This window comes from Styela clava, chromosome 7 (assembly GCF_964204865.1).
Source record: "Styela clava chromosome 7, kaStyClav1.hap1.2, whole genome shotgun sequence".
NCBI classification, from domain to species: domain Eukaryota; kingdom Metazoa; phylum Chordata; class Ascidiacea; order Stolidobranchia; family Styelidae; genus Styela; species Styela clava.
The window spans coordinates 22,608,029-22,668,337 of NC_135256.1; the positions used below are offsets into that span (position 1 = coordinate 22,608,029).

Here is a 60,309-nt window from a genome sequence, read left to right on the forward strand (position 1 = left end):
CTATTGAAAATATATGCTTTTGTGTTATAAGTTAACAACGCAAACGTGGTGGGTGTTTTGCCGGCGTAAGTCGATACCGTGTAACTATGTTGTTTTACATTTGTCAGGTGGGAGGAACTCGACTGGAAATAGAATGATCTTTAACTTTACCGACCTTTGACCCCGTTATATAAATAGTTGCCCCCTGTATTTGCGGAACCGAGTAAAACTACCTTCAGGTCGCCTCGGTTCATAACATTGCATCACTCAGAAGTTTTTTCACCAGCGCAGGCTATCGCAAATAAATAGGCTGAAGTCATGTTTTTAGTAAACTCTTTTTAAACATTTCTAACTTGGCAGTCTTTGTGACTCGTGAGTAAAATAGATGCAAATTATCGTTATTTAAAACATTACGTACGACACAACCACATGATGAAGACGATTTTCTGCCTCGCCCAGACTATAAACTAGAATAATTTAACGAAATGCACGTTGGTCTGTATTTCTCCTATTACATTTTGCAACTGGCACTTATACTCCTGTATTCCAAGATCTTCCATATCTTTATTTAATTATTTCTGCAATTATTGTGGTTCATGACATCTTAAATTTTTACATATCGTATATGTGGTCGCCACGAGGCTCAAATCTGTATTACTAAACTGCCAGTTTATAAAGTTAAGCTCAATTTACTATAACCACTAAATCAGCTTACACCAATATTATGTTCACGTTTATGTTCTCTATACCTGCCTGATATTATATTTTCAGCATTAATCTTTCCGCAGAATCTTTTTTCAAAAATCTTCTTTCACACATCAAAAATCTTCTTTTATCTTTATATTGAATACATAAATATATTCGACTATACACAATAATCGATTTCGTTCTCACAGGGCGTCAAAATTTAAATTTATAATCGATACCACATTTGTTGCAAATCTACGATTTTTGACTTTATCATAAAATAGAATATATGTGAGACGACCTTCTGACATTCCAAAACAACACCATTGGAAATAATAACCTTTCAGGTCATAAGACACCATTCACAATAGAGTATTTTCGTTTGCGAATACATCAATGATTATGAAGTGCCATTTATAAGCTGTCGTAGAAGCACGCCGTCGAGTGTTTTTTTTTTCTGTGGTCCAATGTTGACAGATACTTGACATATCACGTTTGACATGTATACCCCCAGCTGAGCATATACATATGTGTATAATTGACCAGTCATGGCAAAAATGTAAAATTGTACTTTTCCACGCGGTATGCCTGATTATAGATGTTTACATATAATAGAATTGTTTAGATAAATACGCCCCTTCGGTATAACATTTCACTCCGATTGTATTATGAATTTCGACAGATATTGCGTATGAAAATCATCGTGTTATATACATAACAAAAAGAAGACATGGTTGTGCAACGTATGTCCGTTTTCGAATCAAATCAATCGAATCATTTTTATTAGCTATTCAGACAAACGATCACAAACAGAATATAAATAAAAAAACAGGAGAAATTAAATATGTATATATATTTTTATTCATTGTTTTGTCCAGAATGGACAGGACAACCGCGAAATGGCCATTCGGTCTACTTTTCAGCGGCTGCTTACTTTACTTTAAAATTTGGATAAACAAGGCAGATTATTGAATTGTTCTTGGAATTTGAAAAGCTTTATTTACCACATGTCTACTCAATAACGACGGGTGATTGGGACGCAGCTAAATATGTGACAATAAATTTAAATCTTCGCTAATTTGCCTGAAATGTCGGGAAAGAGATCTGGCGATGGAATTTGAAAAAAAGATGAAGCGCAAGAAGTCAAAATGATATATTGAGCTTGGGTTGCCCAGGGACAGAAGATCATAAAATTCAATTTAACAAAAGAGCCAGTACGACAGGCGATGTGTAGAAGTTTCGATTTTGTTACCTCGTTTTTCAATTTATGGCGTGTGTGCCCGACGAATCGAAATCGAGGTAACATATACCGTTAAAATTATGTATCAATCATAACAGAAAGCTACTCTCCCTTTTTGAAATCATCACAATTGGTCCCTTAGCTAGGGCTTTGGGTATCGCACCAATTTTAAAGCGAAATCATAAGTCGCTCAAGCGTAACGTTACGAAAGCTTTAAAAATGCCTCAGGCGTTATTTTGTATTTTGCATGGTGTTATATCTACTGAGAGTATTCAGAAGGTATATTAGATGATTAAAATTTGATCAGATTGATTTAATATTGGAATATTGTTAGTCAATGCATATATTTCAGAATAGAATTTAGGATCTATATTAATGATGGATCATTCAATGAAGAATTAATGGCAGTATGATTATTTCTCGCGTATGTAAAAAAGTTAAGTTGTAATGTAGAGTAATAGCTTTGATAGATCTTAGGTGTATACTTGTGATTATGAAGAGACAGGTCAAACATTTGGGGGTAAATGCGGGAGTGGGCAAGGTTTTAGGAGCAGGGGTCACGAATTTTACCCGCCTGGACTGGTGGGCCATGTAAGTGTAACGTAAAAAGGAACATTTTATGAACAATATTTACAGTGTTGAAAAGCAAACGTGGAAAACAATAAGCCTCGTGCCAAAACTAAATTTAATCGCAATCTCAACAAAATTTGTTTGGTTGTGGCAGCATTATACAGGACAGATTGAAGTAGTTAGCGGGTCGGATTTGGCCCGCGGAACGTAGTTTGCCCACTTCGGGTCTAGATGTATCAAATTTCTAATTTCCAAATGATCAGGACATGTTAAGTCTTATCACATAAGTCTCGACTGTGCTATGAAATGATCAAACCATCAACCAGGGTGTCCCGTCATACAGGTTGTCTACCTCACTTTTATTTCGTATATTTTTTAGCGAGTTAGTCAGTGACTTGTAAGACCTACTATAGTTCGCAGCATGAAATATATACAGTATGTTATTTGTCAAAATATGTTTTCCAAATCATAAAAGCTTTGAATTTTCCCAAAGTCACAATATAGTCATGAGTCAGTACTACATATTCAGTCAATAGGCCCTTGAAACAGGTAAAACGAAATAACCACACCGAAGGAGCATGAGGAAATAGCCCATTTAGCGAAACCCTTTTGATTATATATACACAATATATCATAAAGTATATATTTTTTGAAAATGTTATGAATTTTCCGACATTTTATACATTGTTCAGTAGCATGATTATAAAGCGATTTATGCTGATAATGATATCAATCGTAATACATATTGTTGTAAGACTGTGGGAACATGGAAGATACAGTCAATCTACATCAGACGGCCAAAATTTTATAAAAAAATATTTAACGAACGCGGATATGTGGAGAAACGACTTTATCGTTGTGATGAACGTAGGAAACAACGACCCTAAAGTTAACTATAGTGACATCACACTTGCCAGTCAGTGTTCAGTGAACAATCTACATCACCTGCCAGAATTGGTGGCCCGATGGAATGGTCCCGCATCAGTAGCAGTTTTTGCTCCCCATTCAGATTTCGTTAAAGCTATTTTAGGTATACATTGGCTGGAAAAATGTTTTCCAAAGACTTTTATAAAAACCAATTTTCATTTAGTTTATCCACTCGAGCATCCGCCATTCTTTGAAGACAGAGAATTGCCGGTTATATTGAAAGACATGGTTTCAAAATCAGCACCAGAACGAAAGAAAGATTCGTATTGTACGAAGGCGATGGACGCATTGAAAAGTTTCAAGGGTGGCAATTACGTACTGAAAGGACAGCAATATCCACATAATACTTTGCGAAACGTCGCTATAAGTGGTATAGAAAGCGACTTCGTGTTTTTAGTAGATGTTGACACCTTCCCAGCCATCTATGCAAGAAGTCAATTTCAGGAATTTTTGAAATTAGACGAGTATAGGACTCAGTTTTTGAACACTAAAACTGCATTTGTTGTTCCTGCTTTTGAAGTGGATGAAAATGTGATTCCAACGACCAAGACTAAACTGATACAGGAATATAAAAAGGGAAACGTACGACCTTTTCACAGCGAAACATGCAAGAATTGTCATGAACCAACGAGGTAGGAAAATTTTCGCTATTAGTGTTAAAATTTACTACAGTATAGATATATTTGCTAGAATATTTGCTTAAAGTAAGATCCTAATCGATCAAAAAAATAGGCGAGAAAAAAACGAAATAAATATCCCAAACAACTATTGACGAGCACTGAGATCTGTATAGGCTAAATCTTGAAGCACAGGTTTTAGCTGTTATCTGTCGACAAGTACTTTTTCCTATATATATGCTGTAAATGATGATCAGATGAAAAGTTAGAAATCCTAATATTAAATCTACACTGCGTTAATTTGAACCACCCCTGTCAACTAAGAGGTTGGTTTTCATATTTTTCGAGCGAAGCAAAATGTTCTTACTTTAAATTTTGCGCTATTCTTAAATGACTTAATTTTAAATATTCGAATAAAATACAAATAAAAGATAGTATTTGTAGGTTGATCGACCGTGGGTCACCGCATGGCCGTTGCAGTCTAACAATATTTCGATTTTTAATGACAGAAATAGTAGGAAGAGTTTAGTGAAACCTGATTAACAGTGGTAATTTATGTATAATTTCAGGTTTTCGGATTGGATTGCGATTCCAGAGAAGCATGATTTGATTGTTGCTTATGAAGCTGAATGGAAGGAATCCTGGGAACCTTTTTACATCACACATAAATCTCATATTCCACTATACGATGAACGTTTTAGACAATATGGATTTGACAGAATTAGTCAAGTGAGTAAATATGTGATATAAAATGTAACATATTTCTTACATTGACAGTATCAGTATGTTAGACCAGGCAATACAATCTCCGGGTTTCTAAATTTGCATTGATATACTAGATATCCGATGGCTGGAAGTTATAATTCGTTCTGCCTGTGAGTAAATATTAGAGGCAACATTTGATTAACTTTCCCCAAAAATTTCAGTGTGAATGTGAAGTGTCTATCGCATGATACTCGTCGACCAAAACCCCGCGACTCGTCAAATCGTGACTTTGGGGCAATATTGTTTTTATTTCATATTTTGAGATACTAGTGGAATAGTTTTATCTTAGACAAATATTGTTTCTATTACTCGACGCCTTTTTTGCTGGTTAGGTTATTACAAAAGTTAATTTATATAAATCTTTTTTCATTTTATCACAGGTTTGCGAGTTATTTGTTTCTGGTTACAAGTTCATTGTAATGAATAATATTTTTGTCGTTCACCAAGGATTTAAAAGACCCCATGAATTTCATTCCAGTAAAAATTTAGAAAATAAAAGAAACTTTAAGATTTATATTGAGGTAAGTTATAGCATGGAATATTTCAATATGGTTTTTGAAAAAAATGTCGAAAAATTATCGACGTTTGAAGTAGTATGATTGTATATAGGCACTAGAATAATAAGCTATGTGACCATACCTTTTTTACGTTTTAAATATATCATCGAAATTGGTCAATGCGGGATTAAAAGTACTCTGAATATTCCCTTATTGGGTATTTATTTTGGCTAATGAGATTAGTATCCTCCAGTCTTACTTCGGAAGAACTGATGCAGGATGAGAATAGCGTTTCATGAGATCGCTGACAGAAAGCTTAATTTGCTTATATACGAAAAACTGCTTACTGTTAAATTAATATTATTACTGAACGATTTTCTCATGTCTTCTTTTTTCTTTCCGTATCAGGAGTTCATTCCGGATCTTGCAAAGAAATACCCATCTGCTAATCGAACATGCACTGATGGTGGGAAACGCAAAGGTATCGCAAAGTCCAAATTTCGACCTCATTTCAAAATGTAAGTTTTATAGAAACGTAGAATAATATTTTGAAAATATTTTAGGTGCTCCAACATTTTAAAATTGTTACAAACAAAGCCATTGGCATGACAATGATATTTAAAATTTACAATTAAGTGAAATATTTTTATTTACAGAATTGCCGAGAAGAAAGCCACTGAGCTGTAATTCAATATAGATTAGAAACAGACAAATCAATAATATCATCGTCATATACCGTGATGGAAGCGTATTTCGGTCCGGACAATTAGTTCTATGCAATGAGTTCTGACATTTGTAATCTCGGAATATTTTTATACTGTGATATGCGTATTATAAAAGACGCCGAGGTAACCATGCCAATGCCATGGTAACCAAGTTGAAAAAAATCAAAACTTCTTCAAACTAACTGGAGGTTTACCTTGTTGCGCCTGTCACAAGTTGTGATTTTTTTTCCAGTATTCAATTTTTCATCCTAAACGGATTAATATAATACGATACCGTTATCTTCAAATACATAGGTTGCAACAGATAATAAGCCCTTTATCGTTATTATTATATTGTTGATCGTAACTATTTAATGAGAGTAAACTGGAGCGGATTGCTGATACTGATATTCGCTCGATCAATGTCCCCTGATCATATATTTTTGTAAACCAGCAGATTTTCGATAGGCATCGAACTCTGAATCACACGAAATCGTGGAAAGCACATTTCTGACAAATGTGAAAATGTAACTCAAGTCAGTCAGCATTTTTCTAACGCTTCATTATGCATGCAGGTGCACAACACCAATCAATATGTTTGTACCATCATTGTGCAATTCTCATTAATATATCCATTGTGTGTAATGTCAATATTATAAGATTCGTTCGCTATTTGATGACAATGTATTGGTTTCGAAATTTGAGAACTATTACAACCATCTTCCTAGTGTTATGCAGTGCTTACAACTTATTGAACACAAACTGGGCCTGTAGAACATTTTACTAAGCTATTGTCGCTGCTTCTGTTTTGTGAGTAGGAAATTAACCGCATACCCATGCTGGACTACATGGCCTATCGGTTTCCCATTAAAATATATTTTTTATTGAAGTACGGTTGCATGTATTTCATAACAGATTCCAAAAATATTTCTGAGAATGTTCCAAGTTATGACTGTGCAATTCTGAAACATGCGTGAAGCATTAGTTTGGTACATTATGAGTTTTACCTCAAAATTCGGCGACTGTAAACTTTACATAAGAGTCACAAAAAATTAATTACAGTACGAAAAAAAACTCAAATTGGAGTTGTGGCACAATGTTACGGAATATTAAAATAAATCAATAACTCATATGGGATGAATAAAAACACATTAATTGTATTTAATCTTATTGAAAGTCTGCAATCGGAATCATTTGTCTCTTTCGAACAATGAAATTTAGCACAAGAAAATTCAGTAATTCGGCACAATAAGAGCGAAATGTTTGTTATAACTGATTTGTAGGTTGATGTAACTCATAGTTGCTGCAAGACACATCTACGCTTTTATCGAGTTTGTGAGCAGTGCATGCTGCCTATTCATTAGCGCAGAAATCCCTTGTAAATATCTGTACAGGCAGAACTCTTTTTAGAAGTGGCGATGAAAGGCCTGGTACAGGTTTTTCACATATAAATTTGGAATCAATAAAGCTCAACACTACAAACTTTTTGCCAAACTGTTGTATTATAAGTGATGCAATGAAAAGAAAATTTGGGCAGTTGAAGTGAGAATATTTTTCTCTATACAATAATACTTTCGAATACCTTCGACAATTAAGTGCTCGCTGTCGGCCATTTTTTTCACTTTAATACATCTTGCGTTAAGCATTCAAAACATGTAATAATGTTTGGTCCTTATTCAACCAAAAGACGAAAATGTTAAAAAAAATAATGTCTCTAGATGTCTTCACATTTGGTTCTCATATACAAACACATAAACCACAGCCATTCTTGTTTTCACTTTTCTAGTGAATCGTGAAGTTTCTTTAGTAAGAACAGATATAACTCCTTCCCAGGGTCCGATCAGTGGTTTCACGACTTGTATCTCACCTGAAAATAGGTTTCATTGCTTTTGAAAACATATGTAAACAAGTATTTACTGTTCAATATTACTTCAATTTAATACTTAAAAGTAACCACATTCATCTAAATTTTATTGCAGCATGAATAAATCATTGAATTGCATTATTCGTCTTCGGAACTTTTCTTTCTTACCTGCATGTTTCGTTACTTTCACCCTAAAAATTCCTTCATGGTTTCCGTCAACGATCGAATAAGAGAAACGACTCAATGAAAATCGATTCTGTAAAATATAGAAACAGTTCTTTGAATCATTATCACCCGCCTGTATCTTTAGACTGTCAGCTCAATAGTAAGATATATATTATTTTTGCAAGTTTTTTTCACATGAATAAAATGTTGATAAAATATATTGATGAAAAAGCGCAACTTTCAGTGTGAAGAGTATTTGAAGAATACAAAATGTTCTTCTTGGTGGCTACGGTTTTTATAGCTTGCATGAAAGGTATTTTATTTGATGATCCTAATATTTGCAAAAAAAGACACACGAAGAAATTATATGAGATATGTTTGGCTGATATCATTTATATATTAGTAAATAAAATGTGTTCAACAATACATTCGAACAGCTCGAAGTAGATGAGTTAATCGACAACAGCCTACAAAAGAATAGGCTTTTCTCGAAGATTTCTAGTAATTTCAGCAGATGCAATCCGTCTGAACGTTTGAAACGATTTGCAACTTACGACAAAATGGCACATGTAACACTGTATTTTGGGGTATCGCTGTGCCTATTGTATTTGTAGTATATCCACAACTGATTAGCAGTAAAAATTTAACTTATCATTTCTTGGTGATACTTAGCGTAGGTATGTTGGCACTAAGCGTAGGTATGTTGGCAGCGTCTCCACTTAAATTGTATATTCTACCAGTGATGTTTTACGAAGCAACACACAATTGAAATTTACATTTGTGTGATTGCACATGTTTAGTTTTGAGTCGACACCAGGAAAAATACTGGGAGACAGAGTCTTACATACCCCACCCACAAGTTAGACCATATCATAAATTTTTTTTGTGTGTGACCGTGACTTACCTGTCTAATCCTCAAAACCAATCTTGGATTATCTTGTGAAGCATGTGGAAGAGATGGTATCAATATGTGAAGATATCTATACATGGTTTCAGTACATGATATTGATGAACATTGAGGAAGGCAACTCAATGTTGTTCCTTTCCTGTGTTTTGTAGGCAAAAATGAAAATTTAAAATTCTGTCCCAGAAACGCATTCATCTGGAAAGTTTATTAACTCGATTCACCAGATGCAGATTTTGCAGTATTCCGCATGCCAACTGCTATCCTAATTAACGTAAGGAAAGGGTTGTCTATTTCACATTTTGGAAGCGACTTCCAGACTTGAAGATATGTGAATCTTCATAACATTAACTATATACAAAGACATGATCGGTACCGGTACTGTCTTTTTAGAGAATGGCGGTGTTAGATTAGGAGTAACGTTACAACCAGACAATTTCTCATTTCACTTTTTTCACATGATCCTAGGCCTAAACAATTATTCATTCCTTCATCCTGCACTGACGTTTTTACGATAGTGTCTACTTTACAATGACAAGTCATGGTACCGAAAAAATTGAACTACATTGGGTAGTTTTCATTTAGGTTAATGCATATTCCCTAAATAATAATAATAAATTTGGGGTCGATCTCAAGGTGGCTTCATAGGACAATGTGGCTTCATAGGACAAGGTGTCGGGTTGATGTTTTCTTTCATTGTGCAACGCAAAACGAATATTTATCATATTGTCGTAATAATTTTCACAATCCGACAACACTTACATCATGACAAACGTGCTAACTTCAAATAAAAATACAACTCAACGGGCAACATTAATTAAGAAAGATGATAAGACTCATAGCAAAAACGAAACAAGTGTACCTGTCGTTGAGTATCAATATCTAGAGATATCATTTTATTCGAAGTTTACGCCTATTTATAAGGCGTTTCTCCAGTCAAGGCTCTGGAAAAGCATTCACTGATATGTCTACACCTGCGATGTTTTGGAAAGCCCGCAGTACCACCAGTTTGGTATCATGTCATCCAATCATAAATTGACAAAATGGAAATAATTTTTCAAATAAATATATATTTGATGATCATAACGAGGGAGATGTTAACAACAAGTAGAAGTTTAATAAAACAGTAATACCATATCATGTTCGGCCATAGATAAAACAAACACACTTCATCTTCAATTATAGCGAACTCGTTAGATTATCGTTATATTGGCTTCATTTTTTTTTTGGACAAACCACAAAAAAATGGCATTTCTTGAATGATATTTTTTCTATTTATTTTTAGGAAGACAAGAAAAATTACGAAAACGTAATGTGAGATATGTTCGAACGCGAAGAAAAACAAACAAGAAATAACATAAATTTAAAATGAACAAGAAAAAAATATTAATATCATAATATATAATCATAATAGTATTGACAACAAAAAACCAAGCCCAGATCCATTCGCACTATTTTACAAATCAAACTTGATCAATGCCAAAGTGCATCAAAAAATAACCTAGACAGCTACTGGCAAATATTAATCGCCCTTGTTCTCTAACTTCGGCATAACAAAAATAAAAAACACTTCGTCGTGGTGAGTAACAATATATGTATGGTTCAGAACTGAGAAAAAAATGAAAGTAAAAATAGGATAAACGTTAATTTGAAAAATCAATTTATGTTAAAAAATGTAAAAAGCGTTTAATCTTAATATGCTGATAAAAAGTGAACTAGAGAAATTTGAATTAATGGTGACTAATCAAGATGACTTTTCGTAATTTTTACTTTCTGAGTCACATCGTGTGTAAGCATCTTTCCGGGCTATATTAATAACCAATGCCTATAGCGAAATGTGTGGCAGATTAATAAAAGGTACAACGATATTTATTGCACCACACTTCAGTTGAATATGACCTTGAGATTATACAGTCTGATTCTGCTACGTAATAATTCGGTTTTTATTTACACACAGAATGGCTTATAATATCTGGCAACATTGAATAATTCAAATTAGCAGGGGATAATTTACGGTAAATGAGTTACTCATGATTCTGACCAGCAGATGTATTTACAAAAGCAGCATTAGTACTTGTGAAGAATTCTTTTATTTAGTAATAAAATTTAAATATGGGACACCTCTAAAAATCAGGTTCAATAGCATTATTCTGGCAATGGGATTTAGCAGTGGCCGTCTAATGCGACACAAGAATTGCTTTCACTGAGTCATTCTTCCAGGTGTCGACATCAGAAATATGATCAATTAAATATGCGCACGTCTTTAATTTTTTGTATTAGTACGACGAAATGCTGATATTGGGTGATATAAAAAAAAGGAACCAACACATGACCCACTAGATATGACTAGAAGGTACCTATATTGAGTGATTTGGCAACAAAGAACTAGTTTATATTGAAAATGAATGATTTTATTTAATAAAAATATGAAAAAACTACAATATGCTGAAGCTGTCATGGAATCTAACTCGCCGTAGAAATACTTGGCGGAGTACGATTCAGTAAAATTTGCACCGAAATGAATGCGCGATAATTCCACAAGATCATAGCGAGATACTTCCGTTTTATTAATGATCTTTGTGCTTAACATCGTTAATATGACACATTTGAAAAACCTATACAACATGCCTACGCGGCATGAAACTTCCCGCAAGATGTTTCTTTCAACAGGAGCTTTGCTGTCCGAATTGATCAACCCGGTTCTTGCCAGATATCCGGTTATAAATCATACGCTCCGACGAATATATATAATCTAGAAATAAAGAGCGACCATCGACGTCCCCGGTACAATTTTAGGCTTAAATCGAGGACGTAGTCTTTAGGGCCTACAAGTTCTTCTGCGGTGTAAACAACCCCAGTGGGGCGCTTAATACGGGTTGAACTTTTGACTTTGAACGCATCGCCGACGTTTCCGTCTGTGAGAAGAAACTCGTAACGATCTGTGCTGTGACTGCGTGCCAAACTCATTCGGAAGAGTGGTTTTTCTTGATTTGTGCCATTTGAAAGTGAAATATTGTGAAAGGATATTTGTTTTGGTTGTTTGAGACAAGACCGCGGCTTACCACGGCATGACCGCCTTGAACATCTCCTACTATATTTATGTTAAGCACCGATGCGAGCAAAAAATGCAATATAACAATTGAATACATAACAAGCATATATATAAATCCACCATAAAATACACAATATTACAAATACGAGCATAGCAGTATCAAACGACATAAGGGAATCGGATCCACAACATCGACAGAATCACGTGACAATTGAACATCCAATCCAGATCAACATCCCGGGTGTGGCGTACAGTAGACCAATACCAGTGCAGTGTGTAGATAGTGTATCGACCAATCAAAATTCAAGCAGTAAGCAAGCAGGAGACATGCAAAAAACAACAACAACATATACAATGAGACGCCGTTTACACCAACAATTTTAATGTATAGTTACAACTAGCGAAACCGAGGCGTGGGGTAAGGTAGGGTAGGTCCAGGACTGGCATGATGCTTGAGACGACTCGATATTCAAAATAGACAAATATGTCCGGTTGGGGGGGGGGGGGCAATTTCACAAGAAATTATCTTCCTCAAAACGAAAATAAGCTAAATATTATACTGTATACTTATTATGCTCAATCAAGAAAAGACCATTAATAAGGTAATAAGGTTCACGATAGCAAACCTGACATTCAATATATACAAAAATGGAAGCAAAGCATTTGTAACTGTACTCACGTGTTAGATATCTTGGTATATCCGGATGGACATTCCAATGACACACAACGATGATCTCCGTGAGTATTGAAGCAAGTTTGTCCATCCAAACAAGGAGATGTACTGGCAGCACATTCGTCAACGTCTAAACGTAAGATAAACAAGAACTGATGAAAAAACAATCGATTCTTAGACTATTGTCATAAAATGGCTCATTTTATTGTGGGTTGTTTCACTGAAAATTCCCTCATATTATTATGAACTTTTTCCTAAATCTTCAAGGTTTATTATATACTAAGAAACAATTCTTAGATATGACAAAGACAAATTAATTCTACTTAAGATACTCATAATAATATTGTATCCAATAACCGACGAGATTTATCATTTATGATTTACATTTGAAGAGTAAAACAGGATTATATTGGAGCGCAGACAACCTGTTTTAACCTGTGAAAGAGGGCCTATTAGATTTCTTACCGTCACAAGTAGCTCCAAAGTTAGCAGACTTAAATCCATCAGGACAGAAACATTCATAACTTCCTGGTAGATTTTTACATTTATACTTGCAACTTTCTCCAATAGATGAAGAACACTCGTCGACGTCTGAAATAGGGAAAGGAATGAAATGTTGAGAACAAATAAGGGAGAAGAAATTGGGTTATCTTCTGTGTATCATTAACAAGTCGGACTGGGTTTATTACATTTTGAGGCTTGACCAACTTTTATTTTTGAAAGAATCAAGATAAACATCAAAGGACAATTATTCAATGCGTTAAACTTCTCAAGACGATCTAAAATAGTTGGAAATACCTACCTTTGCATGTCGGTAATCCATCTGTGGTGAGAGAATTATCGTATCCGCTATCACATACACATTTGAATGTTTTTGCTAAATTAACACACTTTCCACCTTCGTTGCATCGATGCAAAGATGGATCTTCACATTCGTTTATATCTGCGAATAAATAAATCATTTTACCACCAGTGAGAAAAAGTTTAGCATCGTGCAGTCAAGTCACACAGGCAGTTTTAGTTTCTATATGACAAAAGAGGGCGCTTCAGAAGTGTGTGTACCGATATGGAGGTAACTAATTTTTCTTGACTATTTTACATCAAGTTGTGTAGAGGGACTGAAACCTATGGGCAGGGGTGTATATTCACTTGGTTAATATAGACAAGCCCCGAACTCGTAATAGAATAGCAAAATCGGAATAAAATTATGGCCTAACCTGGTACACACACTATACGGGAGTACCCAAAAGAGTACTGAAATATTCTTTCGAAAAAAATTTGTTTTCGAAAAACTTGTATGGAAGGGCTAATATCAGCTCCGAACAGAAATACTTTCACGTCAATATTTAAAGAGCTTGATTAAAATAGTATGCCAACAACAATAACATTATCAATATTACCAAGGCAAAGTCTTCCGTCGGCATCTGCTTTGAGACCATCCGGACAAACTAAGGGATCTTCGCATCTAAATCCACCGTCTTCATTAATACATGTCGATCCACGTTTGCATGTGTGAGTTCCTTCAGTACATTCATCAATATCTATAAAAAAAAAGTTATTGTTCACGAGCTTTTAAATGAAAAATAGTCTCCGAATCAACTTATATAAAATGGTGTCATAATTTTCTTTGTGGCGTAATCAATCGAGATGACAACATTTTTTTTTCATTCCTTTTATTATTAAAATTTGACGAAGTAATAATTGCAAATAACCTTGGCAAGACTTCAAATCTCTGCTGAGTACATATCCAGGTGAGCATCGTATCTTGGGAGGATCTCTACATACGAAACTCCCAACTGTATTTATACATGTTGCTCCTTCGCCACAACCAGCTTCTCCGTTCTCGCACTCGTTCACATCTACAAGACATAAATATGAGGGTTAAAATATTTATTAATTTATATTTTTATTAATCTAGCCATCAGATTTCACAAAAAATAAAACAGAAACTGGTGCAGTAAAAAAGCATCTAACCTGACCCCAACGCCCATTGCTATTGATGAACAAACAAAGCATCTTACCCATTTTTGCATTTGCTTGCTACGGATAGGCCTAATCGGTCCACTTGTTACACAATGCATATCCCATAAACGTTTTTTTTAAAAGCTTGCACTCCTTATCACCAGCTATGGCTGCATCTCGATAAAAAAAATCAATGAATGTAAGACTTACTCACCTTCACACAAAGTATTCTTTGCATTTGGAGTAAGTCCAATTGGACATTTACATTCATAACTACCAGCAGTATTCATGCATGTCGCTCCTTTTGGACAAACGAAATCACGAGCTCTACATTCGTCTATGTCTGGAATAGAGAAATTGATGACGGTTAAACAGGGTAAAAGTAATTCGAAACTTAAAACCCTCAATTTATACATATATAAACATAAAACCCTTAATTTATACATATATAAACATTCGTTCTTTGATCATTTTGGGGTTGAAATCCAAACCTTAGTAAACCACTTTGAGGGTACGGTATTTGCCACAGTGCCAAGAAACAATTATTAGTTGTATAGATATGATTATGTTCACACACTCTAACTCTAAACGAGACTAACTAACTAATTATTTTATTATCAGTGAATGACACCATTAGTCCGATTATGTGAACAAACTTAAAGTATTGCTTTTTATTTGCTACGTTTACGCCATGAATGATAACATTATACATCGAGAAGAATGACTGCAGATTTTTATAAAATTATTTGAATCTGATCCAAGTTTATTTCAAGGTTTTATCAACACTCGATTATCTACATTTTAAACATTTTTTGTCAAAGAAATGACACAAAAATCTCTTACCAATGCATCTTCCAGTAGCGTCGGTAAAGAAACCGGCATCACATAACTTAGGGATACATTTATACGATCCTCTGACATTACGGCAATCCATATTAGCAAGACAATCATGGATGTTTAGTTCGCATTCATCAATATCTGTAAGAAGAGCATAAATTGAAAAGTTGAAAAAAAAATTAATAAAATATGCATCTAAGAGACGAAATGATTTCGGATTGTTATAATACCATACCCGCATGTGCACGAGTAAAAAGTCAGAAACAATGGCGTTGATGAAGTCGGGTCGCGGTGAACAAGTATATATGTATACAAAACAACACGAGGCTTCATAGTCAGAATTCAAAAGTTTTTGTTTATTTTTGAACAATCAGGTACCTTCACAGGTATTTCTTTCCGTTAATTCATATCCAGTTCCACAACTGATTCTACGTTGGCAGAAGAATGTTCCAACTCTATTCAAACATATTTCATGTTCTGTACATGTGTGAGTATTCAAAACGCATTCGTTTACATCTGTAAATTTCAAACAAAAAATTAGCCTTACTTAAACTGGCCCTCACGCTCGCAGTTTACATAATTCATTTTCTTAATGAATTTAACCTTTACCCTTGACTATTTCAGGAAGTTAATTGCACCCATTTTAAACAATTTTTGAAGAGATGGCAGCAATATAGTAGAAAAATAGGATTTTTTTACTACTGTATAATATAGAAATAGTACTAGTGGCGGAAACCTAAAGTTAATATTGAACTAATTTGACTATAATTTGGTTAAAAATATTCAAAAAACATATTTTCGAAAATAGGATTTTATGGAAATAATCGTAAATGGCTATATAAGATAAACTTGTTTTACTTTTAGCCCCAAATATATTATGATGGATGGTTTTTTTAATGCAAGTTCGAACGCAAAACGCAATGCAAGCTCGTGATAGTGCTAGATTTTATCTTGTGCACATAAACAGTTTTCCGTACTCTATCTTCGCCATATCACTTTTGGGTAACTAGTATAGTTAACTCACCAACGCAATCCATTTTGTTAACATGAAGTCTGTATCCCTTGCGACATGAACACACCATACCATCTGAGGTATCATCGCATATCTGTTGGCATTCACTGTCTGTTGCACATCGTGGTCCAGAAGGTTCTGGACAACAAAGGAATAAATTTATTGAAGACATAGTACTAAGGTTAAATCGCATCACTGACATGAAATCGACAATATCTTGGCTCCATTTCATTTTTGTATATAGCGCAAACAGCTGATTCAAGCCCAACTAAAAATGAGTTTGTGTCCGCTAAATATGGTGTTTGCAATAAACACAATTTCTGAGTGTCCTCCAATATAAGCGACAATTGGCGATTCCGCGAAGGTGTAAATGCAACGATGTTTTACCGACGACTTGTTTTCACGGATATATTTGATTACAGTAATTAAACTACTAATTACTCCTCCAAAATACTGATAAGGTAAATGACTGTCGACGACTACACAGAAAGAAATGACAGAGTCGTCGTTTATGAGTTTGTTTTAGAGTACGTCTTTATACTTGTCTAAGGGTACAGCTCCAGCTTGTCTGCAGATTTGTATAGTTTATCAATATAGTTACTGTTGAGTTCAAATGGCCTTGAGGTTCAGTTCCACGCTAGCCCTTGCAATGTACATGTTTAAAGCAGCACATAAAAATTAATGGCCATGGTTCGTTCATTCACGGGACCTGATATCAATATTTGCTTCAACACAAATCAACAACAAATTAAAAGTTTGCCGGGACCACTGTTTCAGACGACAGGATCCACGACTATTAAATCAGGACCGGGATTATGAGCAGGACAACATCACCCTTTGTTATTTTTATGAAAGTGTGCTCATTGCCAGGTCGCAATCATTGCTATAAAAGTGGGAATATTACTGTCACAAAGGGAGTAAAGCAAACATCGCTGCGCGCTTGGATCTACTTATAACATACTGATCTATATTGGTTGTTAATTTACTCCAGGATTCGACAATTACCATCAGTCGTTTCAAGCGTAAGTTATGTTGAACTCCACGGAGAAATGCGACTGTTTATAATATTTTCTGGTAAGTTATGGTCTAAAATGGCAATTAGCGAAACAGCGCTGACAGATATACCAAGGGGTATCCCGTTTAAAACAATGGGTTCCTTCCAGAATATTGTAAATGTGAGAAATATTGTGATTGTGAAGCTTGGTTTACGTATAGGCCATGCCAGATTATGTAATTTATGGATGATGTTAGAAAACTAATTACGATAAGAAAACAGAGGCATTAAAAGATTTCGGCAACACGGGTGTCCGATTTGAGCGTTGTAAACGAAACCCAATCCCCAAAACGCATTTGTGGTTAACAGATTTCTTTTTGACGGCATTTAACAAATTGGTTATATCTATTTTGCCGTATTGCAGTACTACTAGTGAGCCTGTTAAAATATGTTCTGTGTGGGGGCATTTAGCTCTTTCCGTTGATGAATGCGAGTGCTTTAATGGTGGTATGGCGGAGATCCATATCAATCCGCGTGATTTATGAAGTAAACATTTGTCAAATTTAAAAGTTATTTTGGACCAAGTATGATTTTACCGTAGCATAATGTCCAAGTACCGACAGCCAGGCGCGATTTGACGCCAATCGGAGATGAATCAACCACAACAGTATTAAGTTTGTGTTATGATCACATCGTCTGCTGGAAGTCAAACATTAGGAAACCAAAGCTCACCCGCGACCTTTTGAACTCTTCGACCCTTGACCTGACTATGAAATAGGAAGGGAATTGCGTATTCAAATGCTACTTATAATATAACTTAATATAAAAAACTTCAACATTAGTTTTATACAAATGAACGACTCCCTCTTGAGACCGTCGCATACACATCCACACCCGAATTTAGGCCATAGAACCATTTAACAATGCGCTATCATGAAATAGGCCTTGATTCAATATTAATCTATGAAGAATGTGTGATCAAATACATAAATAAGACGACAGGATATTACGTTTGTTGAAAATCACATGAGATTTGACTTAAGTCTTGGCGTACTTCATTTCATTAGTTCTATTGTAAGAAGTAGTCATAAAAGTTGAGAATAAAGGAATATAATCATTACGTCTTTCAAGTAGATTTTTAACCGTTTAGCAATGGTCATAATACACATCGCATCAAATTTCTGACGGGCTGTGACAGTCACGAATACACAATGATTTTGCAGCATACCATAAAACGATAGGGATTCCCATGCAACTATAAAAGTATAATCGGAAAATTTTGATACCAGCAAATAATATGATGAAATCATCGTCTTTTGTGCCGCTTGGTGCGAATCCAGTAGAAGGTTGTTGTTTACCAAATTCGTTTATAAAACGATTTTGGTGTTTGGCACAAGGTAATATAATGATTCATTTGGTCGCTATTGGATCAGCGTTGCCAAATTGTAATACATTTCTACCGTTTAAGGCTTTTAATTTAAAATAGTTACTGTTACTCATCAGATCATGTCATCCTCGATTGGATGTTTTTAATTGGTAAGCTATTTATGATTTCGTGATTTCGATATGACCTTGTTTCGACTAGCATTGAAACGAAACGCTCAGACATATTTTGAAAAGAGAACTGGTTTGCAATAATTTTAGATCGGTAATAATAGGTGATTAGTATGCATATATGACCTTACATAGAATTCGATACCAAGAGGCGCACAAACAACGACACTTTGAGCATTGATTTCTCGTCGTAATATTGAATTTGAGGAGTTAGATGTTCCCATCACGTTTGGAAATATATATGATTTTCTGTTACAATAATCAGCATTTATAATATGATGAAATAGTTTGGCACCATTAAATTGTACACTAGCCTAATTTGTCCGGCGTTGTTGACCCTTGTTTCAACCCGAGGTAACAAATCGCTGGCACACAACACAGAATCATTTCGAAAGCAACGGGGTTCCTCTGTCGAGCCTTTCAAGACTTAACGAAAATTAACTCAGAGACAGAATGAAAGCTCCCACGGAGTCTATTTACGTCTGTCTAATATCAAACATCAAACGGAACTAAAGTTATTTGATGTTCTTTTGATATACTATAGTATATTGGGCAAGCGGTAAGACAAAAGCGCACCGTAAGCCGTGGCGCACTTTTGCACTGTCGCTCTTACGCTGTTTATTAAAGTATACTTTATCTATCTATTCATCAATTACGCAATAGCGTGCGTGTTTAGAGAATTCCAGCGATTTTTATACCTTATGCCAATCGTTGCTATAATTCACAAAATGTAAGCAATGACTTTCAAAGGAATGTGCAAATAAACTAACCAATGTTAAGCCCAACTAACTATATTCGACTTAATATATTTGCATTGCTGCAATTGGGGTTAAGAAAAGCATTTCAAAATTTTCAGTATAACCATCGACTAATTTTTCTTTGAAACGAATTCATCTTAAGCAAATAAATTCAGATAAACTGGAACTAAAAACAGCGACTCGACAGATATGGGCACCAATAATTGGAAACCTTGTCAGACCGCCGGGCAATCGATTATGCTAATTAAGCTTTCATAACATGGTTCAAAAGCTAACGTTTTGCAAAAATCCAAAAAAGTCAATATTTGAGTGCTATCGAGAAGTTGAATGTATGGAAAGTATATGAATTGCGCTCAAATTAGCTATTTATATGTGGCCACGCATATAGACGATTGCCTAAAACCATATCCACGTTCGGACCAGCTAATCAATCAGAATTATCAGTCTTCAGGGATTTTCAGAAAACCCGCATTTGGGCTTAGAGAAAATGTCCTTAAATAGTGCTTAAATAAAACTTTTAACATTGCGTCTTCTCAAAATACAAGTAACTATTCTCCGTCCCAGGCAGTTTAAATTTCATCACGAGACCCCACATGGGTACGAAATTTGACTGTGGCAATGATGTAATGCGCTAAATATTAATATTTACTATCATATATCATAACTATGTGGCGATGAGCTGTTCTACTAATTTGGGAATAAGAATTGAGATACAAAAATAGCTATCTATCATACGAGATGACGAAAGCGGATTACCGAACGATTATGTATAAGAGAGAATCTAAGTTTCAATGAATATAATGAAGAATAATGCGCGAACGCGAATTTCCCGTGGCATGGAATGTGTTCTTTTCATAAAGATTTATGTTAACAACATCCAAAACTGACATATCGACTTGATGAGAAAGTTTCACGAAGTATCGTAATAAACAGCAAGTGATTAGAAATAAATTAATGTGAGTCCAAATAATAAATATTATTTTTGATAATATACCCTGAAACAAGTTAGTTAAATCGTTTAAATTTAACAGAGATGGAGAGATGTCCATCACCCGCGAGATTTTTTTGTCGAATTTCAATTCCAGCTAAATTACCTTTCAAACGTTTAAAGTTTTATCACAGCATGGTAATTGGTATGCCAATGAATCTTAGCTCGAAAGCTTTATGTCTAGTCTGAAAAATTCTGAACATTTTTGTGGCTGAAATGTTTAAGTATATATTTGATTTTTATACATATCACCAAAACTTTGCTTGATTTAACGTGAATTAACGAAGGTCAGTTTAAACCTTTTTGCAATGCATTATTTCTCAGGCCTATTATAAATCGGGAACAATTTGCATTGGAATATTTCACATTCCAAAACTATCTGCGGTAGCAAATACTCAGTAGTCAGTACATTAGTCTTCCTGAGGTTTCCCTTATCGCTACTTGTCGTCTGCAAACGGCATAGTTGGTGGTAAATGGAGGGTTGGGTGCAATGCTGAACGCCTCAAAAACTCAAGAGGGCTTAATATAGGTGCGGTCAATGGATAAGTTCCGGTATATTAATTTGAGGTATGTAAATGCACAAAATTTACTTATTGGATCAGTGTATAGTTTATTTTTAGTAAGACCTTTGTTACACATCCCCCACATATATATTTCTACTTTACTACTATCACAGCGGACGGTTGATAACGGCATTGTTAGCATCGAATCTTACAAAGTTCCTACAAGTATACGATATATGGCAAAATGATGCTACTTGATAATAGCGATTTTAATGCATTTATTCATTTTTTCTTATTTCAAAATTACATTTGCAAACGATATTCTTTGAATCAAAAATTGTAAATTCCTCCGAAAATCTACTGATTATGCAAAGTCTAATCCTGTCTTCACACAGTGCACCTCGAGTGCGACCTTGAAATGTTGTCCAGTGCTATATAACGTTGATCATAAAGATAGTTTCCACAGGTGCGCGCATATCGGTTTGGTGTAAAATAGTTTGTTGCTATCCATAGGATCAAATTTCGAGGATATGAAGACCAATGCAAGTGAAAAAGATTTTGTCGAGCATCCGTCTTTCATACTTCTTATCGCGTAGTTTGTTTTCAAATGCTGTTAAAGTTTTCCAACGCGCACGCAAAGGGAGTAAGCGATATCGAAATCAGGTATCAAATTCGACGCTTGTTGAGAGATTGTTTTAACCACCTCTTTGCACGTAAGCTAATATAAAATAGTTCATTCCGTTCTGTCATGGGCATATACAAATCTTCATGATTTAAACTCTAACCATAGGAGATCTTAATAGAATTATTACTGGCGACCTTTCACTTTCAGTTTTTTTTTAAACCATAGGAACATAAGAACAGGGTAAAAACCGCATGGGAAGATTATCGCTCAATTTGTAAAGTTATAATGCTCTCCATCACTGAGTCATTAGTGGAAGCTAAACGTTATGGATTTACTAATAATAGGTTTGAGGCTTCCAGGTTCGATAACGATAAACGCATTCTTTGTAATCCAGTATGAACGAAAATGAGCGACATTGTCGACTAATGGACAGGATGTGCGAATTGCAGCAACGTCGATAATAGGAGTTCAGATAGAAAACGTAGGAAAGGCATACCGGATGTATTGATTTCATTTTTTGAAAAGAGCTGTCAAAATTGACATTTTGATTTTTTTTTAAATCCTATTTGCGAAAATTTGAATAATCTTATAAGTAATTTAATATTTTGAAACTGAATTATAGTCAGTCGATATACCATGACATGAAATATTTTCTGTATGTTTATCGAGCAATGATAGTGTTAAAGTTTTTAAACTCTCTTTCTTGGATGACGTAGAAATCGAAATACGGAAGGAGGAAGAAACCATAACCGGCGAATAACGCTATTGTGTAATAATCGAAGTTTTACCAGTTTACCACGCCCTTCAAAACTGTAAATTATATCATACTTGGGGTGGTTGTAGTAGTAGTTGTTGTTGATGTAGTTGTTGTAGGTTCTGGTAGTCTAATTGGTGGAAGGACGGTATCGGCCATTGATCTTTGACAGCATTCTTTATATGCTTTGTTACATTGCTCACCTGTAATAGGATGACGAAGAATTCAAATAAAATCTGAATGTGAGCGTTCATTGATAACGTCCATATTACCCCGCATTTATAATTATTATACCTCAGATCGTATATTACTGAAAATTATTTTATTTACTCTTTAAATTTACGCTTGGTGTCGAATGAAATACAATATCACACATATCGCGTGCACGATTTTGAATAATTACAAAATAATATCACTATTTTACGATAAAATAATCCGAAATCATCACAAACTAATCACAAAAATCAATCTCTTTCGGCCAGGTGTTGTCTGCCTCACCAAGGACTATACATCATGAATGCAATTCTAAATGTCCAGTTAAAGTTGACCAATTGGCCGTATTGTTGACCAATCGATAAAGTAAATGACAATGGTAAACTCCGTTTGTCTAATTTAAGTATATTTTGCGAGGATTGGGTCGGATTACTTAAATAAACAGTAGGACGACAGCCAGTACTTGCCAACCAAACGATGATTATTCAATTGAATCAGACGTTTTGGGTTTATGTGCCCTATATGGCCTTATTGGTAATGGCCTATTGCTAATGATAAATGTAATTCATACATATGAATCGTGTTATATTTAAAACTGTATACTATAATGGCAAAATGTGTGGTCTTGTTTGCGATCAATTGGGGTTGATATGTTTTGAAATAAAACCCGTAATTATGACGTATAAGTTTATTATATGTCCTATAATGTATGTATAAAACAAAGAAATGAACATATTCAAGTTTTATGCTCTATCCAAAGCAAAATCCAAATAGAATCAGGGCGAACAAATTCAAATTCAACATTTTCGAATTATACACGAAGAACAACGTTCATTTCCAGAATACCTAATTTTAAAACAGATGTAATAAAATAATTAGATGAGGCTCTGGGTTTATATATGTAGTATATCGCCATTATTTTATAACGTCATGAAAATCTCACGTTTTGTTTGGCGTGAATTCCTAGGAACTTTTGTTACACTGTGGAGGATGGTGTGATTGACCACATGCCTTCAAAAAGTCACGCATGTAGAGTCATAAACAAATTAATCTGTTATCTTTATTGTAAATCTGACATTTTTTGCTTCAACGGAACAATAAATGTCTTACAAGAACTTTATATTATCTTCCAGTAAGACTCTTTCATTCGAATAATTTGGGAAAAAGTCACCAACATGAAAGACTTACCAAACATTTTGACGTCACAACTCAGTCCGAGTCCAACAGCTTTCAGTCCCATCTCACAACAATCGCAACAGGTCTGTTCAAGTAGATTTATAAGCATTACAAAATAAAGTAAATTCTAATATTTCCAACTGTAGCAGTAAGCACTTGACGGAAATATTGACGAGAAATATATATTGCAATTTTGCGAAAATATGCGCTTTAATAATGGAGAATTTTTGCAGATACACAATACCTAAACGTGTATTTTCTATTGAAATACTACGTGTTGTGATATATCATTATGTATAGTATTAAATGTCATCACGCATATTTTCAGGCGTCACCTTATATTCATTGGCACCACAAGTACCGGTTACACTGCTTGGTGCAATACACATAGATAAACTTCGAGCATTGTCCATTCCAGCTTGACAATTTTGTTGTTGTTTGGCCTCCATGCAACATTTTTCCTGTCATAGATAAATGAAGTTAATATGAGATGAACAAAAACCTATATCGGAAAAAATATTGATTGAATAACATCTTAATTCATACTGCCGGGGCCACATATTTGCTCAGCCATCTTATCAAATATATAGTAAAACCAACTTAACATTTATGTATTATAGCGCATAATATCAAGTCTCGAAAGTATGTTTGTTACCTGGGCCACAGCACACATCTTTGACAGGGTGCCAGTAATAGAGGCAGATTGTCCAGCACAAATAGCATGAGAGACAGCCCATTGTTGTCCTCTTTTGCAACATCTATTCAAGACGATCTCGAAATTTACTGAAAAAAATTAGAATATCATAAATTTTACAACTATATTTTACTGAATAACAAAATTTTAAAATGGAAAAGAACTTTAGTACTTTCAGTATCTACACAACAATTATGGTTAAAGAACGACACTTACCTTCCTGCCCAGAACTTATTCCGCATAAGAATACTATGAAAGATAGTTTTAGGCAAGCAAAGCCTGACCCGGTCTTTAGAATATTCATCATTTTTACCTCCCTATATTTATGACAAATATGAAATCAATAAAACAATACGAAATAGTACTAGACTGAATATATTTTTCACTTGGCCTGCGCGCTCAACAAAACTCAAACAACGCTGTCTAAAAAATATCTTTTCGGCCGATATGAAGGGAAGTTTCAAATTATTATAACGTACGACCTAACGCAAACTGCAACAAAAAGTCTTCACCGCTATTCTAGGTTTCTTAACCTTTTTTCATAACTTTAGTAATGATTTCCTCTTGCGTAAAAGTTATATATTGATTACCTTAGAGACGATGCATAAACAATAATACCGATAGGTCTTGTGACCATGAATAATTCAGAACCGAACAATGAATAACACTCAGGACTATCAATTTTAAAATTTAAAATTATTTAAATTTATAAATGCACGAACGAAAATGCCCCAATCTGCAACTCCTGTCGCTCGATGAATTTATAATTTATTAGTTTTTCTCTGAGAATTGTGGGAAAACAAGAATATTTGTTTATTTCGTATATTTCTCAAAACAAGGTCACTTGCACTCGCTCAAAGGTAACGGAACTTACTCTCAGAATAGGGCAATAAAAAATTCACTACATTCGCAACCAACAAACGAATATTATTGAGTTTCCTACCATTTGTTCGTTCACATTTAAAAGTATCCGCTAGCATTAGAGTTTACAAATAAGTTTCATAGGTATCAGTAATTTTTCTTCTGAAAATCGCTTTGAATAACTAATCGTGTATATAGAATAACAACCACCTATGTCATTGTGGCTAGGTGACAATGACTCTTATACAGTTGAAAAAGTGGGGTGCTAAGTATTTGATTAGATAACTAACATGTATTTCCTGATACTTGAGTTTAACGCGGGAACATTAACTCTTTGCCCGACACAACGAGAAGAAAGCTAGTTATGATTTCGAAAAAAATTTAGAGGAAACGAAAAGGTTAAATAAATAATCTAAGGCTCAAAGTAGGAGTCACGCGCAGTAAAAGGTATAGTGCATATTGCAATGATGAAGTGCAGGTATTCAAATGATTCAGCAATGTTTATCTTGAGTATTTGATTTTTTGAAACAGAAACCCTCGGCTGTGTGGAAGAAGATTGAACTCAGGAAACAATTTCTATCAAAACAAAGTATGTGTATGTGTGATAATTTTTCATGTTTGAATTTGTGTCGATTCTTCGTTTCAGCATTTCTTAACTGAAAGATCAGTGCAGCATGGCGTTTTCAAAGCCAATAGAAAAAAGGAAGCGTAGTTCATCATTAACCTTAACTACGACCTTCTTTAAAAACGGTGAAAACATCCGGTTCTTGGTGTTTATTCCACTCTCAATAAATTCAAATCCCAGTCAGGCAAACGGATTTTATTGAAAGTTGACGTTTCTATTCAATGTAGTTAAATATAGCCTATTTTATTTGCATATATCCGGCTGTTTTTCAAGTTGTGAAAAGAGTAGAGAAGCGTTGAATAATCCGCTACGCCTTCAATAGGATAAATTATGTCGCAAAAAATATTTAAAATATCACAGCTAATTTACTGAACTTTTGGGGTAAACAAATTGCATAAAATTCAAATTACATCAAGAATAGATCAATCATACCTCAATATGAAGCATTTACGTATTACGTCTGCATACACTGCTTTACAAATCAAAATGCTAAATACATGGAATTAACGTTTACGTGCGGATTCTGGGGTTTTCTATGAATGTTCAAGAGTATGACTGTATGGTCAGTTTCATTCTATTCATGGAAATTGCCGGTTTTATGTTGTTGAATCAACCAATTGCAACTTTTAACCCACTGATAGAGAATGACGTCAAAGTCGTGAAGGTTTGCTATTAGGCATTGAAAAGGTGAAAAGACTGCCAATTAAGATGTCTTATTCTAAGCCCAAAATACGTAAACTTCATCGATTTCTCCGCAGTTTTGTTGCACTCGAAAACTAATGTCTAAAAATTGTGGATTTTTTTTAAGTGATTCTCGTTCGAGATTAACTAAAAGCTTATTCCATGAGAAATGAATGAGTTTGAACAGGCTTTGTGGGTGATTATTAAGGCCGATAATATGAACCACAATCTGCATAGGAATGTCATATAATCTGTTTTATATTTGTAAGTTGAAATGCGTGTGGTCCTTCCTAATCCTGTCCTATGTTATGACAAGGCACATGGCGACAGGTCGGATTTTAAATTGGCAGGTTTAAGAGTTTCAAGTCACGCAGAAATAATGCCCGTGCCGTACAATATTTCACTGTGTGTATCTGACTGAAGCTGATTTCGTGTCGTTTATGAAATCAGAGAAGTGAACAACCTAAATAGTCACTAGTAGCGCAGTGGAGCAGTTGATTAAAGTTGCTTTTGTAGAACAAAGCCATAAACATGCAGAAACTCCGCCGAAAAAGAAATTGACTTCAACCTTTTACATTACATCAATAAGTTATCATAATTGGCGATCAACTCTGATACATATGCTTTGTACCACTGCTTGGTACGTCCAACGTACATACAATTAGACAATGGCATGACTGAAAAGATGTATCTGGGCCCATTTCACATACCTTGTATTGATTTGCTATGTTACTGAATTGGTTTTTCAGTAATAAAATACCATGAGTTGCCGTACCGTCTATTGTTATTATAAATATATTCATATTCAATTGCACGTGGCCAACAAGGAGCAAGCTTCCGTTATTCAAAAACAGATTCCCGCATAGCGGACTGTGCTTAACTTTCAAATTTTCGAACAATCAGTGCCAAACATCAATGCTTTCAAAAAATTGGTTGCCGAACCTCAGCACGCATGGATGCATCATCGAAAAATTTTAAATATAGAGACAAAATCTAAAATAAGAATTATTTTGTACATTCCGTACATAAGAAACAGGGGACTAAGCCTCTTAGCATGAGATAATACGTTCACGTCGCGTGCAACGTTCATATTATATAAACCCATGAGTTAGAGAATCTACAACAAATACAAAAAGGAAATACTTTGATGTACCCGAGGGGGCAAAAGTACACTTATGACGTCACTTAATTAACCTCAGTACCCTTTTGCATCTTCCCATAAATTGGAGAGTGTAGAAATATTGTGAACACGTGGTTATTGTGCAGCGAAGATTGTTGAAATTTTAACCCGGGTTGACCTTCGATTTGACTTATGATAGGTAATATTTTCAGGTTCATTCATACATGCAAACAGCTAGAGGTTAAACTGATTTCACGCAAAGCCTAGATGTGGGGGATTCTCCAGATATAAACAAGATACTATTTTATGTGCGTTGACTAAGATCTTCTTGTGACAATGCAACGAGAAATTATTTAATAGTGATGTTCCCCAACGAGCCAACCACTGATATACCTACATTGCTCGCGTTAAAGGACAGTAAAAGACAGAAACAGGATGGCTTATGGTTAGAGAAAACAAAATAATATCATTATAGTATCAAATCACTTAAACCATAATTGACAAAATAGTCGAGAACGAGATATTATGGGGATAACGTATATTTTACTTTATCCTAATAGCTAACCCTTGACCCTAAATTCTTTAATACCAATCGGAATATTTTTAATATTTTCAACATGATATGCCAAACAAGATCCACCTACAACTAACGCTGTGAATTATGGTTTTTGTTGTGCGAACGCAGATAATTTTGCAACTATTACTAATTGAGGATTTCTGAATTAGCCGAGGAATATAATGCGGTACTTGGAAAAGATGAAACTAAATTTAGTATGAAATGCATTATATCACGCTAACAAAATATCTTGTAATCTTACGCAACGTCCTGAGTGCATTATGCATAAAAAGTCAAGTTTGCCAGTATTGATAAAGTCATGGTGGATGTGAATACTGAATATTTATGGATAATGGTAAATACTCGAAGAGTGAATAAAAAGTTGAATTCAATTTCAATATATTTACTGACTAGACATTGCGTCTCAAAATCCTTTCAAAGTGAAACATTAACTGGTGTTTGAAGATAATCCATTCAATATACACAAAGGACTTTGAACAGAATCTGTCTAAATGAATGGTTATGTAGGAATTCCAATACTAAGTTCTGATTTTCTTTTATTACCGATCAAATCATATTTTGTCGTCTACGGTAGCGTTTAAGATTCTAAATTAGAGCGGAAGGCTTTTCATTAAAATGGGTCAAACATCAATTAAAAAGCAGGAAAGTGTAAATTAACGATAACTAATTACTGAATTAGTTATTTTACGGTGAATGCTGTCTATAGTGGTTTTGAATTACGCCACCCAATCAGTCTCAAGCTGTATTTAAAGGTTCGCTGGTAATTTTACTAAGTACTAAATGAGGGCAATGACTAATAAACCATGACGTAATTACTCAAAAATCAAAGTTAGAAAAGAAAATTGTAAATGTTTTTTTCAAGTGGCCTTTCTCGATGAAATGTGTTTACATGAAGTACAGTTGGTAAAAATATATATTCAAACGATAAATGGGACTTAACTTGTAAGTTGGGACAAATTTTGAAAATAATTTTTTTTTAAAATAATCTCTTAATATTTTTTAAGTTTTGCTTCTTCATATGGGTGAGAGTTAAGGCCGACATATACGACAGTGTGCGAACTCACCGAAGCGTATCTCTTTTATTGGTAATCCAGGCCGGATAGCGACTGTCATAATGGCGACTTCACAATAGCGACGTAATCAAGTGAGCGACATTCCAAACAACGATTGTATAAATGCCGACCGCATTAAAGCAGCGACTGTTATGATAGCGACTTAACTCGTGTTCACTGAGTTGAATTTCCTGGTCGGTCGTTGGAAGGTAACGCTATGTCGTGTCACATTAATTTTAAGGTCGTTTGAAAAATTCCCCCAATGGATTTTATAACTTCAAGAAAAGGAAGTGACATGATATGTCATGAAGGTTTTTTTGTACAGGAATGACAATACAAAGCTAGGGTTAGGGTGTGGGGGATGGAAGGTTTGTGTGTGTGGGGGGAGGGGGGGGGGATTAAAGAGTGCGTGTGCGCGTAAGCCTTGGGTTTAATAAAAGAAGTGATGTCGCTGTTGTGGCAGTCGCTGTTTCAAGTGGATCGCTGTCGTGTAGTCGCTTTATTGACAGTCGTTGTTTGATATTAATCGCTGTCGTGTGGTCGCTCTATTGACAGTCGCTATTTGAAACCATCGCCGTTTTATTTTATTCGTCTGCGGGGGCCTGCGTTTCGTTGCGCTGCGTTTGTCTGCGTTGGCGAACGTTCGAGTAGCATTTTTTTACCGCAGTTCACCGTACTGACAGTCTTGCTCTGCACATCCCGGTGATTTTCCGAAGAAAACTGGTGGTATTTCATGTGACAATCGAAAGTTTTGTACTATTTTAAACGTTTTCGAGTTGCATTCATAACGTTAGAAGTTCAGTCCTACAAGAGGTACCTGTTCCCTGTTGTAATATCACCAGTCTGGTACATTGGTATGACATGCCTGTCGGCCTGGCAAGCAATACTGGTACGGTATCGCGCATATCGGTACCACACAGCACGGGAAGTCGCGGTACGGCGAGTTATACTGCTGTCGTGTATACCGACCTTGAGGCAGGCTATCATCAGTCATCTGATGACATACAACTTGTATGAAGTTGACATGTATATCAATTAAATTCTTGGGGAAGGACCCATTTGTCTAATCAATTTATTTTTATATTTCAAATCCCGTACTTATTTGAACCAATATTGCGTGTGTCTCGTGGTAATATACTCGTACATTACAGATTAAATGATCTTCAAAGAGTTAGCATATTTACTCAAATATCCGGCAGAAACCAATAAACGTAAAATAAACTCTTTGATATAATATTTGAATTATGCATATCCTGTCTTCAATAGGTTTCACAATGACTAGAAAAAATAATGTAAACCACGAGCGCGTCCCTTGTGCTTCCGTGTACATACTACGTGTGAGTGTCGCCGTCGAAATTGATTTAATTTAAATATCGACTTGGGTATAGCTAACAATACCATATCATAAGTTATGTTAATAAAATTTACTATACATATTCCAATAATGAATATGCGATTCAATATGTTATCGAAAAATATTGAATTTTAGAAAGCTCATGGGGAATGTCGCACACAGTCCAATTCAATATCTCGAGTCTCGATTGGGAAAATCAAGGATTTCTACCAAACCTCAAATATTTGTAGAGTTCTTAAATGAATACCAAATATTACTCAGAAGAAGTGTAAACGACTGAAATAATGTTCCCACGGTGGTACAGTTGTCGTTATGAGTAAAATAAAGCAAAAGATAAATTTTGCGGATGATTTGACCCAAATCCAAACTTTCAATCTGAGCGTCTGATCTCGCTGAGTATGTTTTTGTTAGTAACAATAAAATTTGCGAGAAATTTCGTCAAACTGATTACGTTTATTCAAGCGTGATTCAAAGGTAATTTTCCATACTATAATTGCAGATCACGCATGAGTTGGATATGTTATAATCGATATAATTGCACGCCGGTGACTTACAGTGAAAATCAGGTAGATTTACACTTATGTTTTCTCACAGCTGGATGAATAAGCGTGACCAAGCGGGCGATATGTGTGAAATGAGAGGGTTGGAGATCTCCGCACACACTTCGAAAACTTTAGAACCATAATCTCGTTTCAGATTTAAAAAATCAGTGAGTAAGCGGAGACCGTGATACAATACGACCCTTTTGACGGTTTCATCATTCAATAGCCTATTCATGTAACTTCTTTTAAATTCTTGCTCTAATGAAGCACCGACCAAGCAAGTCAGTGTGGTGTGTAACCCAAACTGGAAAAAATCATCAAAATTGGTCTATTTTCGACCAAATTGACTAAACAGTTCACATGGTGAAAAAGTTGTCGCTATTTTTCATACCCCTACGCAAGATGTTGAATCGCATAAAGTGGTCATTCATACAATGAACTGGATTCGAGTTCGGAAAACTGCAAATTGATCATTCAAAAGCAAACCGGATAATCCAATCAAGTTGCGGTGAACATTCTATTACCTAGCATTCACAAAGAAGGTTTAAATGTTGAAAATGCTATAATGAACCCTTATTGAGGTTGTATCCTTATTTTGACATATTGGTTGTTTGTGATTAATATAAATAAAAAGAAACTATATAGTAGTGTGGGGTATATATAAACAAACCGGCAATTATTAAAGCAAATTATGGATTTGGTATCAGATATTATGAAAAAGTTTTTCATCTTGAACTGTGGGATGTTGAGTAGAGTACACATTTACGATAGCAGTTTTCACTGAAAGTTTTGGTCACCTTATTTGTTGAACCTACCATATTACAATCCCAAATTTGTAGTGCATGAGAGTTTAAAACGACTCAGGTCAAAAATGGTTCATACTTCTAAAAAAAGCAAGGGATAAAATTGTTGTCAAATATTTATAGAAAAATCTCGACGAATTATACATTTGAGTCAGAATTTGGACGCCTATGTTTATTGGAAGTAATATATCTGTAACGTTGACTCGTTGGTGTCGCGTGGGAGGGACTCAGGCGGCCCATCGATGAAGCCTTATCTGGAAGTTAATGAAAAAGTTTTTCGGTGAGAAAAATCAATGTTTTGCCAAAAAAAAAGAGTGAATATTTTTCATAATATCAGTATCGGACAAACGCAAAAATCTCTGTATTTAAGCTCGATAAATGGATGGCTCACAATTTGCCGAGGTACCTCGTTTAAAAATCGTTCTCCAATAGAATGTGAGTCATATAAGGCTACATCTTTATTGCATCCGGCATTTGGGTCGTGAGCCTTATATGGGTCTCAAAGGGTTGATATCTAGTTATATTCAATAATATGAGTTGGTCGCATACATTGAGTATTTTATGTTATTGAGGAAGCTATATCAACAAAAACGATGATTTTGGCACAGAAAATAGGCGACGTGAAATTCCTGGAAGAGTCCTTTGTTTGGTAACATATTTTGGCGAACCGGCGATAACACAGAAAAGATTGGGAAACGGTGTTAAATAACTAATGTTGACAAAATTATAAATTCAATATCCAAATGCCTGAAAATAACCACATTCGCAAATATAGATTTTTACAAAGAACAATACACACAATTATTCGTATAGCCACGTCTGTATAGACTAAGTGAAAATGAAGTAGGCGCAATCTAACAATGCACAATCTTCTTCGGACTTCGAAAAGAACTCCGGAAAGCAATATTGTACTAAAACCGGAATTCTCTAGTCGCTTCACCGACAGACAATAAGGCTTTTAAATTTACTAATGAGACAAGTCGGATATGTAAACAAGCATCCACTTGGAGTCTCCTACATTGAAAAACTAAAATCACGATTTACTAAAACAATGTAGTAATTTGTAATACTATAGTTAGTAATTAGAAGTCGAATTACTTCAAAACAGCAGATAAATTTGGCAACGTTTTTCAAAGTATCTATTTGTGGGTGAGGCATGGATGACGAGAAAAGTATGACAAAAAGTAGCATAATGGCTTGGGTCAAGTACATATCGACCTAGCAGGAAAATTAACGAGCAACATAATTGAAGTTCGAGTTGTTTAAACCCAGAAAACTAGGTCTGTGGTATGTGAGAAGAAAACCAATTTTTAACCATGTATAATATATACTAGTAGAATATTGCGCAATGTATTTAATGTGATATACAAATATTACAAACATTACCAATTTGTAAAGTCAGTCACATTTATGTGTTGTCCACGCTTGGACAAGAAAAAGAAGTTATCAATAGCTCTATAGTTTACAAACATTACGGTTACTTACAATAAGACGCGGATTTACAAAACAAATTGAGCTTGCTTTAAATTGTTTTTATGTTTACAAAGTTGTCAATTTTACGTAAAATGTTTCCGCCGATCGGATTAGCGAACTTCGCGGAGACGCGACGATCTTTTTTTTTTGGCCGGCGTCACTTTGAAAGCGTGTGGAATAAACTACTTGAACTATGCATTTGCGATTATTGATGCAAACAAGAAAACTAACAATTTTATAAATATAATCGACTCACATTCACTATTATTCTTATTTTTCTTCGGTTCAGATCTTCTTGCGTTCCTCGTTGTAGTTGTGGTAGTTGGTCTTCTGGTGGTAGTAGTTGTCGTTCGCCTTGTTGTAGTAGGTCTAGTTGTCGTCGTTGTAGTTTTCGGTTTTGTCGTGGTCGTAGTGGTTGTTGTTGGTCTGGTTGTAGTAGTTGTAGTTCTGGTGGTTGTAGTGGGAGTAGTAGTTGTCGTAGTACTTGTAGTTGTTGGTGGACTGGGTACATGGACAACGGATTTGTGGTGGGTGAGTCTTCCCTGTAAAATTGTTCGATTTGATTTTGCAATATATGTAAATTCACTGGAAAGTTGAAGATTATGCATATGTATCACACGCACTACTTAACCATGCGTACTACCTATGTTTGGGGATACAGCTTAAAATAAACAGAAACTTTAGGAAACGGTAAATTATCCATGATATTAGACGCTGATTCAGATTTGTATCTACCTAATTTTTTTCTTTACACCAACTTCCTATTGTGTTACCATGTTTAGCTAGCAAAACACAACATTCAACGTTTGATCACTCTGATCAGAAATAAACATATCAAGAATGGTGATTACCTTGTTTATAAGGTGAGTATTATGTCTGATCTGTCGACTTCCGGAAGCCTTTGTCTCTTTCGTCTCTTTTCTGAAAATTAAAACTATGACGTAAACGTATGAAATTTATCGCTTGTATCGTTTGTGCAATTCAACAAGCATTATTACGAATTTTTTACTTTTGGAAATAAAAGCTGAATAGATTACGAGCAACCTTAGGATTTCAGATTATATTTTCTGTTTCGTAATCGGAACTATATGTCATATTCCACAAAGTGTTATATTTCCATAAATGTATCAAAATACCAATAAGAAGTCCCGAGCGGTCAATGAAGCAACATTTCTTTGATCGTGTAAGATCGAGATTCGCATACTAGTATTCGAGTGTAACCTTCACAAAGTACGCAAAGTGTAGATGAGACAAACAGTCACAACATAGCCTCCATAAATAGCGCCGCCAATGGTTTGTGTTATCTACTTGAGAATAAACCGAATCAATGAATCATGATATTTCGATATTCCAAACAGAATAATGAGGTTACTTACACGTCTTTTGCTCCATCACTTTCTATTGGTTGCTGTGAGTTCCCGGGTGAACCAGACGGGTCCATTGGCTGATATTGTGATCCAGTCTGACTGGGGTAACCTTGGCCTTGTTGTGAACCGTGAGGATAAAACGAATGGAAATTGTTTTGATAAGAACTGTCGCGTCCATTCACAGTAGGATATTGGGACATTTCTCCGCCTTTGTCCGGTGCGGAAGAAGGCTGGCTCGAATCAGAAACGGATTTAGAGTCTGCTGTTTCTTGACCTGGTAACTTTGCTCCATATGGATCGACGGTACCCATCCCACCGGGAGTCTGTGGCTGTTGGTATCCATATTGTGACGCATAATTGTATGGGTCATACCCGCCAACATACTGTCCAAGTTCACCATTTCCATATCCTTGCTGTCCATACATTGCCGATTGTGCATCTTGTTTTGTAGACTTGTCATTCGAAGCTGACTCTGGTGACTTCGCTGATTCTGCATCACTCCCAGTCGAAAGTTGTGAGTGCTGTTGATATGGATCGTATCCTGGGTACGGTTGATAACCGCCTTGCTGATAATAGCCATTTTGCCCGTAATTTCCTTGCTGGTATCCGTAACCGCCGTAGTTTTGACTATCTGCTGTTGATTTGGACGTAGCATCTAATGAATTTTTATCGGGCGAATTCGGCTTGTTCGTTTTTAACACATCACTGGCAGATTGGCTTCCCACAGAAGGATCCTGTATGGGATAAGACGAGTAGCCATTAGAAAGCGGTGGTACATATGCTTGTTGGCTACCGTATTGTCCATAGGCACCTTGATACGGATAGCCTCCTTGTTGGTAACCTCCTGCTCCAGTATCACTAGAAGGTTGGCTGGCGGAAGTCAGACTATTAGATCCGTCTGTATTTTGCGCATTACTAGATTCAACACCTTGTGGAGGATATCCGTTTTGTGCATAGCCTTGGTTGTAACCATAATTTCCGCCATATCCCATGTAGTTTCCACCATAACCCTGTGCGGTTTGTCCGTACGAAGCATATTGACCATATTGGTTTGCATATGGCATATTGTATCCTTGATAGTTTCCATAAGCATTCGATCTGTCACTACTCGCACTTTTAGAGTCTGCTCCGGTTTCCTTATCCGTGGTAGAACCATCACTGCCAGTTGCCAATGGCACAACCGGTGGAATAGCAGGAGAACCACTTGTTCCTGAACTTGGATTTTGTCCGTACTGGTTTCCATAGTCAGGATAACTACCGTAAGGATACCCTCCGTACCCATTCGCAGCTTCGCTGCTGTGACCCAGTGAATTAATTTCACGTATTGAGCTCTCCATAGCAAGGGAATCTAAAGTGAAACGTGGGCAAATTAACATGAGAAAAAGTGTTTTGCCTAACATCACTTCATTTTAAAATTGAAGTAAAATCATTGTATTACCTGTTTTTTGCTGTTGCGTTTTCGGATCACAGTTCTCTTCAAAACCACACAATACTTCACCGCCTCCGGGAGGACAGAAGCACGTCTGACAAGAAGATCTGCAAATTAAACAAAATAACTGAATTCAGTCAATGTCATTGTTAAAATGATGTATGTCTACACGCAGTACAAATCGCTAGTTTTAGATGTGTACATCTTATTAGAAAAACGAGGTAATCACAGCACATTGTAGTCCTTTTGCTTGCATTCAACAATTATCGGGGTTATTCTGGAGTGAATGTCTTACAAGGTACAACCCTTAACTTTATAGCGAGGACAAAGCCGACATATAGCATCGGCAGTTGGTTGTTTGCCTTTCAGAGACGGAAACCGCAAAATGTTAATTTGAACATCAAAGGATTAGATGAGTTATTACAACAGCTCAACAGAGTCACCGAAGGAATCCCTTTCAAGCAAAATTACCACCATTGAAGCGTTGGCCAAAACCAAATTAGGCTCCGTAAGCTTGATTTATCTATGTTTGAATTATGAAAGAGGGGATAGCAAACTGCTGATGTAACAAAACAAGCCGCCAGAACAGCTGTCCGGAGATGCAAAGGGCAACTTACTCGAAATAAACTCGATTTGGACGGTTTATAATAAGCCAGTTACAGTAGCTCGATGCCAACAAAGTTTATTGCTAATTGTCTTGGTATGTTGCCGGCTCGTATTTACAATACTTTCAAAGCAGTAAAATATAATACAATACAGCACATTGGTTTTGAAGATTAATATTTCGTAGAAATATTCTCGAAGAAATATTTCACAAAACACCACACTGTTTCAGGTTACCTTTGTACAGCCATAGAAGCTTGAACCTTTGTTTTTCCATCATCCATGAGACATCCAATCATAGCACATTCCTGACATCCATCGATCTCACGAACAAACGGTGATATACAATTCGGTGGCAACTCTGGACATTTTGCAGTAGAATCATGATAACTAGAAATACAAAATAAACACGATTGGAAGTTGTTTAACACTGATTTTAATAAACATATTTGTTGTATGCAAGGATATTAAGAAATAATCAGAATATTAACGTAATGAGTAAGATTTTAACATTGGATTCAATAACATTACGATAACAACAAAAACACGAAATTATCGTTGAAGCTTATTATTGCTTTGGGCGCCTCAATACCAAGTTGAATTACTTTTGTCAAATGAACCAGATTCAACCTCGGTTTGACCCTACTGAGCGAGCTTGGTGTCCTATTGTTTTACATGTGGGAGATCAAATAGAAGCGATCAATCTGAAATCTCAATTACTCTGGACTGGACTTTGTGGCGCCTTGATGGACATTGAGGCCTTTGCAAACAGGTTTCTTATCTTACCCACTTTCTGGCAATTTATATATTAAAAATTTGGAGCCAAATGTCATTTTAAATGCTATCAACTTCCAACCGTACTTTATGTGCCCCGTCCCAGCTAAGTTTACTTGGTAAAATAACTAGAGAACCCTTTTAACTTTGCACTTGTAACTTCATCGACGTTCGTTTGTTTTTAAAACACGGTAAAAGTTGACCAAATATATTTTGCAATTTTGCCATGAAAATTTGATCAGATGTGAAACCATTAAATCACATGTTGATTTTAAAGTTAAATTTTATTTTGAAGTGAAATATGCGATGATATTAAATTTGCAAGGCTGCGTTTCTAAGTATGCAGCGTCTTTATCGAAATCCCGTGTGAGACTGTGTAAATATTACGTTGAAGATATCTATTGCTTGGATATAAAGAACCTCTATAAAATTGCTGACCCAAACGACCAGGTCACATTTTGCAAAAATGTTTGTCATCAGATATATTCAAACAAGTTTTTTGCAGAGTGACATGTGGAAAGTTTTGGTTTCTTCATAATGACCTAAGTCACACATGACCAATGCATCAGCCACACAGATTAAAACTGAACATTTCTCATCTTAGTCATCTACACAGAGAATTAACCTCATGTGTGTGTGCGATATTCCAATTGAACAACGCCATTTTGAGGCCTTCGTCTCCCATATTGTCAACTAATACCGACATTTTTCGAAATTGGGCGCTTCAGATGTGTGTGTACCAATATGAAGGTAACTAAATATTTTCGCCTACTTTACATCAAGTTGTGTAAAAGGACTGAAACCTATGGACAGGGGTATATCATCTTGGCTAACACAGACAGTCCCTGACTCGTAATAGAACTAAAATAGGTAAAATCAGAATAAAATTATGGCCTAATCCTAACACATACTACGGGAGTACGTTTATTTCAGCAGTCCATGAGTCCAGTGTGGCAACTGCATAAATGGTCCACAACACCGTCATGTTTTTGTCACAAATAGACTGAAGAGAAAAGAAGTAGAATCAATATCCCTTTCAGATAGTTCAGTAAGCTGCATCGAGAACAATAAAGCGATGCAAATATTTTAGTTTGCGCTTTCATCATTAACGCGTCCAAGAAGTACTGTGGATTTTAAATTCATAATTCTATTTTACTCAATAGTACGAACGTTATCCTGGCAACGCCAAGGCCTCGATAAATTAATAATCTAACGAATTAACAAACACAAAATAGGTTTGACTTTGCGGCTAATCGCGCTATTTCTGTCGTAACATTTTGTATGCCGAAACGTGTCGGCTCACCCAAAAAAATTGAGAACAAATTTATATCTTGTCATGTATGAAATACAGGAATTTCAATTGACTGGAACAGGATTATTGTTGATCATACCTGTTAGGTAATAAAAATGGGGCTATATTATGACTAGACAATTTTCGGTATCCAGCTAGTCAAATATTTGCATGTCATAGCCCGCGATTTACTTTTGTGGTATACTATCGATTGGCGACCCGTCGACTAAAAACATGGAAAGTATATCTTTCCAAGACTGATCTAGCGTCATACTTTCATCAGAAATTTTTGCCAAATATATACAGTAGTGTTCTTATCAATTTCTGCAAGACCAGCAATTTGCAAGTTACAAGAATAGTTAGGGCCAAAAAACAAGACTCATAAATATGTAATGATCATACATTCAATATACACAAAGTAAGATTGTAAATGGGCGAAGGGTTTCAGACCACTAGGTCGTGCGCTGCAATGAATACCAAAGATATGGTTGTGTAAATAATGAAATGACTAACGACATTTTACATGCCGTTTCGAGAATAGGTTGAGAGATAAGGGAATTGCCTGGAATTGTATAAAATGACGGGGACATATGACAGCAATAAAACGGGCTCACAAAAACATATTGTAAAATTTATAATCCAGATGTCGAATTTTAGATGACTGACATTTCAACGGCCTTTTCTGCAAAAATAGTTCGGTGTATGAAATTTTATAGCGATAAACACCTTCAGGGTGCAATTTTCCTTTGCTAGTAGCCAATCTCACAATTGGGCATGGAGCTTTATCAAATAGAAATGCTAAATTTCTCTGATGTACCTCCCCCTTCCCTCTCTGCCGTTGCGAGAAAAGACAAATCATGATTAGATAATTAATCATTTGATTACAACTGTTTGTGACGATTCGTTCCATCTGGACTCCGCGCTGGGTGTTTAATTGCTGCAGTACAATGACTTCATATATGATTCATTTGTCTTCAGTCTGCACGGTACTAGTTATAGCAATTGAAGCTTGGAGCAAATGAAGTCATTTAGGTAAGTAAACTTTATTGAATTACTCTTCAATAGTATAAGGACCTGTCGGTAATCGTTTACATTATATATATATATCACATATACAGGGTGTCCCAAAATAAATGAAACCCATTAATTCGATTACCAAGTTTGTGGGTTTCATTTATTTTGGGACACCCTGTATAACAATCGTAAATTAGGTGGTACTTTTTGGCACGAGGTTCAAATCAGGTGCTAATAACGAAGAATATCATTCAATGAGTTGTGTATCTACTTCAGATCTCTAAATTTTTGCGATTCTCTTCTTTTATCAAACTTACATTACAACAAAGTATCACAAGGTGTCACTTAAAAAAATGGAAAATTATTCTCGTCGAATCACTTCAGAAACTTGTCATTCCTTAAAAAAATGATTTTTTAGGAAGCTGGGTGTGGGTGTTCTGACAATGTTAAGGAGTGTCACTAACCTCCACACTTACCAAACGTCAACACGCGTACAAAGCATTTGAAATAGATAAATGACATGACGACACACCCACTGTTGAAACACGAATGTCAAAACGTCCGGATTAACAAAACATAATGATTTATAGCAAATCTTCAATTTCCAAATATTCCACGATCGGACAGTATAACTATCGCACATAAACTACATAGTTCTAACAAGATCCAGCCATGTTGGGTCATGTTTTATGATGAAATTGAAACTATTTCTAAAATACTTTTAGTTATTTGTTTACTCACGTGACCCATCACGCCACGTGGTTGCTTTGTTTTTAAATTTAGCGTATCACTTTCTCACGCAAGAAATGGAAGATAGGTACGGTAGTTTATGTTGCTGTTAATTACAAGTTAACTCTCGGCGTTTCTGAATTTTTGTATAATTAAATTGTTTTACTAGATGAGATGCACAATTTCAAGAGCATTGAGTTACGATAGCATGCGAACGTTGTGAAAATTGATTACAGGTTTGGATTTTGGTGAGTTTTTCACGCAAGTCGAGCTTCTCTTTCTATCACCAAATGTCATCAGGTGGCGTTTTTTAACTGTAATACGTGGAAAATTTACTCGCGGTTTGCAAACGAGAAGGGTGGGAAAGTTACATTGCACGAATATGCTAAACAGTTCACATAGGTTTATAAAGTTCAAAGAGTGATGCCCCAAAACCAATCCCCGCGAAGTTAATATTTATAAAACAAATTTAAAACTAAAGTTGAACAAAATGTTAACAAACAAATGCATACACCTCATGTCGAAACAAAAGTTTCTATATTTGTTCTCAGAAATAGAAAACTAAGTATTAGATTAGTTTAAGTTTGTAATTCCATAGTCGAGGTACTTAATAAAACAAAGCACACAATTAATTAGTCTTTATCGGTCGCGTGTTCAAAGAAGTCAAGTTGATAACAATTTAATAGCATGTGCACAATATTTATCGCAAGAAAATTTCATTAAAAACGGATTCTGACAATTTGACAAAGAATTATGCAAGTATTAGTAATCAGAAATGGCTTAATTACAATATAATTTTTAACTACACGAGTTCTTTTGGCTTTCATATTTGCCTCGCGCTCGCAACGAAAAGTAAAATATTGTAGGAAATGCGTACACAGTCCATATATACAATGGTTATACTTTACGTCAGATTTTCACGGCGTGACGTACGTCAAGAATAGGAATCGTCGTCAATATATTATATATCAAGATTAGACACTTTTTTACGGAACCAATGGAATATAGAACAATATATCAAATGGGTATTTTGTATTACTGCAGTATGAATCATTTGTGTGGAATATTAGCTTGCGTCACAAAATGAGAAAGCGATAAAAATATTTGCTTATTGGTAAGAAGATATAATGTGAAAGGTTTCCAGTTCAATGCAATTCGTTGCTCCTGGTAAACATTACGCATCCACATACACACATACTCAATTAGTTTTATCGATGATACATTTTGTAAATATAACACATACCTGCAAGTTATAGATCCTCCTCCAGGAGGACACGAACATACTGTAGTCCCATCAGCTACCCTGTACGACTTTCCAGCTGGTACCGTTCCTTCGCTATAAAACAAATTAAATCGAGGATAAGTGAATTTATTAGATTGTGCATTTACTCATAAATAATTGTCTTTCCTCTAGTTTGAAATCATTAGTGTAAAACATATAAAATACGAATGTAATACAAAATCGTTTTACGGAAAATCCAATTCAATATTTTGAATGAAATAGGTAGACCACAGTGTGGAGAAATTCCTGACACAACATTATTGTTTTACAAAGCCATAATATGTGTAATATCCGCTTGTATCTCTTACTGACATTATCAAATCGAAATATCAGCATTTTTGAGAACAACAAGAACCCGTCTGTAACATATCGGGATTTTCTCCTAAATAATTTTCTTTATAATAGCTTATTAGTTTTTTTTTACAAATCGCATTATACACCTCCTTAAAAAATTCCCATCAATGGCTTATACAAGTACGATCTCTTTTTGTTTGTTTTTTTGCAATAATATCAATTCTATTTCGTACCAGTAGCGAAAGTAGGTAAAGGTATTGAAATTCATGACATAACCGTATTCTCATTTAAGCATCAGACAGCGTAACGCACGTAAACTCACCCGATATGATTTATTTTTTGACAAACTATTTCGCGCGGAAACCAATTTTATTAACCAACTACCAAGAAAACCTTTAACATCACAAATTGGTTCAAGCATACATGTTTATAAAATATAACACTCCAAGATTCTTGTAGTCATACATGATCAGAGGAATAAAACTTAATAATCGCGTTTTGGGCCAGTTCATAATGAAGCAATTTTCCTTTTTACCAGATATTAACTTGTCATTCTAAAATCTGTATTGGATATGTAATTTTGGATTCGTCACGCACTATACTGTGATAAATTGCAGCAAAGCTACTAACGAGTCAAAGTAATTCAGCACAATGAGTTGTCAAACGCTTCAATTTTAAATAAATCCTTTTCCAGGTGTAGACTGATCAGACATCATTACAAAAATTCGTTTAACTAATTCATTTTTTATCTAAAATTGCATACTATTTCGAGAAAATATAATATTTATAATTCTCTCGTATCCCAACGTTTCGGGTAGTTACGTTATTCAAGAACCGTCTAAAAAATCTGGCGTTTGACAAGATATGCTTATACAAACAAATTATAGAAAATCATATTTCTATTCGTGCAATTTGAGCCGTAAATTGTCACGAAAATGACAGTGGAGGCATTATAGGGCATTTTCATATCGGCCATTGGAATGTTGAATTGGTTATCTTGGCATTCTTCCACAAACCCAATTATTTCATTAATCAGAAAAATATTCATGTTTTGCTTCGAAAAAGGGTGATGAGTTTTTGCCAATTCAGAGAATTGTCGACCCCAAACTGATAAACCGATGAAATACATAAACAGTATTACTCATCAAACGCATTAGCAAGACTGGTGGTCGCGTTTCTAGGAGAAAAATACTTTACTGCGATTAAAGTCAGAAAAAACGTCTTAGGTTATTGTTGCAGAACTTGCATGTAGCCTAAACTTCAGTTCTAAAGAATAGTATATCATGAAAAATGTTAGGTAACGCAGATTAAACTTTTCAAGTGAGTAAGTTATTTCTTCGTGAAGCCAAATATTGCGCTAAGCATTTTGTGATAGGACTGAGGTCTTTACGAACTAGATTGGCTCATTGCTGATTGATTTATTTCTCAACATCGCACGTAGGTGCCGGAATCGCGTTGTCATTCGAATTTCTAATAAGCAACGGATAGTTTTCTGATATTTAGTGCGAAACTTTGCTGCATAAGCCAAATTTGGATACAATTCACAACTGGAAATATAATCATTTCATTTCTCATCATTCGCTATGCTGAAGATAAGTTATTTCTGTCTAAATAAACACTCAAGCCACAAAGTTTAGATTTCGATTTCCGCGGAAGATAATATCCCGTTCCTGTCGTCTGGTGGTTATTTTCAATTGTGTTTTTTATCAATGACATAGTGTTGTGCTTTATATATTTCAACCCAATCGTGATAAATCTATTTTCCATTTGACAGTTAGCAGTAACACAAAAGGTTACCAAGAATATGATTATTAATATCACCAAATTTATTGTTAGATATGGAACATTTTCAAAACTTTTTTCTTTCCACTTCAGGCGCTCTGGAATTCGTTAAAATTCCTTCATACGATTCTAATGGAATTTCAAAAAAATTTATCCCTCCGAAAACGGTAAAAAATGATTGCTTTCACCAAGTGTTGCTAATTAATTCTTTTACATTAGCTGTTTTACTAAATATTGTGTGGAATTTAAAACAGCCCACTCTCACGAAGTTGATTGCTAATACCCTTAGTCGGATTACATTCACTTAACTGGAATGACGTCTTGTTGTTCGAAAGGGTGACTAATCGAGGATTTGATTTCAGCCCCAGAATTCATCAAACTGGATCCTATGTCGATCACAGCGCCGATTAGACCCGTCCCTTAGACGAGGTGAGTAATTACTGATTGATATCCTAAGGGGTGACTTACGTAAGCAGTTGGATACAAATTTATCCTTGATCAAGCAGAATGTATAAACAAATTATACGAGATCATATATCTACCATGTATAAAATTCTGCCAAGATAAAATAAAGGATGAAATACTATCCAGAAGCTCCCAACAATAGGATGGAATGAATTTCACTTTCAGAACGATAAAAATCGATCTCGAAATTTAGAATTGTTTAGCGTAAACGAAGAAAGCGAGTCTATCTCAATGCATGAACACCAAATAAGGATTGAAAATGAGCAAAAACATCAGATTCTAGTTAAAATCAGAGACATTCGCCGAAATTAGTTTTCAAATTTGTTGGTAAACTTTGGATCTTTGTCAGTTTCAAAAGGTTCAAGTAACTCCTTCAACATGAGATGATTACAACAATGCATTTAATATGGTTGATAACAATTGATTACAACATGTTCAACAGTCAGAAATCGGCCATGTACGGCACATAGTAACACATAGATCTCACTGGGAAATATCAGTGAAACATGAAGAATCTAATCCCTACTAAGGAGAGTTGATTGGAAATAGCAAATGTTATTAAAAATACTTTCTCATGACCTTTTTCATCGGCATGTCTGGAGTTTAAACATGTGTTATCCAGGTTCAAAAACACGGATGTTCAAGTGACGCTGAGTTAGGTATTTCAGAATACCAACTCGGTCACGTATGTTGTAACATTCATAAGTATTGAAAGACAAATTCGCAGTAACCATATGTTAACACTTAAAATCGGCAAATAAACAAAGGTACACAAATAGACCACAATTTCCAAATCCACTCGAAATAGAGTTCCATTTTCCATTATCGACTGCTACCGACCTTGATTTTACGATTTATACATCTCACAACACGTTTATGTTTTGTTTAGTAGACTAAATAATTTCCAGGCAACAAGCCAATTGATGCTCTCAATATTTATTTTCTACCTTCGTAACACATAATATTATTGCGCACCACTTGGAAATGATAAGTATGTAAATGTGTTGTATTACCAACATACCAACCACATCAGACCAAAAAATAATAATGATATTGCAAATAGTGTGTCTGATTAAGATATAGAATGAAATAGTTGAAATTCCACGCAGTTAAATTCGTCTTAAGGCAACACTTGAATTTATAGTAGCGACTTGAAGGGTCGTTCATCAGCACCTTGTAAGAGGTAACGAGGATCAGTAATTGGGACCATTAACGTAACGTTACACAGTGGGAATGGTGCGGTATCAAGATCTATCAACTATCGTATTCAAAATTGTGCCCTATCAGGCATGATCAGCACAAGTCGAAAATTTGCAATAACTTTGAATCATATATTAATATCTATAAATAAACCGGAATGTTAGATTTGTAACACGAGTCGCATTTTATTTGCAGTCCCATTTATAAGACCATATTTAATGAACTGAAGATAAATATTATTATACAATATTTGTTTATCACAATATGACATAACTCTATATGAAACGTGGATTTCATAGTCCTTTGAAGGCTTTGAAGTCAAAAACTAGATTTGTTTATATTAGGTCAAGTAAGCAAATTTTCTTTTGTAAAGAATCTTAAAAATTTCAATATTTAAATCATTTAGTGTTAATCTTCGATTTTGAAAGGGCAGGCCGCAAGTCACTAAGTAAGCTCGTAGTTTTTGTCGATGTCCTCGTTGTTTATGAGACATGCATTCCCTTCTCAATTTGTCTGTTTTAATACATTTAGTGATATTGGCTGTAGACAGACTATTGATTGCTCGAAAGTAAAGCAGGTCAAAATACATTTTATTGTTTCATTCCCTGGCTACGGAAAGCGGCATGTGATGACTATTATATAGCGATCATTGTCCATTCGGCAAATTATGGATGTGCAATGAGTGTGATGTTACGCAATTTATTAGTGCCACCGTATTATAACAATGACAATGATAAAAAAAATCCCATTTCCCATCATTCAACTGCATAATGGGGCACAAGCATCCGGAACCAAACTGTCAGAAGCGAGAAATATTGCCGACACGTCTTCCGCGAAAAGGTTATGAGGGATCTGGCAAAGACTAGCCGTCGTTACCGCAGTCTTGCTGAATAAAATCATCGACGATGTGGCTTTACATTTAATTAATCATCAGGGATTTGATCACATGCAATACTTTTTTGTGGAACTTGCGGCTAATTGCAAACGAGACGATTTCCTTTGCCAATCTGTACGCCGACGTTTGTGTTTTGGTTTATAAATATCTTAGGCATTGTGCTTCGCGTTGAATCATGATTGGCCCATGGCCTACAATGTACGACATAATATTTAATACTGTCGTCGTGGGAATATTTTGAGTCGCCAGCCCAGAGCTTTTCTCAAACATTTTTCAGACTGTCCGGGATAAGACAATTACAAATGTCCATACATTACTACAAACTACCGTCAACATTATTAATTTTACACATATGGGATATCTCAAGTAAGGTTCACTTTCACTGATAAAGAATCTTGCTGGAGCGTTTATAGCGTTAAAAAACTAATCAGATTTACTCCTTTTCACGCTAAATGCAAAATAATCTGACGAGTTTATCAGTTTGTGACTATAATTGATAACAACGACAGCGTACATCTGTATTGGCTACAGTCCCGTTAGGAAAACAATATTCTATTTTGTTGAAAGACCAACACTTGATGTAATACGCCAAGAGAAACCTAACTAAGCAATGAACTCTCGCAAGTTTACTCGGGTTTACATCATTCCATCAACAAGTATAATTGAGCGCTGAAATCAGGTTAATTAATTTATATCATGAATGAGTAGAGAAAAGGTCCTATGCGTCGTTGAGTCGATTACATGAGTATTGATATGTTTTATCAAGTAGTGTGCACTGAATATTCTGTTTTCTTTTTCATCTTTTTGTTTTCAAATATAATCATAAATATTTGAGTAGGCTAACTAACCTGAAACCATTCTGTTGACAATCATATATCTGATAACCTTCGCACACACATCCATAGGTTTTACATTTTGGACAACACTTCGTAGCGTTCATATCAACATCTAAGCAGTTCAGAAGACTTTGGCATTGGACACCTCTGCATTCGTCTGGCGCATCTGAGTCGCCCATCCCAAGTCCTTCCATTGGTAAAATATTTCCTGCGCCACCTGCTTGGCTGGGGTATTGAGATTGCTGAGACTGCTGGTAAGTTTTCAAGTCTGAAATGATAACAAATAATTATGTTTTTTAAAATGTAAATAAGTTCGCATTTATAGAATTTACAAGAGCGAGACAACAATCAAAACGCGTTTTTCTAACATGATCCACAACGAAACGTTTTCGACGGGAAGCAAAATCAAGACGCGGATTGAGTGTGGAAACCAATTTAAAAATGCTTCAACCACGAAATAAAATAGTCATTTTGGATGCTAACATTGCTAAGAATAAAACCATGTCATGAGCTTCCCACTTTACTGTTAAGTATTCGGAACGTCTGGTTCTGGTACTGGTTCAATTTTCCGGTATATCGGTAAGTAAAGTATTAACGATGCAGCTGAAAAATGATTTTGTCCAGGTGAACTTTATGACAAGTTACTTTGTTTGTGGCCAAGTGCTTAAAATTGTTGTTTGTGTATACATAAATATGGTCGTCAAAATGTTATTCGAGGAAGGTCTGGTATGCGGTTTCCGTCATTCGCTGCGGTCATTTCTCCAGATCGAAGTACCAAAACAAAAGCTATTAAACCCTCATGCGTAAAACATCTGCGGGGCCATAGGAAACTCGTAAAAAAGAAGACGTCTAAAATAAAATTTATTGCACTCAATTTGAAATCCACAATGGAAAGCACTCTGTATTTCGAGAATAGAACAGTGAATCATTAAATTTAACGTCTTAGGATTACTAGCTCAAATAAATTGAGCTCAAATTAATTGTTTTGTGAATAAAACAAGCAATGGATGATACATATGTGATCAAATTTACGATAATTGGTAGGCTGCCAAGGCCAATCTCATATGTCCCGTGTACTCGGGCTACAAGCAGTTTTAACTACATTCCCACAGAACGCAATTTAAATATTTACTGCCCCCAAGAAGTCGAGCATGTGCTCTTCATGAGCGATCCAGCATGCACACCCAAAATATAACAGATGACAATATAATTTAACAGCGCACGTTTTAAAAGTCAAATTAATAGTAAAACTGTTAACGTTGTTTAAGCGCCATACAATACAGCGTTGCCCGCACACTAAGTATCTACATAGTTTGTGTTTTAACAAACGATTACCAATTACAGAATAGGCTACAAACAAACAAAAAATTGCACTTTCTCACGCATGCTATCGACATTTTTCTTTCAACGCAAATTTCTGCTTTTTAATGGTAGACAGACACACGAGATAACGTTGATAACGATGAATTATCCTGCATTTTTTTCCACACGAATCTTATGTTTCAAATCATTTTCTCAATATGCTCTTGAAAGCAAACTTATCCCCATTTATGTGGCAAAAACACGATGGGAAATCCGTGCGCGGGTACTAAGATCATTTCTCCTCAATTTTGAGAATCGACTTTCCTCAATATAGCAGTTATGAATGTCTGCACGTCCAGCGGGAAAACATCAATTCAGGGACAAGCAAATAGTGGACAAAAGCCAGCAGCGACATCATGGAGTAATATCCTGGAATCACATTTTTCAGAAAGAGTTATTTTCAAGCTCGTACGGTCAATATGCCATATATTAGCTTCAGAAAAGTTGGCAGTTTGTGATTTTGCTTTGTTTGTGACATGACAGTTAAAAAAAATTTAGCAGTAATTGGCTAACATTTTAAAATGCTAAGCCTATAATTTTGATATCATGCAAAAACTAGTAGATGCAGAAAACGAAATAGAAATAATTTCGATCGAAAGTAGATCTATTCTGCAGATTCCATTAATCAGAAATTTTACGATTGCCAAAAATTCCCAGTTCCGGTTACGAAGACACGATTCCCATGAGAAACAAAACAAATATCCGCAATACCGATTTATTTACTTATGGATTTTGTATGAAGCCTAATTTTGGGTGATAATGGTTGACCTGGGTCAGCAGACACAAAGCAAACGACATGTCAAGAATTTCGAGACGATAGTAAAATCGCTTTTTCAGCGTAATATTTTTAACCTTGGCCGGTATACAGAATCTGATCTGGGCCCATGCCTCGTTGTTAACAAAACGAGCACTTTACAATTTTTCGTTGTGATTCGTGGTTAGCTATGTTTGCGTAAGATCGCAATGTCAATGTTGTCTCATAGGTTTGATCCGCCATTACGTCTCAAAAGTCGTCACGCATAACGACGTCACGCAGATTATTCAAGCCCAGGGTCACGATGAATATAAAATCGAGCGACTAAGAGGTTTTTGAAAAAAACAATAAAATTTATATCAAACTCGCAGGGGTTTAGATGAACCCTCTTTCGAGTATGTATTCAATCTGAACTATTCAGAGATATTTAAAGAGAATAGAAATTGAAAGAGTTACACTTCGGCAATTAAAAGTACGCCTACTAAATATCTCAAATTCGTAAATGTTAGGGAACACACGCACAATACAATTAAATATCCTCGATTTTAGTGCAGAAAAAGTGCCTGGCATAATAGTAGTTAGTCTAGTATAATAAAAAACGTCCACTGACCAGTTTGGCTATGAAGACCTCCACCCATAGTTGAATGCTGTGAGTTTCTCATACTGTTATCCATAGTTCCATATTGATTCACTCCATATGGATTCGTCTCCTGTCCAAAAGATCCACCCATTCCTACTCCTTGGCTATCAACATGACCCCCATAATTTGGCACACCACCGACTCCCATTGTGTTAGGAATGACCGGGACATGTCCTTGTTGTCCAATTCCAGTGTAAGCATTATCCCAAGAAGTTGGGTCTCGTCTCGTTCTGCTATACGCTCCGTAATACCTGTAGGGATATGAATATGTTCCCTTTGGCAGATAGATTAGCAAAACTGTCAGACTCAGAATGGAGCCAAACATAACTTGATTGAGCATGATTTTCGAAGTTTTTTCTCTTTGGTTCTAATTGAACTTTCTTATATCGCTGAACTTTAGCTGTGGCCCGGCTTTAACTTGTCTTCACTTAGCTAAGGCAAAAATCTGTGACATGTGAAAAAATACATATTTAGCATTAGATAAAAAAAAGTTTAAATATTATTCTCGACGTTTGTTCGGGAAAGTATATCGTTTATTGCGTTAAAATCATTCTGCAGAAAATATGAGAACCTACGTCCGCCGCTATTATCGGAATAAAAATATGTACATACATGTTTATACGAGGCATTTATTAGAGAGTAAATACTACTATTGACTGTTGTATGTTATACAGATGGATCAAATTAAATATCTCTTTCTCTCTACTCAATTTACTGCAAATATATCTGACGCTGATAAAATTGTTTTAAACAACTTTAAGTTCAAATCAAATCACGGAAAATGCAGATCCTGACCAAATTTAAAACCTAAGCTATTTCAGTGAACGGCACTTCAGCTACTTTTCATCGTTATTTTTGCCTAACCGCCAAATTCCCACTTCGTTTTCTCATTCGCATACCACATTATTGCTTCTGCGGTGTCGATAAATCGGAGCAATTGTTCATGAAATAACATAATTTACAACGAATTCCCAAAGGTGATGAGCAATCTCTATCTATACTTGAAAAGAATACTTTTAAAAGTATTCAAAAAATAAGTAGTATGACCAGTAATTTTTTATTCCCTGCGTTACACAGGCTTTTTAAATCAAGCACAGGAAAGTAAACACCGGTTAAACGTGATTGAATATAGTCGTCGGATTACGGAAAATTAGCCTGCCTACTTCTACACTCATTCAGCGCTTATATTCAGGTGATCCTCACCAGAGGAAACCGGAACGCTCGACTTGTCTGAAACTATGGCGTCAATTTAACGACGCAGACACGTTCGCATGAATAGCATCATAAATATTCCCAAAATCGTCAATTAATGCGGTTTAATTAGTTTGAGGTACACTTACAAGTGATCTTTCCAGCCTGAAAATAGACCATTTTTCCATCTCGAGGGTGCTTGCGGAGGGACACTTGAGAAGCATCTGCATCGTATGACGACATGAGCAGACGTATCTACGTAATATACGAGCGAGCAGATGTATCAACGAGGAAATCAAGAAAGGCGAAATGTCTACTTATGATGGTGAATTTTGACCTCCTATTCTAATAGAAGTAATTCAAATCGAACGAAACGATTGCAAAATAAAGTATCATTCATTCAAAATCCTCGGCACATTACCCTAAGAAAAATTTAAAACCAATTTCTCGGATACTTGCTACCGCAGAGAACCTTGTGCTATCACAAAGTACATCTCAGTTGAGAAATTTCTTAAAAATAATACAAAGATCCCGATCTACATTGTGGATAGGAGCGTTGCCCGTGGGTTTGAAATATTTTCTCGATTTTTTATTTGTATACCTGCTTCAATCATTTTCAAAATTCCGGCGTATGGAGAAACCTCAATTGCCTATAATAACAAAACCTAAAGCCGTTAACATCGGTAAGATATACCAATAACACAGCGTCTAACAGAAACCAACTTTCGCAGTCAAAAATGAACCCATAACAAATGTCAAGTTGCCCAGCAAACGACCGGGAAGTAATTCGTGGTAAGCGAACCACAAAGTAATATCTTATTTCATTTTCGCTCATATTTCCATTTACGCCGTAGATTTCATACAAACAGAGGTAAAATTTGCGTAGGATATAGGGGATTGTAAACCAACAAATAAATCACAATTTCAAGCCGCAAAACTGAACGAGACGTCGGTTTTTTAAAATACAACACCTAATATACATCAGAATGCAAATGCATTACCTCGATTTAACGTAAACTGACTTCAGTATACCATTCTACAGAGTAAATACAAAACTTACGTGCGCAAGCGTGAATCATAATTGCGTACTACCCATCTTGTAGTTTATATACATGGTTGGGAGACAGTACGTCGTGTATAATGAATTTAACTTGCTGTTTTCATATTTTTGGCAGTAAAAATTACTTACATCGTTATGATTCTACAATACAGATCATGTACTATCTATAAGCATGAGCAGAGTACAAATACAATACACATGTGCTATGTCATAACCCAACTAAAGAATATTGACCCTAAATTTCAAGAGCAGTAATTTATTTATAGAATTTTACCTTGAAAAAATGCATCTGTACGGTAATAAAAATGCTAACAATGTCTGCAAACGGTTTCTCAGCGGTTAGTTGTTACTACGCTACATGGTAAATATTATTAGTGAGTAAATAGGGGTAAATTCTTCGACAAATTGAGAAAGTATTACGTATGTGTGCTTTGGAGGGGACTAAAAATACAACGATCCAAATACGCATGCCTGTTGGGTGTTTGTGAAATGTACGTATTTGTACATTACGTCACAATGGACCTTTCCTCGACCTTTGACGCAGAGTACGGTTGCAATAAACCAGGGGTCGGCAAACTACGGCCGCGACACTTCACTGAATAATAGTAACAAAACAGCTGCTTTGAGATTATATTCTTTACGTAACATAATTCAATGTGAGACACGTGTAGACTAAATTATATTATAATCTAAGTATAAAATTCACAATTACTCGTTTAATGAGCCTATAATTTAATTATAAATAGACAAATGCCAACAAAACGCAGAAAAGTTGATGCTGGGTGCAAAGGTTTCAATGACGCCGAAAGTATTCAAATTGGAATTTTTAAGATGCAACTCAATGAGGAAATAAATCTATATATATTCTATTCGAGAGATGTATCACTGCTTAATTTTTATTATAAAAAGTATCATCCGTTCGGTTTTCAACTTTCTAAAAATATGTGCGGCCCGCCAATGACTTGCAACCCGTAATTTTGGCCGCGAGCGACAAAAGTTTGCCCACCCCTGCAATAAACGCACCTTGAGTCCGCAAAGATTTTCGCCGGTGAGAAAATAGTCCGCAACCAAAAAAGGTTGGGAAACGCTGTCCTAGAAAGACAGAGTAATCATTGAATTATCTGATTTATATTTAAGTTTCCTAAACACAACTGAAAACAAACGAGTAGAGTTCAAAAACGCGAAAACGAGGTAATGTTTACGACCACGCTTGAAAATCTGTCTTAGTGAGAAAAGTGTCTGAGCGGATGCAAAAACGGAGCATTGTTACGTCGCTTTTTGCATCTTGCTGATTGGTCAATGTCACGTAGTAATAAACAAGGAAGTCGATGCTCGGGGAAAGGTCCATAGGGCGAAATGTAGGGACATTACAATTCAAAATTGGTTGTGTGAAATAGAAAAACTGGCCATAAAAATACTAGCATCTTTTTTCGAGTACCAGATTCTGAATTCACCAAAACTCGGGATGAGAAATTAGGAGGGTTAATATAATTTATAACAATTCCTTTGAAATCGAGATTAGTCGACTTCCGTTTCGTTATTAAGACGGTTGGTTAGAATTGCTGTCTGGTGAGACTCAAAAGCTATTACGCAATGTTATAACACAAATAACATGAGAAATCTTGATGGTTTACATTTCAACGCGCGATACAATATTCCAAGTGAGTACTCTCAAAAACGATGATTCACTTTTTACTGAGGAAATCTGAAACCAAGAAATCAAGTGTGGCCATGAATATAACATAATATCAATTTTGTTCATGCTTGGCTAAACTTAAAGCAACCACAAAATCTTAAGCTCAAATAATACAATAGAACCATTTGTAGCCCACCAAAGCATAGCTTATTTAATATAAAGCAATATTGTTCTTGGCATCCGACGTGACGGCTTTTGCCGCCTCACCGCAGACAGGACCAGTACAGGGTATTTATGACGTAATATCCCTGTAAAGAAGGAGTATGTAATGTCATAATGTAACAAAATATCCGACATAAATTGAAGGCTTGATGTGAGATAAAACGCGTTTTGTGATAATCTGACCACTGTATTATTCTTGGCCTAGCTCATCGTAGATAGAAACCCAAGACAAGGTAAGAAAATATCTTAAGGCAATGCTTAACAATGCTAACTGAGAATATGTTTAATATTTCTCCTATAGCTTATCGTCAGATAAAATCGATTTTTCTTTTGTTCGGACTAAAACGACAATTTTATCATCGACAATGAGGTAATAGTTAATAAATAAGAGAAAAATATACAAACAAACTTCGAACAATAGTTGCGCGCTAACCGCAAAATTACGCAAACGGTATAAATAATAATGTTGAGAACCAAGTTTCCTCGTTACCTATTTGTACCAAAATTTTTACACATTTGAGCGTGTGACACATATCGACAAAATTCATGACGTTTAATTACAATAGCTTTATGTTTGTCATTCAAACACTACATTTGTCACGTCCGTTTAATCAATGACGACATGTAATCCAGGGCAAAGTTATCCATTATTCCGTCGTTCATCGAAACAAAGTGTGACCATGTATCGTGTTCGTGAACATGGCAAGCTTTCCAAAACATATCTTTTATTGAGGTTACAAGTTTGTGTTTCGGCTAATCAGGAGCCCAACCCTTTCATGCCACTTAATTCCTAATAAACAGACACGAAATAGTCGAATTGAAATGTTTTAGTCTTTAACCTTGATATCCCATTTATATATTTTTACGAGTAATTACTTGTTCAGATCTGGTACGAAAGGAATTCAGAATAACAAATGTGGCTAAATCTTATTACTGCCAAGTACTAAGTGCGCGCTTCAATATAACGACCCAAGCAAAATGTTGAGTTAGCTAAATGATATTGCCCGCCAGCTGAAAAGCAACCTCTAATTTGAATCGAATGATTTATCATTTAGATAAACTCAGACAATAGCACACAAAAGACGGCAAAATAACAATATACAAAAATGCTTGAATGCAGAATAAACGTCTAATCGGCAGAAAATTTATTACCAAAAAACTCGTGCGCAATCTCCGGCCACTTAGAAGGCCATTATCATCGACTTACGGAGTTTAGTCTGCCCTGTAATTGTCGTGGCCTGCGGGTACTTATTGGTGGCCCACTTATAATAGTTTCGTTGAGCGCTTCGTGTTAAGCCTATAACTTTCGAACAAACGGTTGTCAAACACACATAATTCACTTAGCTACCTAACACTAATACATTTTTAACTACGCATTGTAAATATTAGTAACGAAAAGCTGTTAAAATGAATACCAAGGTTTCAATGACGCACAAATTCGCGTGAGTAACGCATATTTTTAATAGTATATTCGCGCCTCGATATTTAGGTCTAACTGCATCTACCAACCCCGCAATTTGGTTGCCCAGCGGAAATGGAATACTCACGCACGTCTATAAGCTTTATGGCAGACGACTGTCGATGCTAAAGAAAGTTGAAAGAATAGAAACACGGAAATGGACTTTGCTCTTGTGTGTATTTGAATAGGATACGAATGGATCCGCATTTCTCATAAAACATTCGACGAACCATAACCCTTATAATTCATCGATCAAATGTATTAATTTCTGAATAAGTTATGCCAATGCACGGATGATGAATTTGATTATTGTCAATATTAAAATCCCCTCTCTCATCGCCAATCCTCACTTAGTATAAATCTATATACGACATTATCAAAACGGCTAGATGCCCGGTTACCATGAAATTATCCAATTTTATAATTTTCTTCATCCGCATAATATCATTTTCCAAATCATTTTATTATGATGATATATTTCCGCACGAACAAGTTTATATTGTTATAATATTATATTAGAATGAGTGATGGATCGATTATTATTTTCGCCATTTAGCAAATATTCCTGTATTCCTTTATATGTATTGTTTTCCCTAAAACAAATGGGTAAATCAAGTTCGGTTAGGTTTACATTCAAAGTTCTTAAATTATGTTATGTATATTGACTGCTCAATTAGTAAACATAGTTTCATATCATCTAAGATGTGCATTGATTGACATTGGTACAGTCACATATTAAGCAAACAATGACCTCAGAAGATGTGCACACATAAGTATTCTAGCAACCGATTTAATACCAGTCCACACGCGTCTATCTCATAAAACAGCACAATTTTAATCTTTTTTCTCCAACATTCCAAAACTGATTACTAAATTTCGAATGCTATTTTTGAATGAAAATGTAACAGGAATTAATTTTCCTGCTGTAGATTGTTTGTCCCGACGTCTAGATTTGTCCAAATGCACTTTGTAACCTCTTCTAAACATTACCCACATATTTCAACATTGTTCATAACTGTAAACCAAACATTACTTTGCTCCGCCCCTTTCGAACAAAAACACAAGACAATACCAACTAAATCGCTAACGCCGCTCGGGAAATCTGTGAGAAACTATTCCGGTCTTGACTTATTTACTCTTTCTAGTCGGTAAATATATTGTAGCACGAATACCATATTTGCCACAGCCTAGTTAATGTTGCGTCTTTAGACAAGTCGCTCTACCAAGTGAGATTCCATTTACATAATTGGAATGTGTGAGCATAGCCTAATTTCGTTTGCCGGGACAAGGTGTGTTTTATTTGTCCTTTCTTTTACCAACGACAAATATTTTGCCATTCTTTTTGCTTGGCGTAGGAGACGTCGCGTTTTCGTCATACCAGCGCCAAGATACAGTAAAGTGGTCGTTTTATTGCCAAATTATGTGCTCGGTTAGACTATTGTGCAGTATACGTCGCGATTTCAACACCACAAAGGCTACAAAAGTAAACTGGTAAATATTAGTTTATAAAAGATTCACAGTAAACTGTAGATTTATATATTAACTAGTTACTAGTCTCTAACTGAGAAGGCAAATACTCCGTAAAACAAATAATTATTGACTCTTTCCATCAAGTCTTTTGCGTGGAAGGGTGATGTACATACAAGATTGTTGTTTGTCAAGCCCTCTTCATTAATTCTAACTTCGCATGGAAGGCTAGCATATATATAGGGAGGATAGCCTACTGCTCTCATGTAAAATCCTCTATAATACTCAAATCAAACATTCCGTTAAATCTAATATGAGCTGTTTATTATTCATCGGCACGAGCTTATTAGCGAGACACCCGCTAGTTGATAAGCAGCATTAGTAACTCCGGAATGTATAATAGTGATGGAATTACATGTTTTCGCGCAGGTTTCCCTGGAAAAAAAATGTTGCTTCCAGCCTTCACAATCACACATATCGACGTATTATGCAAATTTTGACACAAGATGAATACAATAACAATATCTCGATCTGTATGGTAAATAAAGATTAGCAGTCCCGGTAATTTTGTCACCTGTCACTGATTGAAAAGTGCTCTATTCCGCCCGAAGAGATGCGCGCACTGCCTTTGACCTGAGCTAACGTGCCATATTGCCTGGTGCTTGATGATTTTGTAAATCAAATAAAAGCCTTCCCGTTGCTTCTACCTGCCATATACGAAGTATATAAAAAGTGCACATACACACTCGATTATGCCTAGTTTATGCATGGTATATTTCGCTTGCCGGTCATAATCACTCCCGAACGCGAAGGCAATAAATGTCCCGTTAAAATGCAAGATATTGAACGAAAGGTTTTTACGATAGCGCGATTATCTGGCGTGTGCTATCGACTTCATCACCACGATATGCTGTTCATTTGCATTCAACTTACATATTTACTATTATTTCGCATACAGGCAAAATTATATTATTATGCCTCCTACAAAAAGGTTACTTTACTCATTACTGATAGTTAACTTAGACGACACTATACTATAAAATACTGAACAACTTGTAATCTATTCACCCAGTTTTTTTTTTTTTATATTCGCCAACACTGAACATCAACAATACGGAGCATGTTTTCCAATTTTGTACAACTGACGTTACCGCTGACGCGGAACAATTATGAAGCAAAAACTTTAGAACCGACATTTTTGTCTGATGAATTTGTCTGAAAATATTTTTTTCCCTACAACATTCTCTCACTACTTCGTTTTAAGGTTAAGGAAATTTGGCGAAACACAAATGAATGGATTACATTCCAACAATCACTGCCGCAAACCACACTCGATCGCTTTCACTACTCTAGTGTTTCAAAGCCAGGTAATAAAATAGTAATGCGGGCTCGACAAAAACCTCAGCCGGGACAATGTTGGCAAACGAAGCAAATCTCGCCCTGGTTTCCGACTGGGAGTTTGCGAACGAAGAAAACGCACTTGGTAAACGAGACACGAATGTCAACATTGCGTCTTCAATCCACGTTTAATAAGAAATGCGTACCCGAACTGACATACAGAGTAAGTTCGATAGAACAATAAAAGGCCGCAGGCTCATATGTCAAAAATAGCAGAAATATCAGAGGTGAAAAAGCGCTATAGTCTTAATAGGACTTTTATCTTCAGCAAATTAGTTGACTTGTTTTCAAAACCAACAGAATTTCTTTGCTCTATCACACTTTTTGGCAGCAATATATCATCAGGCTTATCCCTGGGATTGCCAATAGATGAGACAACACACATTGTATTTTCCATGGCAACTTGAATACGTCAGAGATACCCTTGGATTTTATACTTTTTATCTTCGGAGAGCTTTCTACTCAAATTTTTCCTTTAAATTTTATACCAGTATCTATGAATATTTGTGTGCTAGGTCATCGGATGAAAAAATAAAACATATCCCTTTTAGTTTATAATTATCGGGCTAGGGCTTGGCAATGGGGAATGATATCCAAAATAAATATTACTTTCAATCCTACATAGTTACTATAGTTAGAAGCTTAAGAATTGTAAGAACGGGAATGGAGAATTTTGTCACCAACGACCACGTCTTGTTTAAAAGTGAATGAAATATAGCGGTATTCAAGAACTGAAGAGACGATCAGCGCTTACCATCAAGATATTCTTCAAAAGTTTACATATAAATAACAAAGATTTCGCTCGCATTTGTCTAGCAATAGGCGGCTCACGTTAACCATAAATGGCCCTCATTTCATGCCTTCGAAGCACTTCATGCATTTTTGTAATAGAACGGGTGTTTCGCCTGCGTTCGCTCCACGTCCCAATATTTTCCTTCGAGGTGATAATCTCATCTGTGGCCCATACGGTCCGATGTCTGGCAAGCTTCTGTGAGACTTTCTCAACTGACAAATTCGCTGAATCGAGTATTCTGTCGAAGTCAGAGCAACTGTATGAGCTACACAATCGTCCAGGCATACTAAATTGATCTATTATAGAGAAACATCTAAATCTAGAGAGACCATGGCGGGAGGAATACGGGACCATACCATACGAGAGGAATAAATAATTCCAAAATAGTTAAAGAGAGCAATATATCGAAGAAGGTTGAGAATCACTGGACTATGGTACGCTTTCTTCGAAAATCGCTAAACGCGCTATCCTCTCTATAATATATCCAGAATATCTGTTCACACAAAAAAAAAACTATACCGCTTAAAAATATACATTGCGTTAAGAATGTTATTTTCCTTGTAC

General features: G+C 35.5%; 2 protein-coding genes across 4 annotated transcripts; one reads left to right on the plus strand and one right to left on the minus strand.

Annotated features, from left to right (window-relative positions):
• The first annotated feature begins 2,205 nt into the window (after window positions 1–2,205).
• LOC120328928 (beta-1,4-glucuronyltransferase 1-like) lies at window positions 2,206–6,163 on the plus strand. The gene is made up of 5 exons (XM_039395516.2): window positions 2,206–4,035; window positions 4,590–4,749; window positions 5,166–5,306; window positions 5,691–5,800; window positions 5,939–6,163. Exons 1-5 carry the CDS (start codon window positions 3,137–3,139, stop codon window positions 5,967–5,969), a joined length of 1,341 nt encoding a protein of 446 aa, XP_039251450.2. The 5' UTR covers window positions 2,206–3,136; the 3' UTR covers window positions 5,970–6,163.
• An 834-nt stretch (window positions 6,164–6,997) lies between these two features.
• On the minus strand, window positions 6,998–50,961 carry LOC120328917 (uncharacterized). 3 transcript variants are annotated; one of them, XM_039395496.2, is made up of 24 exons: window positions 50,490–50,961; window positions 47,776–48,031; window positions 42,253–42,345; window positions 37,439–37,591; window positions 36,608–36,705; window positions 35,179–36,517; window positions 34,654–34,723; window positions 34,059–34,344; window positions 24,676–24,803; window positions 24,356–24,481; window positions 24,033–24,105; window positions 22,706–22,834; window positions 16,468–16,593; window positions 15,822–15,959; window positions 15,450–15,584; window positions 14,821–14,949; window positions 14,357–14,503; window positions 14,045–14,185; window positions 13,447–13,587; window positions 13,110–13,235; window positions 12,651–12,774; window positions 8,920–9,061; window positions 8,019–8,106; window positions 6,998–7,853 (listed from the first exon to the last, which is right to left on the minus strand). In XM_039395496.2, the coding sequence occupies exons 1-24, from the start codon at window positions 50,857–50,859 to the stop codon at window positions 7,711–7,713; spliced, it is 4,701 nt and encodes a 1,566-aa protein (XP_039251430.2). In that variant the 5' UTR covers window positions 50,860–50,961; the 3' UTR covers window positions 6,998–7,710. The 3 variants fall into 3 exon arrangements, with proteins under 3 accessions (XP_039251430.2, XP_039251431.2, XP_039251429.2); XM_039395497.2 differs by lacking the exons at window positions 6,998–7,853; window positions 8,019–8,106; window positions 8,920–9,061 and adding an exon at window positions 9,970–12,007; XM_039395495.2 differs by lacking the exons at window positions 6,998–7,853; window positions 8,019–8,106; window positions 8,920–9,061 and adding an exon at window positions 9,970–12,010.
• Between the last annotated feature and the right edge of the window lie 9,348 nt (window positions 50,962–60,309).

What these genes read in the sequence shown, in the direction of transcription:
- LOC120328928 (XM_039395516.2), top strand. Translation starts at nt 3,137, where the DNA reads ATGAATTTTCCGACATTTTATACATTGTTCAGTAGCATGATTATAAAG. An exon ending in GATTTGACAGAATTAGTCAA is followed by an intron (nt 4,750 to 5,165) that starts GTGAGTAAATAT and finishes ATTTTATCACAG; the next exon opens with GTTTGCGAGTTATTTGTTTC. An exon ending in TTTCGACCTCATTTCAAAAT is followed by an intron (nt 5,801 to 5,938) that starts GTAAGTTTTATA and finishes TTTTATTTACAG; the next exon opens with AATTGCCGAGAAGAAAGCCA.
- LOC120328917 (XM_039395496.2), bottom strand. Translation starts at nt 50,859, where the DNA reads ATGCTCAATCAAGTTATGTTTGGCTCCATTCTGAGTCTGACAGTTTTG. An exon ending in AAATAAGAATAATAGTGAAT is followed by an intron (nt 24,804 to 34,058) that starts GTGAGTCGATTA and finishes AATTTTTTTCAG; the next exon opens with TAAATTTCGAGATCGTCTTG. An exon ending in GGAAAGAAATACCTGTGAAG is followed by an intron (nt 15,585 to 15,821) that starts GTACCTGATTGT and finishes CTCTTCTTACAG; the next exon opens with ATATTGATGAATGCGAACTA.